Source organism: Cupressus sempervirens, chromosome 2 (assembly GCF_028749045.1).
Source record: "Cupressus sempervirens isolate cs-2001-9-10 chromosome 2, ASM2874904v1, whole genome shotgun sequence".
In the NCBI taxonomy this organism is placed as follows: Eukaryota; Viridiplantae; Streptophyta; class Pinopsida; order Cupressales; family Cupressaceae; genus Cupressus; species Cupressus sempervirens.
In genome coordinates, this window is record NC_143119.1 from 642,530,372 (window position 1) to 642,602,460 (window position 72,089).

General features: G+C 36.1%; 2 protein-coding genes across 7 annotated transcripts; both read left to right on the top strand.

Annotated features, from left to right (window-relative positions):
- Nucleotides 1-19,898: 19,898 nt before the first annotated feature.
- ATG10 (autophagocytosis-associated family protein) lies at nt 19,899-58,744 on the top strand. Of its 6 annotated transcripts, none has more exons than XM_089814862.1 (8): nt 19,908-20,042; nt 20,246-20,397; nt 25,224-25,397; nt 25,562-25,612; nt 25,803-25,871; nt 57,761-57,860; nt 57,979-58,076; nt 58,208-58,744. In XM_089814862.1, the coding sequence occupies exons 3-8, from the start codon at nt 25,242-25,244 to the stop codon at nt 58,562-58,564; spliced, it is 831 nt and encodes a 276-aa protein (XP_089670988.1). In that variant the 5' UTR covers nt 19,908-20,042; nt 20,246-20,397; nt 25,224-25,241; the 3' UTR covers nt 58,565-58,744. The 6 variants fall into 6 exon arrangements, with proteins under 6 accessions (XP_089670990.1, XP_089670988.1, XP_089670987.1 ...); XM_089814861.1 differs by having other exon boundaries at nt 19,911-20,025; nt 20,147-20,397; XM_089814864.1 differs by lacking the exon at nt 25,562-25,612 and having other exon boundaries at nt 19,899-20,025.
- LOC149575012 (uncharacterized) lies at nt 43,330-44,379 on the top strand. Its single transcript, XM_089814857.1, has one exon. It carries the CDS (start codon nt 43,420-43,422, stop codon nt 44,281-44,283), a length of 864 nt encoding a protein of 287 aa, XP_089670983.1. The 5' UTR covers nt 43,330-43,419; the 3' UTR covers nt 44,284-44,379.
- Nucleotides 58,745-72,089: the final 13,345 nt, after the last annotated feature.

Below are 72,089 nucleotides of genomic sequence, written 5' to 3' on the forward strand. Positions count from 1 at the left end.
ACTAGTGGTACTTTATTGTGATAATACAAGTGTTATAAACATATCAAAGAACCTTGTGATGCACACAAAGATAAAGTACATTACAATCAAGTATCATTACTTGAGAGAGTTTATTCAAGACAAAGAAGTCAAAATGGAATATGTGAATACAAAAGAATAGATAGCTAATATATTCACACAAGCTTTACCTAAGGATCACATGTCCCTATAGCCTCTTTAATAGGATCCCTAACTTTCCTATTGCTTGATCCTTAAAGCTTAGTTCTTTTGGTAACTTTTCTTTCCCTCTTTATGTCCTTCCACACTTCTTTAGTGAAACCTTCCCACTTTATAATATTTTTTGCCATTTTATATAGATATAGGAATCATCTACCTTCTCTTCACCTCCTTTTAAAATCCCTTGAACATACAATATAGGTCTACTACTATGTCTCTTCCGTACTATATATGGTAGTTCTTAGTTATTAGGTCCATAGTACAACTATCATTTATCCATTCACTAGGGTGCATATTAGGAAACTTATGCATAACATGGAAGAATATGTGTATAATTAGTGATTCAAATTTGAATGGTTAATGTTGTCATGTTTGATTCTCCTGAAGTTCTCAAAATAGTTTTTCCCTTAAGATATCACATACATAAAAGTGTTATTTGCCAATTACCATCTTATGAGTAGTTTGGATTACCCATGTTGAAATCAAATTAGGTCTTGTTTGTGATGCATTTTGTATCCAAGAATTTTAGAAATGGTTCTCACAATAGTTTGTATGTTTAGATAGTTTCATAGCCCTCTTATCCCACTTGGTCCCTACATCCTTCACTACCTCTTTCTTGACTAATTTGGAGCTATTGGAATAATGCTAGCATTCTCTAGTCCAATCACTAAATTTATTAACTCCTTGGTGATCATGAAGGGTGTTCCTTCTATATATATCATCTGATCATTAATCCTACTTAGAACTATTCTTATCTATTCCCACTCAAATTCTTCATAATCAACATATTGCAGGATGTTAAGGCTTTGTAGGTGTGGAAATTTGGATTTCAATGTCTTGTCATCATTGTAAATCTTAACCAAATCTTGATGCAGGAGCATCCTGGGTGTAAGGGCTTTCTTGCATCACCCAAAAATATTTTATTTTCAATATTTTCTATTTTAATAAGGACTAGTAGATAGGGTGGTTACTATTTATGGGAACCTACTATTTTTAGTAAGTTTGTCATATGAGCTCAGAATATTCTCATTTTCTACAGGAAGGTTCATTTTAGAGATAATCCTGCCATAAAAATCTCATTGCTCTAGCTTAAGTATTAGAGAAGTTATTGCAGATTTTTGGTGGAAAATTTTGTAGAAAAATCTTTAGGCTCACCATTGGAGGCCTTAGAGTGCCTAGATGAGGCCTAAAAACTTGACAGAAGGGCACTAGTGCAGTTTTGAGACCTGTAGATCAAGAGTTAGCATTTCCAAAACGTGGTTATAATATCCAATCAGAGCAATGGTTCGTGAGTTGTGGCCTTCCAAAGTTGGGCTACCCAAAATTTCTAAAATAATTGTCAAAGATGTATTTGGCTGATTCTATATGTTTTGTTAGGGTTTTTCGGGCCTAGGTATTAAGTTTAAGCATTTAGAACCTTTTCGGGCGACATATAATTGTTTATTTAAGAAAGCCTTGAACATTATCTAGGATAGCTCTAGGTGATAGTTCGCAGCTTGTCTTGCAAATTATTGTACTAAAGGCACCCATGTGGGTTAGTATATTGTATTATGAATTCTATAATTTTGTATTTTTGGCACAATTAAGAAGTCCATTTTTTTTCTCACATTTGCTATTGTTTCTTTGTTTCTGTTATAAGTTTATGGTATTAAGGGGAGCACCCTGCATCAAGTGGTATCAAAGCTAGAGTTCTTGAGTGTGTGTACAGATTGCTGACTATGAGGTAGTTCACACTAGGACCATGGTTTGGGCTAAGCATGTAGATAGATCGTTGTTTATGAGGTTGTTTGCACTAGGATTTTAGCAAAAGCATGAAAATGCCTCCATGAAGAGAGCGTGGAAGAAGAGCTATAAGTGTTATAAATTAGGGTTTTAGAGACCTCCAAAGATAGATGCAAGCATTGGAAGAAGAAATGCATAGAGGAATAAATCTTCTTGTAAGAGATGAAAGTGAGGATGAGGATGAAATAGAAGAAAATGTCAGAGTAGAGGTAGTTATAAACTCGGATGAAGAGAGGCTTTTTAGGGTCATCTCCAAGATTGGAAAAAGACCTAAGTTTGAATTTCCCACATTTTTGGGAGATCTTAATCCAGAGGAGCTAATTGATTGGATCAATGAACTGGAGGAGTACTTTGAATATGAAGATATTGAAGATCCTAATAGGGTCAAGTTTGTGAAGGAAAAACTAAAGGGACATGCAAAGATCTGGTGGCAGGAGGTTTAGTTGGAGCGAAATATAGAGGGAAATGACAAAATCACCTGATGGGAATGAATGGTAACTAAATTGAAGTGACAATTCATTCCTATGGATTATGAGCTTGATCTATTGAAGAAAATGAAAGGGTTGAAGCAAGCGAGAAAAATTGTTGAAGGGTATACTGAAGAGTTCTACTGAGTTCTCATTAGAATTAGCCATGTAGAAGCTGATAAGGAGAAAGTTGCCCAATATATTAATGGGTTAAGGTCAAGCATTCAGGATGAGTTGAGTCTAGTTTGAATGAGCAATATTGAGGAGGCATACTAGTTTTCCCTAAGAGTTGAGGAGAAATTGAGCAAGAAGTTTGACAATAAGAATAGTGGAAGAGGTCACAGTGCAAGATCTGGTAGATGATCTTATGGTGGTCATAATGATGATCAAAAGAGAAAGGATGAGGTTAGAAGTAGCAATCAGAACTAGAGGGGAAACAATTCTAATCATTTCCATGATCAGAACAATAAAGATCAGAGAGGAAGAGGTAGAGGATAAGGATCTGGAAGATGAGGCTTCCATGGGAAATGTTTTCACTGTAGAGAAGAAGGGCATAGAGAATTTCAATGTACCCAGCACCAAGGAAGGATAGATTGAAGAACAAAAGACCAGGCCAGAGTCACACATGTTGATGAAGATTTCAGATCCTCACATTTTGAAGATGCTAAAAGAAGAGAAGTTCTAGTTAACTGAAGAGTCATCCTTAGTGGTGAGAATGAACCTGAGCAAAGAAGGAGCTTGTTTTGCACAAGGTACAAATGTGAAGATAGGTGTTGTGATGTGATCATTGATGGTGGAAGTACTAACAATCTAGTGTTAGAAACAATGGTCACCACGTTGAAGCTGAAGAGGTAGAAACACTCGTGTCCATACCATATTGCTTAGGTGCAAGATGATCACAAGGTCATGGTCAATGAGTAGTGCTTAGTAAAGTTCAAGATTGGAAGCTACTAGGATGAGGTACTATGTGATATTATACCTATGGACATATATGTCATATGTTGTTGGGTAGGTTATGATAGTATGACAGACATGTTGTACATGATAGGCGAGCAAATACCTACACTCTAACTAAGGATGGAGTGAAACATAAGTTGAAGCCATTGAAGGATAAAGAAGAAAAGGTCTGTAGTGCTATCAAAATATGTTTTGTTGATGGAAAAGAGTTTCTTAAAGGTATGAAGCATGAGCATATGTGTTTTTCTATAATTCCTAAAGATAGTAAAGAAGAAGTATAGGAGGTACCTACAAAAGTTGCAGATATTTTGTGAGAGTTTTTTGATATTGTATTAGATAATGTACCTAATGGATTGCCCCTAATGAGGAAGATCAGTCAACAGATGAATTTGGTTATAGGAGCTAGTTTTCCAAATAAGGAAGTGCACAAAATGACACCAACAAAAAGTGATGAGTTGAATAGGAAAGTTCATGAGTTGTTGTAGAAGGGGTTGATTCAAGAGAGTTTAAGTCCATGTGTTGTACCAGCAATATTAGTACCATAGAAGAATGGAGAATGGAGGATGTGCACAAATTCTTGCACTATCAACAAGATCACAATAAAGTATAGATTTCCATTGCCAAGGATGGATGATATTATGGACTATTTGAGTGGAGCTGAGTATTTCACAAAGATAGATCTAAAGAGTGGGTACCATTAGAATCATATCAGAGAGGGTGATGAGTGGAAGATTGCTTTCAAGACAAGGGAAGGACTGTATGAGTGGTTAGTCATGCCTTTTGAGCTAACCAATGCACTAAGCACTTTCATGAGGCTCATGAATGTGGTACTAAAGGAGTTTCTAGGAAAGTTTGTCATTGTTTACCTAGATGATATATTGATCTTTAGTAAGACATTGGAAGAGAATTTGATTCATATTTGCAAGGTGTTTGATAAGTTGAGGAAAGAAAAGTTGTTGATAAACCTAAAGAAGTACAGTTTTGTAAAGAAGGAGTTGGTGTACCCAGGATTCAGAAAAAGGTCTAAAAATGGACCCAAAGAAAGTGAAGGCTATCCTCAAATGGCCTAGACCAAGGAGTGCGACAGAGGTAAGATCTTTTCATGGACTGGCTACATTTTGCAGAAAGTTCATAAGTAATTTTAGTAGTATTTGTGGACCCTTGACTGAAACAATGAGGAGATAGGAAAGAGTTTAAGTGGATTGTAGGAGCAGATAAGAGTTTTAATCTAGTGAGATAGAAAGTTACTAAGTAGCCTATTTTAGCACTTCTAATTTTAACAAGGTGTTTCAAGTAGATCATGATGCTAGTGGTATTGCAATAGGATTTGTTTTGAGCCAAGAAGGTAGACCTATTTCTTATTTCAGTGAGAAGTTGAATGATGCAAAATGAAAATATTTTGTTTATGATCAAGAATTTTATGCTATAGTTCAAGCATTGAAGAAGTGGAGACACTATCTTCTTCCTAAGGAGTTTTTTTTGTATATCGATCATCAAGCTTTGTAATATTTGAATAGTCGAGAAAAATTAAACCAAAGGCATTTAAAGTGGGTTGAGTTTTTGTAGAGTTATACATTTTTTTTGAAAGACATGAGTGGGAAGTCTAACAAAGTTGCAGATGCTCTTAGTAGAAGACAACTTTTGCTGACATAAATGCAGATAGAGGTGGTTAGGTTCAAGGAACTCAGTACTTTGTATCCAGATGATCCTGATTTTGGTGAACCTATTACACTTTATAGGACAAAGTGGTTGGATTTTATGATCCAAGATAGTATGTTGTTCAAAGGAAGCTAGTTGTGCATTCCCAAAAGTTCAATGATAGAGAATCTCATCAAGGAGAAGCATAGTGGAGGATTGGTTGGACATTTTGGTAGAGATAAAACCATAGCTTTGGTTGCTAAAAATTATTATTGGCCATAGTTGTAGCAAGATGTGACAAAGTTTGTACAAAGTTGTAGAGTATGTCAGATAGTGAAAGGAGTGAAGCAGAATATAAGGTTGTATCACCCATTACCTATACCAGAGAAGTCGTGGGAGGATGTCAGCATGGATTTTGTTCTTGGATTACTAAGGACACAGTGTGGGCATGATTCTATTTTTGTGGTGGTTGATAGGTTTTCAAAGATTGCACATTTTATTCCTTGCAAGAGGATTAGTGATGTTGTTCATGTAGCAGAGTTGTTTTTAAAGAAGTGGTGAGATTACATGGTCTACCAAAGAGTATAGTTTCAGATAGAGATACCAAATTTGTTGGGTATTTTTTGAATACATTGTGGAAGAAGTTGAAGATAGATTTGAAGTTCAGTTCATCACATCATCCATAGACTGATGGATAGACAAAAGTTGTGAATTGTAGTTTGGGAAACTTGCTGAGATGCTTGGTTGGAGATAAACCAAAAGGATGGGATATGATTTTATCATAACTGAAATTTGCATATAATAATTATGTTAATAGGAGTATTCATAAATCACCATTCTAGATTATATATGGGAGTAGTCTCAAAAATTCTTTTGAATTGAGGTAGTTGGATAAAGGAGAGATAAGTAGTGTTGAAGCAAAAGATTCTATTGAACATTTGAAGAACATCCATGAGGAGGTGAGGAAGCACTTCATAAAGATGAATATATAGTATAAGGCTAAGGTAGATGTGAAAATGAGATCTAAGGAATTTCAGATCAAAGATGAAGTCATGGTTCATTTGAGAAATGAGCATTTTCCAGTGGGTACATATAATAAGTTGAAGATGAAGAAGTTTAGACCATGCAAGATAGAGAAAAGACATTATTCTGGAAATGTGTATGAAGTGGAGTTGCCTGCTGGATTGAATATTTCACCAGTATTTAATATTTTAGATTTGACAGAGTATTATGAAGGAGGTGATGGAGATGAAGTTGCAGAAGTGTAGTGGAGCATTCCAGCAGCTAGTTTAGCTACAAAGGAGATTGAGGAGATACTAGACAGTCATGTTGGCAAAAGTACCAAAAAAAAAACTTATGAATAATATCTAGTCAAATGGAAAGGGAGGCTAGTTGAGGATTCATCATGGTTAGCAAAGAAGGAGGTTAACCATCTTGGGTTTCCTCTGAACACCTGAGATGTGACAAGGTCACTTCTCAAATTACCTCGAGTGTCTAATGCAACAGCATCCTAGGTGTGAGGGCAATCTTGCATCACCCAAAAATATTTTATTTTTAGTTTTTTCTATTTTAATAAGGACTAGTAGACAGGGTGGTTACTATTTATGGGAACCTACTATTTTTAGTAATTTTGTCATATGAGCTCAGAATGTTCTCATTTTCTATAGGAAGGTTCATTTTAGAGATAAGCCTACCAGTAAAATCTTATTTCTCCAGCTTAAGTATCAGAGAAGTTATTGCAGATTTTTGATTGAAAACTTTGCAGAAAAATATTCAAGCTCACCATTGGAGGCGTTAGAGTGCCCATACGAGGTCCAAAAACTCAACGGAAGGGTGCTAGTGTAGTTCCAAGCCTGTAGATTAGGATCTGGCATTTCCAAAACGTAGTTATAATAGCCAATCAAAGCAATGGTTCGTGAGTTATGGCCTTCCAAAGTTGGGCTACCCAAAATTTCTAAAATAATTGTCAAAGATGTATTTTTTTGACTCTATATGTTTTGTTAGGGTCTATTGGCCCTAGGTATTAAGTTTGAGCATCTAGAACCTTCCCAGGCGAAATAAAACTGCCTATTTAAGAAAGGCCCGAACATTGTCTAGGATAACTCTAGGTGATATTTCGTAGCTTGTCTTGCAAATTATTGTACTGAAGGCATCCATGTGGGATATCATATTGTACTTATGAATTCTATAATTTTTCATTTGTGGTGCAAATAAGAAGTCCATATTTTGTTCTAGCATTTGTTGTTGTTTCTTTGTTTCTATTATAAGTTTATGGTATTGAGGGGAGCACCTTGCATCAAATCTAATCTTATATCATCATTTCCAATAACCTCCAACTTATAATGGATGTAGGCCCTAATGTTCTCTACATGTAAGATGCCTTCTTTGGTTTGTGATATTGTGCCAGTAGGGTTATCTTCCATTAATATGTAGGGATGTTTATTAAACTGATATTGTGGCCTATCCTTTGCATTTTATAACTTTTGTTTGTCCACATCTTCCTAAATTCAAAAGAAAATGAAATTAAGTACTTATAATCACTTCATAATGGGTAAATACCTTTTTACACTCATGCTAGGGCATACAACAAAGTTACTACAAATACTCTTCAAATTATCTTGCAATCACACTCCAGACTCTTTGCTCTATAAATTTTTGTGAATGGTGAAGAATAACCTTGATTTTTCCCTTAAATCCTTGTAGAAACACTTTTACAATAAATGCAAATTTGTAAAAGTACAAAAACTTAATGAAACTCCAAATAATGTACCAAATTTCATAGCGATCTTTTGATTCTTCACATTAACATTTGCTAACTAAGATATAGTATCTAGAATCTCTAACATACCTATATCTAACTTTTTCTAACTGAAATCTTCAATTTTGAGGTTGAATAATTTATGGATAAAGGGCTCCCCTTATAGCTATGATATTTATTTAGGTTGATGTAGAAAGTTCATTACTAGGCATTATATCTACCTTGATCTTTATGCAATCTTTTACCTTTTCCTTCCATGCCTTTGTGTTTGCAATACTTTATCCTTTTACAAATGTTTTTCCAATGCTCTTATGCCATGCTTTGTTAAAATTCTTATTTCTCCTACCACCATAGTTGTTCCTTCTCACATTAGGTGTTCTTATAGTATTCATGAATTCATTAAATGTATAGAATCTAGTTGTATATCCTAAATTTTTGTAAATATGAAATGTTATAACTACATTTTCATACCTCACTCCAAATTAATTTTCAATTTGAAACCTTTGGCAATGTGTCCAGAGTTGTTACATGTGTAACACATAACTCCATTATTGATAAGATTGTTCATTCCCAAAGGTTTTCTTGCTTCCATGTTAATTCTTTCATTTGTTCTCACTCTAGATATATTATTAAGCTTTTAGCATTCATGTGATTTGTGTCCATAAAGAAAGAATTTGAACCAATATCTAGTGAAGGGTTTAGCATCCATGTTACCTCTACAATATTTCTTCATGTGTCCATACTTGTTGCATGCATAACATCTGCCTTTGAATGATTTTCTCTAATCTCTAGGTTGTTTGATCTAATCTCCAGGTTGGTTATTTTGATTTGATGAATGTTTGGTTCCTATTCATGTTTATGCTCAACTTTTATCTCTAACTGTCTAGATGATTCCCCTTCAATGTAGCTAATGGTTGTTATAGAATATTTAGGCATTGGTGTCATTATCTACTCATCAAGTTAATTTGTGCTTGAATATAATTTTTCAAGATGTAGCTTGGTTTCAATTATTTATCCTTTCACAATGTTGTTGTACTTCTCAAGTTCTATGTTCTTTAACTTTGTGTCTTCAAGTTTAGTTGTTACCTTAGTAAGCTATGACTACAAATTTGTGATTTCAAACTTTACACTTGCTTCTACTTTTTTCTCATCTAACATCATACTCATCTTTAGTGATGTAATTTCAAGTTCATGTTTTAGTATTTCATTCCCCTTCTTTAGCATGACAGTTGATTTTGAATCCGTAACTTGATCTATTAGCTCTTTCCTCTTAGATATTGAATTTATAATATGATCTTTTAGCTTCTTAATGAAATCTTGTGCATTTTTAAGCTTGTTCTTCAATTTATCTCTTTTGTCATTAGCATGATCTGATTCCTCAAGAGCTACTTCATATTTTCTTTGCAGATCATCTCAATCGATAGAGATATCTCTCAAGTTGTTATACTTCTTCTAAGTAACTGATCTCTAATACCAATTATTATAAATAGGGAATACTAAGAGAGGGATGGGAGAGAATCAGTATTCCAACACTTTTTGCACAATTATGGATATTAAAAATAAAGCACAAACATGCATAGACTAGTAAACTAAAAAAATAAAGAAAAATACACAAAGAAACTCATTACACCATTTTTTTTTAACTAGGGAAACCCTGGTCAAGGGAAAACTTTGACGGGGATGGTACCCACAAAATGATCCACTAATCAAAAGTTCCTTGTAAAAGGTTTTGACCCTATTAGGAGTTTGTTACAATCATATAGTGTATATGTCCTTGTTAGAGGACTTGACCTTGCTAGAGATCTTGATCCTATTAGGAGTTGTAATGCAAAATGATCTCACAACTCTACAACAATAAAAAAATTATTAGTATAGAGAAAACACCAAAAGTCTAACTATGCCGATATCTCAAATATCAAATTAGTCATTTGTTTTTACTTGCATATAATCATGCCCATATACATCTTCTTTATTTTGACCATCAAAACATTCACATATCAACATAAACATAACATATCATAATCATACACATCTTAGCTTATCAAGAAGTTCTTCCTTTATACCCCTTTCCTTAACTCTATGTTTAGGGGACTTGAATAACCAAGTAACACATTACCAGAATATGTTATCACAATCTTCTAAGTACGGGTTAACATCTAGGATGTCATCCCTATATTGTCAAGTACTTGATTTGAAAAGTCAATTCAGCCTAAGCCAAAATATTCATTCTATCATGTGTACTCTACCTCTATGATAACAAACTACCATCTGATTATCCATCCAAAACATATTCTAACTATCATAGTAACATTACTGAACTTAAGTATATCATATATGCTCCCTATTCTATCATTTCCCAAAATTATATTCTTCCATCTACTTCTGGTGAAGCTCACTGGTGTAATTTGTATGACTATTACCTATTTTCCTTTGCTTTACTTAGTCAATTTCTTCATATTAAGATATCCAAATGATGTATTCATCGTAAGTGACCTTAACCATGCATAGTGTTTCCATAAATGACAATATCCCACTACTTACCTTATCCAACTTGCTAATAATTAATTGTCTTGGTTTTCCTCTAAACACTTGAGATGTGACAGGGTCAATTCTCAAATTACCCTAGGTGTTTGATGCATGATCATCCTAGGTGTAAGGGCAATCTTGCATCATCAAAAAACATTTTTGGTTTATCTTTTTTCAATAAGGGTTCTTAGTGCAAAGTCCCCACTTCCTGAAGCTTACTATTTTTAGCAAGTTTTTTGTTCAAGCTTGGAATATTATGATTTCTTCCCTAAAGGTTTGTTTTAGATATATTAGCATGCCAATAAAGTTTCATTACAAGATCAAGCCTATTTGTAAAGTTATTGATTTTTTTGGGTGTTGTCAACAGGGTATAAAAACTTTGAACTTAGTTTTGAAGTATTTAGAGGTTCTGAAAGGAGGTTAAACCCCACTTAATTGGAGCTTGAGTAAGACATGCACTATAGAGAAGTTCAAGGAATTTTAAAAATGGGGTCACAATAGCCAATCAAAGCAACTACATTGAGTTATGGTCTTTAGAAGTTGCCCCACTTGAAATGGACAAAAATTAAACTCCTTCATAATTTCTTTTGAGTTTTGAATTTTTTTGGGGCCTACTCTAATGTAATGAAATATGAACGATAATATCTTAAATTTAGTCAGCCTCAAAGTTTAGGTTTGAAATTTCTATAACCTTCCTGGGTAGTTAAAGATATAAAGAAGGCCTCTAGGGTTGTCTAGGACAATTCTAAGGATGTATATGGTGGCTTTGAATTACAAAATATTTTAGGGAAAATGTCTATGTGGGTTTGCATGTTATATTTTTGAAATTTTCAATTCAATACCTTTGGAGATAATAAGAAGCCAATTTTCTATTCTTGCAACTTATTGCTATTTCTCTATTTTCGTTGTATGTTTTTGATATTAAGGGGAAAACAATCCATTAAAATCTTACACCTACATTCTATTGGAGAGAGACCTTTATTTGGATTCTTTATTGGTTCAATGAGTGAATATTTTGACACTTGATCACTTTGAAAATTCTTTGACATATCCCATGCTTGACTCATTTTTTGTTTGGATTTTCTTTTCCTCTTCCATGCATCATTATCATCATCATCATCATCTATGAAATTGTCATCTAAGTCAATTAACTCATTCCTAATATCCTAGGTATTGACCATAAAATTTTCTACAAGTTCATTTTCATCTGAGATATTAGGTGTGCCACATTCTTTAATATTCAACTTGTAGGATGTGAATATTGTAGTTGTTATGATGCTCCTTCATCATTGTGACCATAAATATTGGCAAAGTACAAAGTTAAAGTTAATGCTTTACATTTTGTTAGCCTCTCTTAGCCTTTGTCACTTTCAAGCATTGTATCCTTCTTCCTATTTGACATCTTCAATGAAATAAATGCTACAAAAAACTATATAGTTAATTGAGAAGCAATAATAGACCATATGATTCATTGGCCATAAGGCCTATAATCTCGATGCAAGAGAATCTTGGGTTGTATAGTTATCCTACTCGTTTGGTATGGAGGTGATCGGTTACTTCTTTGGACCTGCTTGGTAGTTATTGTTGTAGTTGTCTCAGTGGATTCTTTCTATCTTATTTAACTAAGTTGGCTTGACTTGGGTCAGTGCACATGTTTTTTGAGTGATCCTTTGCTTCATTCACCAATTTGTTCTCTACTTTGTTCATCAAGCGTGTTTGGTGTCTTGTTTGAGTCTATTTGGTGATGTTTGGTTCTTTTGTTCATTGAGCTGTCTATTTAGTTTTTGTTTGAGAGCCGACCTATGTGTTTAATTTGTGAGTTGGATATAATCTATAGGATCAATCATTAGGAACTGTGTGGACCTATTTTGGATCATTTCTTTGTCCAATGCGGATCTATAATATTTTGTAAGTCATTTTGGAAAGTATAAATAGGGAGTCAAGTCTTAAGATGAGGAGGTTGGTAGATGCTTGGTATAGGTTAGATTTGGAGTCTGAAAGATCATAGATTGTGCATGATATATGAGGAAACTATCTTGTAATTGAATATTTGTATTTTTCTACAACTAGGAAGGCCTTAGAGCCCAACATGTATGAAGTAAATTGTTGAATCAATAAAGATTTGTTGGTTATTTCTCTCTCCTTCTGGCATTGTCTCTTGGTTATTTTTCTTCTATTGTATTAACTTAGTGAGGCTGCATGGTAACTAGGTGATCCTTTGGACTAGTTATTATGCTCCCTTGCATCAGGTGGTATCAGAGTGAGGATTTTGTCCTTGTGGTATTTAGGATCGTGGAGAACCCTAGTTGGATTGGTTGTAGGGTGGCAGATCTGAGTTCTACCCTATAACCTACATTGAGGTAAGATTTTATAGGAACCTATTGTCAAGATGGTTAGATGTAGAGGAAATGTAGACAATACAATTATGGACATATTAAGAAAAAATGCAATTAGACTAGATTTTGTTGAGACAACCTAAAGGACAGGAGTACATATTGATGATGTTAGTGATGATGAAGAAATAGTGGCACCTAACCTTGAACCTAAACTCGAAGGTGATGAAGACATGATTTTAAGGGTTCTATCAAGGGAAAATTCTAAGCAAGTTGTTGAAGTTGCTAGTTATGATAGAAAATTGGATACCAATTCCTTGTTAGACTAGATCTATGAGATAGAGAAGTTCTTTAAGTATGAAGGAACTCTTGATAATAGGAAAGTGAATATAGCAGTCACCAAGTTGAAGGGTCATACTTCACTTTTGTGGGAACATTCGCAAATAGATAGACAGAGAAGAGGAAAGGAGAAGATTGGAACTTGGGTGAAGATGGTGGGTAAACTAAAGAAGAAGTTCTTCCTTAGAAATTACTAGGTTAATTTATTGAGGAGAATACATAACTTGAGGTAGAAATACATGACAATGAAAGCCTATAATGAGGAGCTCTACAAGTTAGATATCATATCTCGACATGTGGATAATGATGTTGATAAAATTGCTAGTTACATGAATGGATTGAGGACTACATTTCAAGATGAGATTAATTATGTAAAGATGGACAATGTGGAAGAATCATACTAGTATGCCTTGAAAGATGAAGAGGTTTTGACAAAGAGGCATAACCAGAGACATAGAGGACAAGGAGGAAGATTTCAAAGAGGAAGAGATATATATTATAGAGAAAATAGGAGATCTAATGGTACAATTCAAGATAAAGGAAAAAGTGAATTGAGAGAGGAAGATAAAGGCAAGATTGAATGGAAAGGTGGTAGTTCACAATGAGGAAGATGCATTTCTTACCAAGGTGTTTATAGTAGAGAAGGGTTTTTGGGAATTGATTTTAAGTGTAGAGAAGAAGGTCATAGAGCTTTTGAATGTACTCATTCTAAGAAGTCTAGAAATAGTAGTAGAAGTTCCTTGGCTCAAGAATAATCTTTGAGTCCACCTAATGAACTTGAAAATAGAAGGAATTTGATAATGAGAAGAACCTCGTGGAATGAGAAAGATGACAAGGAACCTACTTTAAAAAAAGAAGTATGTTCAAGACCAGATGCAAGATTATAGATAGATGTTTCAAGGTGATCATTAATAGTGGCAATTCAACCAACTTAGAATCAGAGAATTGGTTAACAAGTTGCAGTTGTAGAGGTGGAAACATCCTAAACCATATCATATTGTTTGGATCAATAATGAGCATAAACTACAGGTAAGTGAACAATTCCTTGTGAGATTTAAGATCAAAAGATATTAAGATGAAGTTTTGTGTGATATTATGCCTATGGATTGTTGTCATATTCTTTTGGGTAGACCTTGGCAATATGATAGACAAGCAACACATAATGGGAGATTGAATCAAGATACTATTCAGGCTAATGGGAGGAGACAAGTATTGCTACCTTTGATAGAGAAACAAGATGAAGATCATTATTCAATAGTTAGGGTTTTCTTGGTGAATGGAAATAAGTTTGTTAAAGATGTGAAGACACAAATTTTTTTTTTTGGTTTAATTCCTAATACACTGAGTATTGACAATGTCAACTGAGTTCTAGCAAAAGTTGAAAAGTTATTCACTGAGTAGTACAAGGAGATTATATTAGAGAATCTACATGATAGTTTACCACCATTTTTAAGTATAAATCATTGTATGGACATGATTCTTGGAGCTAGTTTTCCAAACAAAGCACCCTATAGATTGACATTAACTAAGAATGAAGAACTTTAAAGGTAAGTACATGAATCATTGCAGAGCGGTTTGACCATAGAAAGTTTGAGTTTGTGTGTAGTACCTGTTGTATTGGCACCTAAAAAAGAATGAAGAGTGGAGAATGTGTATTGATTCCAAAGAAATCAATAAGATCATAGTGATATAGGTTTCCTATGCCAATGATAGATGATATAATGGTTTGTTTAAGTGGTGCAAGATACTTTACCAAGATTTATTTGAAGAGTGGTTATCATCAAATTAGAATAGGAGAAGGTGATGAATGGAAGATTAATTTTTAAAAAATAAGGTTTTATCAGAGGTTGGTTATGCCTTTTGGTTTGACTAATGCACTGAGTGCATTTATGAGGTTGATGAATGAAGTTTTGAAGAAATTCATGGCCAAGTTTGTGATTGTCTACCTTGATAATAGTTTGACATTCAGTAAGTCTAGGGAAGAGCATTTGTTGCATATTAGGCAAGTGCTGGAGAGAGTGAAAGAAGAAAAGTTGCTGATTAACTTGAAGAAGTGTTCTTTCATGAAAGAGGAGATTGTATATTTATGTTTTTGTGATTGTGTACCTTGATGATATTATGATATTTAGTAAGCCTAGAGAAGAACATTTGTTGCACATTAGGCAAGTGTTGGAGAGATTGAAAGAAGTAAAATTGTTGATTAACTTGAAGAAGTGTTCATTCATGAAAGAGGATATTGTATATTTAACTTTTGTGGTTTTTGCTGATGGTTTGAAGATGGATCTTGAAAAGTTTAAAATAGTTCTTTTCTGGCCTACACTTGAGAATGTTGGGGAAGTTAGATCATTTCATGGATAGGCAAGTTTCTATAGGAAGTTCATTATAAATTTTAGTTCAAGTTGTAATGCTTTGACTAAGACCATGAGAGGTGAAAGGAATTTAAGTGGACACATAGAGTTGATAAGAGTTTTGAGATTTTGAAACAAAAGGTTGTTGAATTACCTATGATATCTTTGTATGATTGCAATAAAGTATTTCAAGTAGAATGTGATGCAAGTGGTAGTGAAATTAGAGCTATGTTGAGTCAAGAAGGTAAATCTGTTTCTTTCTTTAGTGAGAAGTTGAATGATGCTAAAAAGAAGAATTTGGTGTATGATCAAGAGTTCTATGCTATTGTTCAAGCTTTGAAGAGGTGGAGACATTATTTGGTAACTAAGGAGTTTGTGTCATATATTAATCATAAGGCTTTACAATATTTGGGAAGTCAACATAAATTGAACCAAAGGCATATGAAGTGGCTTGATTATTTACATAATTTCACATATGTAATCATGCATAAAAGTGGAGTCAGTAACAAAGTCACAGATGCATTGAGTAGAAGGGGATCTTTGTTGTCTGATATAAAGATAAAATATCTTGGTTTTAATGACATGAAAGCTTTATATGAAACTGATCCTAAGTTTTCTAAGTTGTAGAGAGCATGCAAAGCACCAACTTTGTTAGATCAATTAAGTAAGTATGAGGTTTATTTCATTTGAGAGGATATGTTGTCTAAGGGAATTCAATTATGTATATCAAGGGGATCTATGAGAGTTAATTTGATAAAGGAAAAACATAGTAGTAGCTTGGATGGACATTTTGGTATTGATAAGGCATTTAGTTTTCTTAAGGAGAACTATTATTGGCCTTAGTTGTATAAGGACGTTCAGAAGTTTGTAAGGAGTTTTGGAGTTTGTCAAGTTGTAAAAGGAGTAAGTTAGAATATTGGATTGTATATACCTATTCCAGTACTTGAGAAACCTTGGAGTGATATGAGCATGGATTTTGTTCTTGGCTTATAAAGGACATCAAGAGGGAATGATTCTATATTTGTTTTTGTGGATAGATTTTTTAATATGACACATTTCACAACTTGTAAGAAGACTTCAGATGTTGCTCACATTGCATATATTTTCTTTAAGTATATTGTTAGATTGCATGGATCATCAAGAAGTATTTTCTTTGATAAAGACAATAGGTTTGTTGGTTAGTTTTGGAGGACTTTGTGGAAGAAGTTGGATACTAAGTTAAAGTTTAGTTCTACATTCCATCTACAAACTGATGTGTAGATAGAAGTTGTAAACATAAGTTTGGATAATTTGTTGAGATGCTTGGTTGGAGATAAATCGAGTAATAGGGATTCAGTATTGGCACAAGAAGAGTTTTCATATAATAGTTTTGTGAATAGGAGTACTGGGAAGAAAACTTTTGAGATTTTTACTAGAGTGAAACCTACAAGAATATCAAATTTGAGGGATATTGTCTCCTTGATCTATTTGCATTATCCTTGTACTTCTGATTACTATATTCCAACTTATGTTTCACTTTGAAATTTTTTGAAGTTGGCTCGATGGATTCTTTATGTCCTCTTTCATGGGATTGGCTTGACTTGGCTCGGTGCGCATGTTCTCTTAGTGATCCTTTGCTTTGTTCATTGAGTTGTTCTCTGCTTCGTCCATCGAGTGTGTTTGGTGGCTTGTGTGAGTTTGTTCGATGATGCTTGGTTCCTTTATTCACTAAGTTGTCTATTTGGTTCTTCTTTAAGAGATGACCTATGTATTTAATTTGTGAGATGGATTTAATGTATGTGATCAATCATTAAGAAGCATGTTGACCTGTTTTGGGTCATTTCTTTGTCCAATAGAGATCTAGAACCTTTTGTAAGACATTTTGGCAAGTATAAATAGGGAGTCGAGTCTTAGGCTGAGGAGGCTGGTAGATTCTTGGAAGAGGTTAGAGTTGGAGTTTGAAAGATCACAAATCGTACTTGATGTATGGGAAAACTATTTTGTAATCGAATCTTTGTATTTGGCTACAATTGGGAAGGCCTTACAACCTGTCATGTATGAAGTAAATTGTTGAATCAATAAAGATCTATTGGTTATTTCTCTCTCTCTCTCTTTCTCTGGAATTGTCTCTTGGTTAGTTTGCTTCCATGTGTTAACTCAATGAGGTTTCATGGTAACTAGGTGAGCCTTTGGCCTAGTTATCATACTCCCTTGCATAAAATCTAGATGTTTGAGGTCTCCCCACTCAATAAGAATGAACTAAAAATTGCAAAAAAATTGAGATGAATAATATTATAACTCTTTTAAAAAAGATTGCATACTTTTAGATTCTTAGTAAGTAGCACTAGCAGTCATCAATGCAACAATAGTTGTTCCTAGTCCAAAACTTGGCTATTGATTTAAATTGAGAGCTCAAAACTGACCAAATTAGTGTAAAAATAGAACTAACCTTTGATTCTATTTATACCAATCCATATTTGAAAACTTTAGTGCAAGTTCCAAATGCTATACATGTATTTCACAAATTCCTTTTAACTCTAATTTAAGTTTTATGTAATTGTAGGGAAAATTAAACCTTGGCAAAATAAATGCATTTTAGTTTTCTAGGAGATTTATGGACCATTAATTGGGATGTGATTATAATAGAATTAGTGAATATTGGAGTGTATTAAGATATGCTTACAAGAATTTCTAGGTGGTCCTTATGCAAATAGAGATTTTTAGGGATATTGGTAAATGGTGGCCATTAATTAAGATATGCTTCCGAAATTGCAAGCGAAAAAATAAAATAGACAATTTGGAAAACATGAATTTTATTGGAAAACTCTTTGTGGATATAATTAATTATTTAAACAATTATACAAATGGAATTGCATTTGAGAAAAAATTATAAAGTGGAGGCACACTAGACACCCTATTCATTCTCTCCAACTCACCGATTTTCAAAATGTTGACACAAAATACTCACCACTTGGTGAATATTCTCCACTAAAGTTTTCTATGACATTTTCACCACTCTACTAACATTTGGTCCTTAGCACAACCTAGAGTGGTATGTCAATGGTGCTTGGGACAAGGTCACTTGGACATCCTTGAACCTTTAAAATGGACCCAATTTATAATGCTTCAATGGTCAAATCGCAAGAGTAGAAATTCCTCCTCCGTGTTGATCTACGTCAAAAATTTAAACATGTTCCAAGAGGAGAGGTATAAAAGAAAGCCCAACCCCCTCATTTTAAATAATCACAAAAATCAAGTCTCCTAAGCAATTCAATTGAGAAAGTAATCAATCATCATCAAGGCATTCAAGTAAAAGTATAATTCAGGTCTTAAACATTTACAATGACATCCATGATCAACCTATTATGAAGTCAATGCTACAAGTCAATATCAACATATTCATAAAGATTTCAAAAAAGGGAGGCTTGCAAAGGTATAACATTTCATTCAATTATTTCAATTTAGTTTTGTTGCATTGTAACACATTTTTAATTTCATCATATTTCAATTCTATTTTATGGTTAATTGCATCATTAGGGTTTGACCTAGGCAAACCTCCATGAGCCCAACATTTTCCCTCTTTTGCATGTGTAAGTGACAAGATCAAGATACACAAACTTGGAATTAGATTGAGTAGATAGAGACCTACATATTGGGTTTTCATAGATATAAAAAAGAAAGGTTGACATTTCTCTAAGTAGTATAGTTGTAGGCATTTCAAATAATTTTTTGGGGAAGGTTTTGAGAAAAATAAAAAATTTAGAAACAACAACTTCATCTACATATGACATTCTTGGGTTAAGATCACCCCAAATGACATTTGACCTCTTAACTTCTGCCCAAATTTCAAGCATAGTTTCCTTTTTGTCTCCTCTTTCTATATCTGTAACTTTTGTCTTCTTATTTATTTTGTGGTTTATTTTGCATGTTGAAACCCTCGATTTTACACCTTTGGCCCCAAATCTAACACCCAACTCACACATTTTCAGTATCATGTTCAACTCACTTACAAGGACTACTAGACCCATGTTGTGCCAATAATTTTTTATCAGATTTGTGGTTGAGCCTTGTGGATCCGGTCTCCTTGAAATACAATTAAAGTGGAAATAGGTCTAGTTTTCTACGTTTCTTGCATAAGCTACTGAACCTTATTTCCATACATTATAGGAGGAATTATTCGTAGGAATGTTGCAACTAGTGTTTCAAATAGAAGATCATATAAACCTCCTAGTTTGATATGGAATCCTAGTAATTAGCTTTGGCATGTAGGTATAGATTATTTGTGAACATGAAGGGATGATTATAATGTCCAATATTTTTCTTCGAATGATCATCTAACAAGATTATCTAACCTTATGTTTATTTTCATATATTAATTATAAGAATCTTACATTTTTAAAAAAATATTTAAAATATTCTCAATAAAATAAATCTTAGACACAAACATTATTTAATTAAAATGACTCAAATAAATAAATAAAATATCACCTATGTCTTTTAAAATTAAGCTAGATTCTTCTAAAAGATGCAATTATGTCTTGACTTATGTTCTATTCCTAGCTTGAATGTTTTGTAAATATTTTGAAGAGCTTATGAAGGGGATCTAGAAAGAAAACTCCTCCACCCGGGATGGAATGAACCAAAAGCCAATTCAACAGTGGATAAAATTTGTCGAGTCTTCTGTAAGATAAATTCTGAAGTAATAATTTTACTTGTTTTTTTTTTCAATTACATATAGGCGAATTGTTTAGAAGTGGTTAATGCTGATTGGGGTTGTGCTGCGGACACAACTCCTTTCAACAGTTGTTTCTATGGACTAATCTTCCAGATCATGAGGAGATTGTTAAGCTGGGTATTGGTATTTGTTGATGTATGCTGGCCGACTTCCATGGTTATGAGCAGATTGGATTAGAGGCTGATTTTATCAGGAATCTAGCGCGGGGAAGAATGATCAAGGCGCAGCTCTGTACTGTTGGCTAATCATAAGAAGACAAATTATTACCTTCCCCCGAGACTTCAGCAAATTTCCTTGGCGTGACTTGCAGATTTGTAAGGTTAGATTGTAGTATTAGTAAACTGTTTCTTACATCTGCTATTTATGCTGAGAGTCCTGTATCGTTTCCACATTTCCACAGAATTAATAACCAAGATCAAGTTTCAGTCTTATCTTCTGTTACTATTACTGCCGCATTTTCCTATTCAAATCTGTATTTTCACCTGAATATTGTTCGGAGCAATAAACAAACAGCAAAACTGACTATAAACATTTCGTGATGCTACAAACATGGAAAGAAGTAGGAAGAAAAAATACAATAAAAAATAGAGGACAGAAAATTGTATTTGTTAATCTGTCTCCCTTACAAGGGCATCAGTCTTAATTACACAGACATTTTAGATGATAAATATGAAACCATAAATCCTGATAATCAAATCAAGCTTGGAGGATTTATCATAAAGCTTAATAATTGTAGAAACATTTTTATCTAAATACACATGTGCTATGTCCTGCAGACCAATTTGGCCAAAAGGATTTAAGAAGTTATATGAACTAATCATGACAATCAAACAAAGCTTGGCTGATTTATCATAAAGCTTCATAATTGCAGAAACAATCTTATACCTAAATACACATGTGCTAGGTCCTACCGACCAATTTGACCTAAAAGGTTTTAAAAGTTGTCATACATTTTGAAAAAGCAGGCACAAGTAGTGCATTCTCAAGAAAACAACTGAGACTACGAGTGAGCTCTTCCAACCAACACGCTGCTAGATACTTTAACACGGACCACTAGAAGCAGTAGAATATAATATAACTGGTTAGCAGAAAAAGAAGCATGACAATCAAAAACTACATTGAATGTTCCTTCCCGTTCACATTAGGGATAGTTTCCCTATCTCTTTTTGAACCTGGAAAACTAATTACCATGTAGGAAGGAGTTGAAGAACACCAAATATACATTTGGAGTTGTGTTTATTGTGTTAATAATATTTGAAATGTGACCTTAGAGTTACATAATTTTCAGTTATTAAAGGTTGTAGGATGGGAGTGTGTGTACATCTATGAGGGCTTTGGTATTCCTATTTAACTAATTATTTATTATAGTAATTACAAAGATTGGTCTATTTGAGCAGCAATTTTCTTATAAGAGAATTCTGTTTCTGTTATGGTAAATTGATGATGTATTAAACAGAGGGGATGAACGCATCTTACATAGATTTACATAGATGACGTTTGTAGAAAAAACAATTGTCAACTAAAGACATAAATAAAATCTACTTAATAAACTAAAGACATACTAAGATGACCATTAAAAAAACATTACAATATTCTAGTACCCTCAATGGTCATCATCTAACTACTTTGCAAAAGTCTGTAAGTGTCTTGTGGTCATGAATTATTCAGAACATTCTGCTGCTCTGAGATCCATCTTGGATCAGCAAAATGTCAATGACCAAGAGTAGCCAAAATCCATTTAGAAAAAATAGAGAAGGCTGCCCCCTTCTTCAGAATGCTTTGCAACAAGAGACAAGAGCCTACCATTGACTCTGCCACTGAGATAAATTTGTTACTAACCCATCCCATAATCTGCAAACTTCTAATCAGAAATCATCACAAAACATCCAATCTGATGTTGGATAACAAAGTTGTCCCTAGCTAGAGACATACCGAGAACAACTGTCACACTTTTGACTAAAATCGACAAACCCTCCAATTTTTTGTGGAAGAGCATGGTGCCCCACAACAAACTGCAAAATGTCATTTTTTAAGGAAAATATCACCAAATCCAAGATTTCAAATTATTATTTTTCGAAAATAATAGTAAAAACCCACTAAGGAATCCCACACAGCTTTGCGAATCATAGAATTAGAATTTTTCAAAGGGTAAAAATCTAAGTTACCAGATTCTCTCCAGCAATCCTCGTAGTCTGGTTCAATTCTGTACAAATTTAGGTCCTCGTCAAATTTTCTCCAAATTCTCTTGCAGAGCTACAAATTTGCTGCAAATTCTGTCAGAGGAACCCAGGCAGAATTTGCAGTGAATTTTGAAGAATTTGCCGTCTAGACCTGGGCTTAATTTGGTCGCGGACCATTCTTTTTAGACTTTTTAAAGTGTTTTTTTGACCTCTCAACCCTATTGTGACCACTAAAAGGACCACTAAAAAGACCAAAAAAGATGTTATATGTCATTTATGCATTTGTGTATGAAAATGAAAACTTGCTTATATAGGAAATCCAAATTGACAATAGGTGACATCTAAATTGATGATTATAGAGGAATGTCTTTAAAAAGATATGATATGTTTGAATCCGGGACTTCAAATTTGTATCTCACCTTTTGATATAGCCTGGTTAGAAATGCTCTAACCAATACAAAATAAAAATTCAGATAACTGCACTTATCTTTTGACAATTCCTTTCATTCTCAAACTGGCCCCATCATATGGAAATATGTTCCATGCATATGACCAAGCAAGTGTATTAAAGTTGTATGTGTTAGTTTTGTTAGCTTTGGACAGCTGTTTGTCCATTTGCTATTATTTAGCAAGTAATTGTTTTGCTAACTAATTGGTTAGATTAGAAACAAATATTTGTTAATTAATTGACCCCTTTTGGAAACAACTAGAAACCGACTTGGTTAGGGTTGTTAAGTTGTTTTAATCTCAACCGTCGATTGTAAATCAATCTCGGCCGTTGGTTTACCAACAGGAGTAGTATAAAAAGAGGTCAGGGGGGCATTTGGAGAACATGAAGTTTGGAGAAACGTTTGCAGTGTTAGCAAACAGTCTTGCAGTGTTAGCAAGGGCACAGTGTTAGCGTGGGAATAGCAGTGGGGAATATCAGCGGGATAAATTAGGAGGTTGTTGGAGTTCTGCCAGTGAGAGGCAAGGAATTTTTGTATCTCTTGATTTGCTGAAGTTTAATATAATTCCTCATCTGTAGAATTGGTTTTCCCTTAGGGGTTTTTCCAGGGGCAATTTGTCCAAAAATATTGTGTTCATTGTGTTGCTGATTTCTTTCCGTATTTTATAAGTGAAGTTGTAGTTGTGTTATTTTTCGATATTAGCTGGGAATTTATTTTCAGTAGTTTAATAATCGTTTACGATAGGAGATTGATAATCAGTGACTGCAATAGTTAAATTTTTCACAGTATGCAGTGCTAAATGATGCAATTAATGTCCTATTGAACTGAAACATAGATTTGGTGGTGTATTTTGCTATGTTCCTTTACTATTAGCAGATTCAAGTATGGATTTATTTTTTGTTGCATATATATACACTCGTATACATATTTAAAAAAAAAAAATGTCTTTGTAAGGATGAACCCAAAACAATTCCGAACCCAAGCCCAAAAAAATTTAGACGAATTTCGAACTTGAATCTCGAACCTGCATCCGTACTAGAATCTGAACCGGCAACTTAGGTAAAAATTATGAAAACCCATTAGAAATCTCTTCAGGGAAAAAATCATGAAAACCCATTTAGATTTTTTTTTAAGGGAAAAAATAATGAAAACCCATCAAATTTTTTTTTAAGGGAAAAATTTATGAAAACCCATTACATAAACCTTCATGCAGATTAACGTGAGACTTGTGTGGTAAACAACATATGCGAGGAACATTCAACTCCTAAAAAACACATGCAAGTACATGAAACAAACATGCCACCTTCGAAAATCAGAGACTTTTGCTCAAACCAAGAAATCACGCGATCAAAACACTGGACTGGGCTTGCAATTTTTTAGCATTTTTTTTGAAGATGAACCACAAAATTCTCATAAAATACCTTTAACGATTTTCATTTTGAAAAATTGAAAAATAAATTTCTCCAAAAAAATAACAAAGTAGAAGAGGCTCGATTTCTTTTTAAAATTTTGTCAATTTTTATGAAATCCCATCAACCTGCTTTGATACCATGTCATGGTAAATCGATGTTGTATTAAACAATGGATATGAAATCTCCTTATATAGATTTACAAAAACGATATTTCTAGATGAAACAATTGTGAAATAAAGATGAAGATATAAACTACTTCATAAACTAAATACTAAATAAGAGGACTATTAAGGAAACATTACAATATTCAAATAGTTTCTGGATTCAATTCTGTGTTCACTTATCTTCATTTCTGCAATTTGAGTTTTTTCTTAGAGTTTTTCTGTCCTTTGTCCTACCATTTCCCATACATGCTATAATTAGTGTTGTAAGAATAATCTCTGTGGAAGATGATAGGACATTTCTTTCAGGGGTTATAATGTTTTCATCTCTACAAATGTCCGTGGGATACGATAGGTCTATGCTTTCAGAGGGTTATAATGTTTTCATCTGTGCCAATGCCAACAAGGAGTTTTTGCCTGCAATCTGCAAGACCAAATGTGTAAACATATATTTACATAATGGAGTCTCAACATTGCTGCTTCTCTTAAAACAATTTTGATTGGTACTCTGCCTTGTGGTTTACTTTGTTGCATAAGATGTCCCAAAAGTCGAATAAAGTATATGCTCATTGTTCTTGATGCAGCAGTAGATCACTATCAGTTCTTAATTGTTAAAATCTCAGTTCTTGATTTTCCTTTTTAAAATGTTGTGCGTTTTCCTAGATTTTTCCCTCTCAGGGTTAAGTTACTTTTTATGCATCTTTTCCACATTTGTCTTCCTTTATACCACTCTTTCGTTTTTGGCATTTCCACTGGTTATTTTCTCCCACTTTTAGTGAACATGGATTATTTTGTTTTCTTCTACAGTATTTTACAGTATAATCTTTACAAAGTTCATTAAAAATTTGTATTAGCTTTACTCATTTGCAGATGCAACAAGCATATAATGACATTTGACACACTGTTCAACTTCAAATTGAGAAACTAAAATCAACGTATGCAGGATCATCATTTTGTGGTCATGTCAAATGATAGCATGTGGGATGGTACCCTCAGTCCAGGAGATTTCCAGGCTGCATCAATGAATTTAATTGATAAATGGGCAATGTGTGAGTCCACATTTCAACCATGGAGATGGGAGCCTTGTCCAAAGTTACCCTGGGGAGTATCTCATAGTGTGAGTTTTTTTGCCATTCGGTATCCCTTTAAGAGAGTTAAATATTTGAAATATTTTGCCTTATGATGTTAAAATTTTGTTCACAAGAGAATTGTTTGAGGGATAATGATGGTAAAATGTTGGAATCTATTATCTTTATGTATACTTACTGTATAAAATTGCAGGAAAATGGTTATTTGTTGCTTGAAAACGTCCATGTTCACAACTTAAATTCAGTAAGCACCAAATATGATTTACATGATCTTGCTTTTCATTTTATTTTGGGACACCAAGTGTAAGCTCAGTGCATGGCTCTGGTGTTATATTTTTATAAATTAGTAGATTAAAATATAATCTGAATTGAAAATTATTTTCATAGTCACTCTAGAGAATTTTCACATTTTATTTCTTCATTTTTGAATCCAGCAACATAATGTAGCTGAAGGTGAGTGTGAAGTTGAGCAGGGAGAAGAGCCCTTGGATCCTGCGACACTGGTAAGATTAATTTTCTCTTGGATCATCTCATTTGCTTTATTTTATGCTTCCAATGTATGCATTTTAAACTTCAAGCGATCACAGGTAATTTTAGATGCAATCATGCTTCCCGTAGGATCACGTGCATAGAGATAAAAATGATTTTTTTATAATTTAATTAAGATGTTCAATAGTTCTATAATCTATTAGCTGAAAATTCAGATGCACAACATAACCAATTTATAACACTATGATAGTACAAAACAATATATACTGCCATTTGGTCATTCCACTTCGATGCAGCACATCATGTTGCAATGCATAGGATGCTGGTGTCAACCCTAATATGACGAAGCCTTTAAACCAGTAGTCTATATATGTCAAGGAGCTTGCTAAGGACAGTGATACCTCAATGGGGAATATGCTTCAGAAAGTCTTGTACATGTTGAGGAAGCTTTAATAAGCTATCCTAACTTACAAGAAAAGTAACATGTTTTAAACATTTGTATTTAAGACATGATCTATTCAAATAGTTTTTTTGAAAAGAAAGAGAGTACTAGTATGCTTTAACTTATTTAACATATCAACTTTAACTAAGCATCATTACATTTTTTACAAAATTTAAATAACACTGCAAGAATTCAAAACTAGTATATAAATTCTCTCTCTCTCTCTCTCTCTCCCTCTCTCCCTCTCTCTCTCTCACTAGCATTAAACATGCAATTTAAAGGACTGAAGATTAAGTTTACAAACCTGCTGTAGTCTGAGCCAAATCAGAAATCCTCAAAGAACATCTGATAAACTTGCGAGAGGGAAAGTATCATTGAGGTGCTTTACTTTCATCCATGAACCTGACGGTGTAAACAACAGATGGATGTAATGCCATATGGACTTTGGTGTTTTTTCCTTACATGACTCTAGTCGGTCACACACTAAGGTACCTCCTATCTAGTATGATCTTTGACTAGGTGGTGTAATCTGGGTCATGTGAACTGACCGACACATGCAACACTTTGTGCTGATAGCAAGCATGACTTAATGTGCAGTCATTGTTCACCACCCTACTCTGCTATTGGCTTGGAAGAATCTAGTTTAAACTGGCCTACTGTGTTCTGTCAATGTCTGAGGCAATATGTAAGACTACAGGTTTAACAGTTCACCTCTAGTTCATCTTAGTTGTTCTATCTTTTACCTCACATGCATAATACAATAACATTCTTATCTAGAGTTAAATTCTCTTAATTAAAGTTCCATGTGTATATACGTGTAATTTAGCCGATGCAGGACATACTTGCACGAGTTCACATATTTTACATCATTTCGTATTCATCACACTTAAACTCATTAAGGTTTATGCTTCCATCATTTCTTGCACGCCTAAAGTCCTCTTGATAACATTCTATGTGTTTGATTGCTTGAATCAGAATGACTTTTTCTTTAGTTTCTATTTGATAAGATTTATTTCAGTTTTATTTATGTGTGATATCTTCCTTTCAGGTAGGAGAATTGGTTTTCTTAATTTGTATTGCATTCAAATGGTCTAGTGTACATTTTGAACAGCAAGGTATTGCTGTTATGAAAATAATTCATCGTTGTAAATGATAATTCTAATCCCCTTGAACAGGATTCAAGAACGTATCTTCACTTATTCCAAACATGATTTGAGGTTGCCAAAACTCCTTTCTTACTTGCATGGCTACTTTGATAAAGAGCCATGTAAAGCTTTAGTACTTAAAATACTTTTCCAAAGTGATAATAGAACAAACACAAATGAATTATAGCTTAGAGCTCAAATAATTTCTACAGTATACACAAGACTCTTTTAGACATGCCTTTGATAGGGCTACTATTCTTATTCAATTTATTGAAGGAAAGACATCTCACAGAGATTTTTTTGTTTTGAAAACAGATTGCACCTATTCGAAAGAAAAATACAGAGACAGAAGAAGGAAACATGCCTTGAAATCGGGGAAAGCAATTTTCTGTTCCTAAAAGCTCTGTTGACAGCTGCAAGCTCACTAACAGGGCTCCTACCCCCTTCTATCTTCTTCCAATCTGCAGTTCATTCCCTCCCAAGATTAAACCAAAAACAAATGATATGATTTTAATGCTCCAAACCTCTATTTTCTTTTCACTCGATACTCCCCAAATGTCGCGCATCTTCAATTTCATCTCTCTTTCATTTCAGAATCAGTTCTTCATGTAAGTGCATAAAAATTGACAACATCCTATCAAAATGCCATCCAATATTATACATTCTTATATTATTCTCTTGCATTGCAGATGATTATAACCATTTTTCCTTTCCACCAAAGGTGGCTGCTAAGATAAGAGTTACTATGTAACATATATGTACATATTGTTTGCTAAAATGAATATCAACTTAATAGTCAATTCCTGACTTGCTTGAAACAAGTTTAATTTAAATTATATCATTACTTATGTGAAAGGGCACCAGCTCATTAGTTGATAGCTATGTTCCAATTCCAACTCGGTAAGGTATAGTCATTAATATCATTTGGGGACAATATCTTCTTGCGTATTCGAACTTTGGTGCTTATTTCAGTATTATTCAGCTCAGTGTCCTATTTTATTTGTGGTAGGTCTTCTGGAGATCATCTAAGACATTTTGATTCGCACTTACTATTTTGAGTAAGTCACTTGGATGTTTTGCTTATATTTACTATTTATAGTAAGTCACCTAGGTGATCAGTTGGCATCATATGTATATATGGAAAGTGGATTGTTTATTCCCATGAGTTGATATTGACAATTCTCAAGAGTTTAATGATTTAAGGTAAATTTTTAAATTTAAAATCATGTTTAACTTTAATAATACTTAATTATATTAAATGACTTTATGATATGATGACATAAAGGGGGTTAAAGTGTATTTAAGTAATTTTCATGAAGTACCTTTATAAAAGGACAATATAAAGTCACTTTGATCAATTAAGCTCTCCAGCTTGTTCGAGAAGCTACTTTATCCGGAATTAAAAGTAAAGGATGACTTATCCCAAATTGAGTGTGGGGGTTCACTTGGTGTTTGAGAAGTCTTTATAAACAAATCTTGTCTTTCTTCAACCACATGGTATGGGGATATTGAATTGAAGTAATTTTCTCTCGTTGCTCATATTCAGTGACTGGTCTGTTGTGAGGATTAAAACCCTTAGAACCATAAGATTGGATGGAAAGTTGGAAACCCAATCTTCTTGGGAGGTGAATTTGCACTGAGTTCACTACTGAACATAGTTGCAGGTTTTGGTGTGCTATAATGGGAGTATCAGACAGATTTGAAATCTTTTGGTAAGGGATTCAAGATCTGAAAGTTCTCAGAATATAGAAGTACGGGGGTTTATTACATAATCTTCTTTTGATCTGGATGCACAGTAAGTATATGGCTTCATTTTCAAGGAGATAAAACTCAGACATGATATACATTGCCAACACTCTTTTCCTTGACACCCAGACAGTTTCAGATTTGGTACGAATACATTATTTCCAGCTGAAGATGTGGGTAACCTGCAGTGCATAGGGTTTGTGGTACTTGAACCTCATTGGGCAGGACAGTTTATGAGTCAGCTTCTCATTGGACGTGATGGGAGACATGCTAGGAGGCATCTATACATTGTGCTGCAACTTACAACCTGAAGGTTCTGATAATAGCCGATCGTTCAAGGCAGTGAAGAGTATTTACTTTGGCTCAGAATCTCTATATTTTCCAATGGTTCATAGCTGATATCTTTTTCAATAAATGTACTTAGTCGATTGCCTTAAAAGCAAACTTTAAGAATCATATTGGGACTGATAGCTTCTGGCAGCTGTTTGCCAATCTTTTCCTCAGAATTCTCGGTAGTAATGCTGCGAAGTGTTTGTCAAAATAACCGGGTTCTAAATCAGTAGTTAGCTATTGGAAGTTAGCTTAAATGCTAAGTATCTGGGATTTATAATTTCCCAACTCCTGTGAAAACTCAGATTTCTATCGACATACAAGGGTTTGACAAAATTTCTATGTAAATAGTTTGTTCTTGTAATGTGTTTTCTTGGCACGAGAACTCAGAAAACTCAGACTTGATTGTGTATATCAACTCTTTGACGAAATGTCAATATTACAAAACTGAAATTTTAAGGACAGATTTGGAAGGGGATTTTACATAAGTTTCATATCACTGTCACCATATGTAAACCCAAAAACTATGGCATAGTGTTGTGGACTATAAAACTTACTTACTTACTTACTTACTTATTTAAATTATTTATCATTACTTACGCTAAATGTTAAATTTATTAAATTTATTTCAGACTTATGCAATTCTTTCTATATGTAGAATAAATTCAGAATAAGACTTTAACAAATCTGAATACCAAAGATTGTATAATGTTGGTATGATGCTAAAATGCTTTTGTCTTCAAGTCTGAAAATCACCGATTCAAGGAAGGAGATTATTTATATATTTCAATATTCCTCTTCATGAAATCGGCTCAAGTATATATATATATATATTATTGTATTGTAGGACATGTCATGAAGGGACATGTCCATTCATGGCATGCCCTTTCACCAAGGGTTGCTTCCAAGAGGCCTGATTACCAATCAGTTTAGTTAATGCAATAACAACATAAAATCTGCCGATATATTCCTCTTCATGAAATCGGCTCAAGTATATATGAATTATTGTGGGACATGTCATGAAGGGACATGTCTCCACAAAGTGGAGCCATGTCCATTCATGGCATGCCTTTTCACCAAGAGTTGCTTTCAAGAGGCCCGTTTACCAGTCGGTTTAGTTAATGCAATAACAACATAAAATCTGCCGATCTGCTACTTATAATTATTCATTATACAATGTGTTTCTGTGCATTAGATCATTTACTCAACCTAAGTATAAATGAAATATGACCCTTTCTTGATCTGTAGCATGAAGTTTGTATAACCACCAATGATCATTTACTTGATACATGGCAAGAGAGGATGAATGAATTCTGATTACATAGATTTATATACTTGAGTTGTAGTTTTGATTGCATACAAGGATGATGGTTTTTACAAAGCATTTAGAATGATTATTCTTATAGGCACAATCAGTGTGTATGTGTGTATGTATGTCAGTTCACATAGTGAAGTGACATACATACATACTCATATTAAACAATCAGAGCAATCATCATTATATCCGACCGAAGCTACTATGCATCAACACTCACTCTTAGCTAGGGAAGATACACACACACACACACACACACACACACACACACACACACACATATATACATACACACACACACATATATATATCAATGAACTAGGGAAGATATTTAAGAATGTATAAAATAACGAAGATATCACCTAAGTCGTGATATCTAAGGATGCTTCAAGAATATCAAGTCCCATGAAACTCTCCACAAAGACATCCAAGTTATGGTATGTACACTGAAATCACATCTCATGATGTCTACCATAGAAAATCATGGCATTTCCATGGATATTACATCGCATAATATCCACCATGATAATTTCATAAGGAGCATATTGATACACAACAGATATCAAGTCAGCGTGATATCTATCAATAACTCCAAGAGATACTAACTATCAAGATGTTTCCATGAATATCAAATCGGCATGAAATTCGTCATGATGGCACACTAATCATTGTAAAGTCGTCACCTTACAATGTAAGATACAAGTGTCCATTATTTGAAAGATTGTGACCTTTCAAAAATATACACATGGTAGGCCCATAAGTCATAGAGTCACACTTAATAACAAAAAATATTTTACAAGGAGTCACCATGGATTCTATCACTTGGAGTTGTCATGGTGTCACACACATGACATCTGCGATGAACCATATCAGAGGGTGTATCCACTATGGCTCAATTCATAGGGTGAAAACAATGGCTTTCACCTCAAACTTCTCTCTCAAAAGAAAGAATATGCAAGGATACAAATAATGGATCACCGATTCTAAAGTTCCTTTCCAATTAAGGCTTCATTCTCCAACGTATCAAGCTTGTCCCAGAATTACACAAGACTTCCCTCTAGCATGAGGCTTGGTGAGAATGTTGGCTGTCTATTCTTCAGTGATAATGTACCTCAATTGAAAGTTAGAGAAACCATCTCAACATGGTCTACTCCCTCCGAATCAATATCATTGGATGTCAACAGATGTAGATCCTTAAGTTGCTACTGCTGTTACGGAGGTATGTCTTATTTGATTCCATAGTAACATGAGTGAATGTAATAAACTATGGGTTTATCCCCAGATTTGGCTATAATAGGCATTCATGCTAATTTGGCTTCCTCCAAGTACATTCGTCAACCTCCTAACCTCCTTGTCCAAGATTGCTTCTAATATAATGTCAGAGTCCCTCTAAATGGTGTCTCCCTTTGCAGAGGATGGATCTACCTTGCATTGCATGTAGGGAGTAGAAGAAGTACACCTCAAATCTTCTCCCAAAGAAGGCTATAACATCACCATGCATTTCTCACAAAGAGCTGGTTTCACCTTGCATTGCCTATAGAGGGTGGTAGATACAACTGTATGTGTCAAGGAAGTAGTCTACATGATTTTTTCCCATTGCATCCTCTTACGAAAAAAAGTAGGTCCCTAGTAAGAGGAATCTCAAACATATTTGGTATTCAAACCTTGGTGCCATCCTCTTTATACTCATGGATTGTCCCCAGTTAACAAATAAGTATCCAACAACATAGAAGTCAAACTTGTTTACACACTCCAATCATTTTTCTTTCCTCAGCTCCCTACTTTGGTAATTTAATCTCTCCCATCAACATGTCAGCTCATTAGAGTATTTGGATGAGTACCACCAAATAAGCAACCAAAGTACCTATGGCTTTCATAGTAGAGATACCAAATGTCCCTTCGAATCAAGAGCTTCTTTTGTCATGTTTGAGCATACAAATTTGCCTTCCATCTCAGTGCAGTTTAATGGCTGTAAGATATATTGATGATTTAATGTATATTGCTTCCCAAATAATTAATAGAAAATATATTTGACCGGGCATCTGTCTTTGAACCCATATTACTTCCATATAGATATCAAGCTTAGTACACTTCTAAAATTGAGAACTCATTGTTGATGCAGGTTGTTGCTATGAAATTGACCATATCTACTCACCAACGTGCTTTCACAACACCCTTAGTACCTTTATAGTGTGCCAATTATTCTGATTGGGCGACGAGTCTCGTCACCTTCACACTTGATCAGTCATGATAGGATTTTGGGGTCCTTTGCAACTTATTTGATAATATCATCCTCTTTATGGTTACGGGTTTATTTGTCCACATGCTTGACCTAGGAAACAGGATGCGTGTTCTTCCTTTACACTCCCCTCACAGATGGATTTCCTCAGGTCAATGTACTGACCCCACTCCACGTCACTTACTTATCAATTTTAACTTCGGACCCACAATGATCTGTACTGAATTCCCTTTGTTTCTGTGTTGATATATTCTGATCCAATCCTTGTTTGTATTTCTATGGCAGTCTTGTTTGACCTCGTACCTCCTTCTCTATGCATACTCGTGGTAGGGTCTTCACCTTATGTGGCAGGAGGACTAAGGAGTTCCAAATAAGATATCTTTCGAATAGCTGTTCCCCCTTAGGATATGCGATCTCTTTGCTATCATAGACCCGTGTCAGTCATGAGGTGCTTGTACTCCACACACCATATTCCCCCTCTGCAGCAGGTCGATCCAAACATGGTGGACTGTATATCCAAAGTCAATGGCCTCATCCCTTAGCTGGAACATATGAGTGATTTTCTCAATATTCTTTATTATGGTGAGACCCTGTTTCACAAGACTGTCGATACAATTTTGACAGTGTTTACACATATATTCCGCCAACCTCTCATCACTGTTATGCAATACTCGTGATACTCATGTCACGCCAGATTTGTATGTCAGTTTGTGGGATCAACCCAAACAATATCATGCACTTCATTATAAGTACTCTGTCGAAGGTAACATCCTCCAATTCGGTTGTCTCAACAGTCTATAACAAGGAACACCATTGTTTTGCATATGTGGCTTCTTTCGTATTCCACGACATTCCTCATTCTTTATCCAGCCATCAAATCAGGATTTATTAGAACAGTTAAATTCGAAAGATATCTTATTTGACTGGTTTGTCCCTTGCTTGACCAATCTCGATACATGTAATGATTTACTTCATCAACCTTTTAACAAAACACAATACCTTGGAAGATGGAAAAGACTTGGCTCGAGGCTTACTCTCAAACTCATATGCTAAAGTTCTTGAATAATACAAAGTTGATGCTACAACTCTCCTTATTCAAATCGATTGTATTAGCACACAAGCTCCATAATATTATGATCGCTTAGTCACCTCAATTTCATATAGAATTGATATTGATCCTTCGTTAAATCAATGCTGGGTTTTCAACAGTGACCAACAATTTGTCTCAACCTAGCAATGAAGTTATTCACGATGAACTGATACATTATTCAGTTATATAGGGTAACGGTTTTCAACTGACCTCGTTTGTTCTGCAGCGTATGGTTGACATATTTGTATTCTCTTACTATGTCTCTTGGACCATTTCTTGTTAATACAATCTTGCATCGTATCCAAGGGTTTATAAAGCTAACAATTTTGTCTATGTAATAAGAGAGGATAGATGTTGCATGATAGTTCACTGCAGAAATGAATTTCCTGAATGTCTATAAGTTTTGTTCCCATCGAAGTGCCGTTCCAATGCTTCATCTGCATTCCAAATTTAATTCTGACAGCATGCCTGAAGGTGAGCAGTTCTTCATTGATAAAACGTAGTGACCATTCCCATATATTAATTCGAACCAGTAAATGGCAAATATATCACCACAAAGTGAACCACTTTTAAAGAATCGCCAACACTCACTCTGGAGACTTGAACGGTTGATTCCTTCTATCACAATTTGTAAAAGTAGTGATATCTGCCACAGCTGCCACAGCAAATGCAATGCTACTGATTATTAAACAGTGGCATCATTAATATTTATGCCTGCCACAAATCGCAGGTCTGAAGTCAAGTGCCATAAACAAAAAACATTGTCTGGCAGACAGTAATGTGTTGATCCGGATGTTATTTTACATCTATGTTCTTTGAGCATAATTATAATCCTGGGTCATTAGAAATATTAAATCCTTTGATAAAATTGTGAGAAGTTCCCGCTGATTAATCAATACCAGGCAGATACCAAAGATAAAAGGATATAATATCAGGTAAATATGCATACATAGTGGATCTGATATTGATCTTGCTTCACTGTGGCTCTGATAACATATTAAATTTATTAAATTTATATTAGACTTACACAATTCTTTCTATATGCAGAATAAATTCAGAATAAGTCATTAACAAATCTGAATACCAAAGATCATATAATGTTGGTATGATGCTAAAATACTTTTGTCCTCAAGTCTGAAAATCACCAATTCAAGGAAGGAGAGTATTTATCAATTTCAATATTCCTTTTTGTTGAAACTAGAGCCCAGAAATCAATGAAGATAATCAGCAATAAGAAAGAGACAAGACTGAAACAAAGAACACTAGAAATATCCTGGGAAAACCCTCCTAGAATGAAGGGAAAAACCTTGCCACACAACAAAAATATCATTTTATTGATTAAAGAATTCAAGTGTACAATAACCGCTTGATGCGAATATATAACAATAGAAGAGACTCTTCACATTATAACCGAAGGTCTCTTGAGATTCCCATAACTCCTATAATTAATTATAACTCTTTGAATATTCATGCCTCAATGCATGTGAATGACACGTCATTTACATTTAATATTACAAATTAAAGTGTCATTTTCAGCTGAAGATGACAGTAATGGTAATAACGTCTAGATTTCGAGAGATAAAGATCTCTATCACAGCTACAAACTTCAACACTCTTCATGAAATTGGCCTAAGTGTATATATTATTGAGGAACATGTCATGAAGGGACATGTCTCCACAAAGTGGAGTCATGTCCATTTATGGCATGCCCTTTCACCAAGGGTTGCTTCCAAGGGGTCCGATTACCAATCGGTTTAGTTAATGCAATAACAACATAAAATCTGCCGATCTGCTGCTTATAATTATTCATTATACAATGTATTGCTGTGCATAACATTAGATCATTTACTCAACCTTAAGTATAAATGAAATATGATCCTTTCTTGATCTGTAGCATGAAGTTTATATAACTGCCAATGATCGTTTACTTGATACATGGCAAGAGAGGATGAATGAATTCTGATTACACAGATTTATATACTTGAGTTGTAGTTTTGATCACATACAAGGATGATGGTTTTTACAGAGCATTTAGAATGATTATTCTTATAGGCACAATCAGTGCATATATGGTATGTATGTCAGTTTATATAGTGAACTGACATACATACATAAATACTCATATTAAATGATCAGAGCAATCATCCTTATATCTGACCAAAGCTACTATGCATCAACACTGAAGAGCATTCGACTCATTAGTCGATAGCTATCTTCCAAATCAAACTCAGTAAGGTATAGGCATTAATATTGTTTATCTGGCTTTACTAGCCATGATTGAAATAATTATAATGATATTTCAAATTAACATTGAATGAAAGTTAAATGATTAAATAAATATATTACTATATATTCATGTGAGTTCTATTGCACACACATACATATGTAGACTTATGCGAATGTGCTTGCTTGCTCATATCATGCACGAGTATGCATATACATACATTATATGTATATATATATCTGTGTGTGTATGTATGCATGCATATACACACACTCACTTCATTTGCAAAAGATTAATCATGTATCCAAATGACTTGACATTAACTCATATGTATCGATTTCTTACTAACAACTTAATTACGTAGGAGTTTTGCTGACCCAATAAAATTCACCAAGAGGACGATAAGCCCTAACGACTCAATGGTCCTCTAGGGTTTGACAACTTGAACCCTAGACCTTGGCCCACAATAGTAGGCAAGAAACCCTAAATAGATAGATACTTAATTTGCATGTATACATATTTATATACTTATTGGATCGTTTGCACAAAAGACCAATCAGGTAATCAATTGATTCAACATTAACTCATCAATATCAATTTCTTATTACGACTTAATTAAATAGGCAAGAAACCCTATTTGCGTCACTGCCTTGTGGGTTCCAGAAGATTTGTATGACAATTCGACCCTTTTTCAGATGTTATGCTGTCTATTTAATGATACTGTTGCCTTTTTGGAGGCCAAAAGATACCTGCATCCACTTGTCCACAAGAATGTAGTGAGCAGATATCTTGTGAACACTTGAGCATATACATGATTATGTATCAAATCATAAAGTACTCAATTACATAACAAAACATATGTAGTTCTTGAACCACTGTTCATTTCAGCAATGTTAATATCATCATTTTTCAAAGTAGTGTAAACATAACATTATTCAACCACTATTCATCTGCCAATGAAGTGTTGAACATGGGAAGATCATAACAACAAACATGCACACAGTTCAACACAAGAATTCAACTCCAGGCAATGAGGCTGTGCCGTCATCCACTATCACAGAAAATGTAAGGTTACAAATTTATGAGGCCATTGGCTCCAAAAACCCATCATTCTTGCTTAGCATTGAGTTGTCCATGTCTTCTCTCATATTCATCTTCTATCTTTCCCAATTGAATTCTCTGTCTCTTCTAAAAACTGTATGTTTAGCATTGAACTCCCCTTCACCAGTGACCTGTCCAAAGTACACCAAAGGCTCTTTGGCAAACTCACTTTATTTGATTTAACAACAGTTTGTTCTCCATCATTACTTGCAAAAACTGAGTAAAATGCAATAGGTGCTCTTCATATGTGTTAAAGATGATTAAATTTATTTCAGATTTGAACCATATATGACTTTTAAATTTTTTAGATAATAATTCTCACTAATCTCTGTACCATATCTGCAGGTAGTGATCAGAATATTGATAATCTTGATCTTGTCAAATGTGAAGATGATGCTAAATCAATATTGAAAAATACTGAATACAAATTCACAAATCTGAATCTGATTTAGTGGTACTCGATCTCCGAGAGGCAGATGTAATATCCCACATGGGTATTTTCCCTACTTATCTCAAAAATATGATTCAGAATACAACCAGATTGCTTATGCATTAAACACTCAAACTTGACCAGCAAACAAACAACAAATGCATGTATAAAACCTCAGAAATTTCTATTGTCTTATAATGTTTACCAATTACAGTAGCATGACCAGAGAAACTCATATAAACTCTTCAGAATACGTTATTGCATTGTACATCAGCAATACAATAACCAGCTAACAAAATCCAATCTTAAATACAGTATTACAGTCAGATTGGAAAACTAAGATAGAACTTGGAAGCACACGTGAGACACTTAGTGTGATGTCTCCACGGACAATAGGGTTGTGTCCACTATCTACTAGCATGAGGGTTTCCATTCTCAGGCTGGTCGAGAGCTGAAGCTTTCCAAATAACTCTCCAAGAGAGAAAATCAAATTTGAATTATAAACCAAGCATGCCGAATGAACTCCTTATCCTTCTTTTAAGGACCCAACATGTGACTCTTGAGATTCCTCTTCTCGTCACCTTTTAACAACCTTTATAATATTAAGTTGTCCCATTTTATAAATTTTCTTTAAGCTCTCACAAGCCAAATTTAATATTATATGAATTTAACTTCATAATTTCTAATATCCCAAAAAGGGAACATTACAACAGAACATCTATTGATTTCAATATCTGCCTTTGGGGATCGGATCTGCATTATATACTCATGGAAGAGGCATGTTCCATGAGTGGACATGTCTCCACAAAGTGAAGGCATTTCCGTTCATGGAACGCCTGTTAATTGTGCCTTTTCATTTCAGTTAGACACCCGATCTCTAATCGGGATTTATAAATTAACAAATACAAATGTTTATCAAGTATGATCTGAAGTGTCTTTGCACAAACAAATAAATATTCGATCTGAATATAATCACCGATAGTAATGCCTGATTGGGATTGTATATGGGACATGAAATAACAATAATCTACAAGTAATAATCTCTATATGCAGATCAATAATATACATGGAACATATGGAGTTTAATCAGTTATATGAATGATTTCCATAAATAATCATATGATATAAACAATTAAATATGTATGTGTAAATATATCAGTATAAACAATGTATATATATATGCAACATGAAATTGATCATCATTCTATATCTGACTGAAGCTACCATTTATTTGTTCAACACTCCGTCTTAGCTAGGGAAGACAAAATCTTGACCAACTATAGATCACAACAATAGGCTCATCTATTGAGGGAAGAGGTATCATCTCGCTCGCGATATCAATAGATATGATATGCTCAAGAATATCAAGTCACATGACATTCTTCTTAAAATATCCAAATTATGGTATGTGCAGTGACATAAAGTCTCATCATGTCTACCATAACAAATCGTCGTATATCCACGGAAGCATCATCCACCATGATTATCTCATAAGGATCACAATGATCTTCAACTAATATCAAGTCTCATGATATCTATCAAAATGTCCAAGAGATAGTAATTATCATGACATGTCCATGGATATCAAGTCACATGATATCCATCATGATAGTGAGATTAATCATTGCAAAGTCGTCTCCTTACAATGTATACAAGTGTTCATCATCAAAAAGATCGTCACATTTCAATAATGTACTCAGGGGGCCGAGACAATGATCTTATATTTATATAGAGAAAAAATCAAGAATAGACATGTCCCTTCATGGGACATGTCAATTTATTAACATAATGATAATTATAATAGTTATATATATAAATCATTGTATTAATTTCTCTAATGATTATATATAAAAATATAATCTCACATAATAATAATAATCATTATATATATAAGCACTTTAGTCTCATAGTTTATCCAACTGAAGCTACCAAACATCAACATCATTCATACAATTCTTATCAAATGTCAAGGATGAAGAAGAGAACCTTGAGACTAAGTTCGTAATGATACCTGAGAGTTACGTACATCATATTGAACTAATATCCTTACCAAAGGAACCAAGGGTTTGTAGCATTGAGTCAAAGAACTTGGGAACAAGAGAGTCCAGAAGAAAAGATGATGGTAATTGAGGTGCAAGGGACATTGGGAACTATTTTATAATCTTTTCCCTTTCTAATCGTTTCCTCTTCTCTTCTATGTTTTAATCATAAATAATCATAACAGTTAACCTTTCATCTTAATTCCATGAAGTCGCAATTAACGATCAACTAACTTGTCATCTTCACTTGAAACCATAACGACCAACTATCTTACCATTTCACCAGATTATATCAAATTAAACTACCAACTGGCTTCATGTGAACCTCAATGGCTATATTTCAAGCTAGTTCAAAAATTGGGATGTGACATACCATTCCCCTTGTGGTTCATCGTCCTCGATGACCTCTGCAATTTAGACACAAAGAATATTCCACATACAAGAGATATATATATATATATATATTGTGATATCATTTCTTTTCTTAATTGGGTCAGAATGAAAATCATAATTGAAACTCAAGATCCATTTTTACTTTAAAGTTTCCAAAAAGATACTGTTTACCGTACGGGTAAACTAAATTAATGCATACAGACAATAGAACATGAACAGCAAAACTTATATTATTATTCGCAATAGTAGATGAATGATGATTTACAATGATCCCAGACGGGCTATAAATACTACCGCCGAACCTTTCCGAAGGAGTCTGTCGGCCACAATTATTCTATCCGCTACAAATTATTTACTACCGGACCGTCGGCTACAGAATACCGAAACACTGCCGGACCGTCGGCTACAGAATACAAAACACCGCTGGACCGTCGGCTACAGACTAGAAAATACTGCTGGAACTATCCAGTCGGCTAACACCATCCCCCCTCAAAAAAACAGTCGTCTCCTGACGACTAACAAAATTAGGAGACAATTTACAGACCACAGAAGAAACTAGAGAGAAGGGGGCGTCCCAGAAGTGTGCTGCTGGTGACGTAACTCATACACCTGCTCTGTCCTGATGCAGAGATCTGTCTGAATCTGATAATTAACTTCGACGGCCTCCTTTAGAAGAAGTGCCGCGTCCATGGCCTGCGTCCTGGCTAACTGCATCTCGTGCTCAGCCGCATCCTTATCTCGAACCGTTGCCTCCGTACCTTGCTTAGCCACGTCCCTCTCCTGCACCGCTGCTGCCAAATCTGCCAGTAGTGCTGCCCGCTCTGTGGCCCATGCTGCCTGCTGGTCGGCCAAGTCGGCGGCTAGCTTCTGTCTAGCCTTAGTCTCTGCTGCCAATGATCTCTCTGCTGCAACCCTGTTCGCCTCCGCCTGCTGACGACCGTAGTAAACATCTTTGTGTAGTCCCACAATCTCATGTGCCAGCTTCATCATAGGGGTGTCACTGGGTCCCAACTCCGGCTCAGTGGCCCAATCTGCCAACATCTCAGCTGTCTCCGTTGCCGGCCAGCCCCTGTCTATAAAGAAAGTCTGAAATCGCCAAGGACAAATCCCACGGATATATGCTCTGATCAAGTGCCACTCCCGCCGCTGAGTCAGGGCCTGAATTGCCACATTGTGGCCCTTCTTCAATGCAGACTTCATAGTCCTGAGGTAATCCTGGCACCTGTCTTCATCTGACCCATAGTCCTTGGCGAAGGCCTCTAATGACCATTCCGCATCACTGTTTTCCTCATCAGCGGGAGCCATGCCCACATCCGGTGCCACCTTCTCTGTTGTTGGCGCAACCACGGCTTGTGGCATTCCCTCCTCCTGAAGCTGAGGCTCTGGTACCGCTGGCCATGTTCCTGAACGCCTAGGAGACTGAATGGACGAACCTCGCTTGGCAGGAGTGAGTCGGAACTGCTGCCTCAGAAACTTACTAGCTCTATCCATCACCTTCGGTTAGTCGACCTGCGCAAGCTCCATGTTCATCTCCGGTACTGGCTGGGCTGACTCGGCCTCTACTAAAAAGGATGATGAAACGGTGACCACTGCATCACAATCAATGACCTCCAACCGAACCTGCGGCTCAGATTGTGGCGGTGGCGATTGTGCTCTCGGTGTGACTGCGACGGTGACATCTGCTGGTGCAACTGGAATCACCTCCGCTACAGCAGTCGGCAATGACTCGGCAACTATCCGTGGAACGACATCCGTCATTGTTTGTGGGACATTTGCCTCCGCTGGTGGAGTCATAAGAACCGAGGCATGACGCTGACCAAACGCCGAAATGACTATCGAAGAGGTAGTCAAGTGCGCTGAAGTTGACAGCTGAGGCGGGGTAAAGAATGTGGGCCCACCACCCGCTGTCTCACCGTCAACTCCAGCCGATGTGCTCTCCTCTTCTTCCACGGATTCAGCTCCGTCACTCATCGAAGTGCCCTCCTGTCCGCTATTTGTCTCCCCGGAAGGGGCCAATTCGCGGAGTACTTTCTTGTGACCTGCTGCTGACCCTCCTGTTCTAAGTGTCGCCAGTAGAATATGGGAGGCTCCCCGTCTACCAACTTGCCCCTTGGAGGAGCCTCAAAGCCATCCATTGGAATCTGGCTAGCTGCAGCCTCTAGAAACAACCCGATGGCATGGTGCGGCATGAAAAATGTTCAGTGCTGAAGCGTCATGAATTCCTCCATCCTGTCAGCAAGTACTGAGGCCCAATCATATACCACTCCCTGCATGGTACCATTCATAAACACAATCTGCGGCAATGCAATATCTGAGGCCCGAGTGGCGCCTGTCAACCTGCTCTTGATAATGTCCATGATACAACACCAATGACCCTCCCGAATAAAATCTCTGCGAAGCCCTCTGCACTTTGTCCCCTGAACTACTGTCTCCCTCTCCACGGGTGTAAGATCCCTACATACTAGAGCTATCCAATGCTCTTTTCGTTCCTGTGATAGTTTATGATTCTCGATTTCCACTTTCCTCCCATCGGGGCCAGGGATGCCGAAAACTCTAGTGAAATCCCTCGGTTTAAAAGAGACTGACATCTGATGTTCTTTGTACAGGAATGTACTTGTTCTGCTCCGGGCGCTATATGTCTTTATCATAATGCGCAATACTGATTCAAACAACCAGATGGAAAAAGTGGGAAGCTGAATAGCCCAATGTACCTGTGCCCGCATCAAAATCTGTTTAATTTGGTCTGCCTTGGGGTTCTCCTGCCACCACTTCCGGCATTCGCTTCCACTAAGACTCTCAAACTGGACAGTGAGATAGGTGAGTTCCTCCTTGGTTTTCTGTTTCTTGCTACTGGGACCGGAAGGGCCTGCAACTCGAATCCCTGATGCCAAGACTCTTGAATTCTTCTCCATATTTGCCGCCAACTGACTCTTCCACGGCTTCCGCTTGCCCGCTGACTCCATGCAACAATGATTTATTTCTTCTTATATAGATTTCCCCTTGTCTGTTACACATGCAATCTCACCCCACGGAGAGGTAAATGAATGGTACGCCGGCGCTGAAGATTCATGGATTATCCTGAAAGGAAAGCTGCAGGTCAAATGGCGACGGGGAATCCGTTCGATCTGTTAGGTGATGACGATAGTGGCGACCTGACGGTGGTTTTGAATGCACCGGTTGTTGTGAAAGAAAAAAAGGGGGTGAAGAAAGGGAGTGGTAATGCTCCAATGCGGACGACGGCAGTGGCACTTTCAAAACTGCCGTCAAAGCCTCTACCACTAGTTCAGGCCGTAAGAGAAGCAAGAGCATCACAAACTGAAGGGGGTAGAGGTCGAGGTGGCAGTGGACGAGGGGGCCGTGGATTCTCCGGGAACAAGGACCAGGACTTTGGAAGAGGTCGCGGTGGGAACTATAACAGTGAGCGAGGCTTTAACCATGACAGTTATGATGGTTATGGTGACCGTGGTGGGTTCAATGAAAGAAATGTAGATTTTCCACCTAGTCGTCAAGAAGATGGGGAAGTTGCTTCTGCTGAGAGGAGACGGGGTGGAGGTCGTGGTGGTGCCCGTGGATGCCCGCGGACCATTCTTTCACCGACGGCTTTTTGTGGCGAGGATTTTATAAAATATTATGCTCGCGGGGGCTCTTTCTTCTTTTTTTGCCGGAGGAAACTTTATGCTGTCACTCTTTCTTCTTTTTCTGCCGGAGGAAACTTTATGCTGTCTGCGGGGCTTTTAAGAGCCCGCGGAAAGATTGTCCGCGGGGCCCTTGTTTTTTTTTTGGTTGAACAAATTCGAATACATCAAATAATAGCGGTACTTCCGGATGACGTCGCCGCCAGAGAGTGCTGTACTGACGACGAGGGAGGATTCAATGACGGCGAGAACTTTCTTGCACGATATGGTTTCAACTTGGATCCGTTAACTGACTGAGCTATCTCCTGTCCGTCCAAAGTTGCCAATTTGATTGCCCCAATGTCGCCAATTTCTCGGATCTGATATGGTCCAACCCATCGTACTTTGAATTTGCCCGGCTTGATTTCATTACGGTCGTCATACTTCAGTACTAACTATCCCGGCTGGAATCTGCTATGTTTCAAATGCTTATTATGCCAGAGTTTGCGTCTGTTCTGTGCCACTTCCGTTGCCCACTGTGCCAACAACCGTTTCTCCTCCAGTTTATTCAAATTATTCAACCGCTCTTGTAAGCTTCCGTCATCATCGAGTTTGTTTTCCAACGCTATTCGGAGACTCGGAATCATGAATTCTGCTGGGACCACTGCTTCCTGTCCAAACATTAACTGGAATGGTGTGTGCCCAGTCGTCACTTTGTATGCCGTGCGGTACGCCCAGAGGGCAGCGGGTAAGTTCTCCCAATCGGCACCTTCCACCGCGCAGGATTTGTAGATGATGGATACCAGAATTTTATTGGTGGCCTCTGCCTGCCTGTTTGCTCTTGGATAGTACGGACTCGACAGTGAATGATAAATCTTGAACTGAGTGGTGAGCAGTCGAATAACATGATTAACAAAATGACCTCCCCTATCACTTGTTAATTGTAACAGGACTCCATACCTTGTGATGATCTGTTCATAAATAAATTTTGTGGTATTGACAGCCGAGTTATCTGGTAACGCACGGGCCTCCACCCACTTGGTCAGGTACTCCGTTGCAACAATGATGTAGCGGCACCGCCGAGTCTTGCTCACCCTCAGTGGTCCAATGAAATCTAGTCCCCATCTTTTAAAAAGTTCTTGCGCATGAGAGGGTTGAAGTGGCATGAAATCTCTCTTTAGCGGCTTCCCAGCCTGTTGGCAAGTGTCACATCCGACGACCCATTGGCGTGCATCATTGTACACCGTCGGCCACCAGAGTCCTGCTAGTAATATCTTCCGTGCAGTGGTGTCGGGTCCCATGTGTCCTCCCGCGGGACCCTCATGTGCTTCTTTTGACACCTGTGGTATCTCTTCTTCCAATACACACCGCCGAAGAATATGATCCAACCCCATTTTGTAGAGCAACCCATTGATTAATTGAAATGTACGACTCCTGATTATCAACTTGCGCCTATCATTTGGTGACATCCCCGTGGGAAACTGTCCTGTTGATAGGTACTCGCCAATACTCTTGTACCATTCCGGCAGTACCCCAATCTGAAACAGTTGTGCATCAGGGAATTCGTCATTCACACCATCCGGTGGTTCCCCTGTTTTGATCCGCGACAGGTGGTCGGCGCTGATGTGTTTCTTTCCCGACCGGACAATGATTTTGAAAGTGAATTCCTGCAACAGTAGTAGCCATTTGCTGATCCTCCCTTGGATGACGGGTTTGTTAATCATGTACAACAGGGCCTGGTGATCAACATAAAACACAAATGGTGTAGCAAGCAAATAATGACGGAATTTTTGCACAGCATAAACCATTCCCAATGCTTCTCTTTCAGTCGTGCTGTAGTTCTGCTCGGCCTTTGAGAGCAACCGGCTGGCAAAGTATATTGGATGATCCAGTCCGTGATTACCAGTCTGTGCCAGGGTTGCGCCGATCGCATAATTGGAGGCATCCACATGAACATGAAATTCTTTATTCCAGTCCGGATATGCCAGGATGGGTGCCGTAGCCAGTCGTACCTTCAGCCCTTCAAATGCCTCATCTTGCTCTTTCTCCCATCTAAATGATTCTTCCTTGTAGGTTAGCTTATCTAACGGCTGGGACACCTTGGCAAAATTTTTAATAAATCTCCGATAATAACCTATATGCCCAAGAAAAGATTTTACCTCCGTCACAGTAGTAGATGGTTGCATTTCAAGAATGACTCTCACCTTATCGGGATCCGTTTTTAATCCTTCCTTACAAACAATGTGTCCGAGCAATCGACCGTGCGAAACCATGAATCTGCACTTCTTAGGATTCAATGTTAGCCGGGCCCTGCGACATCGCTCCATACATTCCCCAAGCGCTGCCAGGTGTCCGTCCTCCGTGCTAAATATTGACCAATCATCCAAGAAGACTTTGAAATTTCACACAGACATCTTGTCGAAGATATGCAGTATAATCCACTGGAATGTGGCCGGTGCATTACACAACCCAAAAGGCATCTGGTTGTACGCGTAGACCCCATCTTCGACAACAAACGTCGTCTTCAACTTATCTTCCTCCGCTATAGAAGTCTGATTGTAGCCGGAGAACCCGTCCATAAAAGAGTAGATTTCATGTCCTGCTACTTCCTCCAGAATGTTATTTGTGAACGGAATCGAAAAAGGATCTTTGATCGTCACTGCATTCAGGCATCTAAAATCAACGCATATCCAGATCTAAATAGTATCCTTCTTCAATGAAATGACTATCGGTGACACCCATTCGCTGGTCTGTACCTTGAAGATAATGCTAGCTTCTAGCATCCGGTTGATTTCCTCTGTAACCCGTGCGGCATAGTTCTTATTCATCCTGTAGGGTCGCTTCCGTACAGGTACAGCTCCGTCCACCAGCAGGATGCGGTGCACACACAATTCCGGCGGTACTCCTTTGAGGTCCTTGTACGTCCATGCAAACACATCCTTGTAGTCCATAAATATCTTGAATGCAGCAGCCTTGAGTACTGGATCCCAATTATCGCCGACTAGTATGTTCTTTGGCTCTACCTCGTCCCCCAAATTCATTGTTTGCAGCGGAGCTTCGTTGTACTTGATTGTCTCTCCTTTACTGAATGCATGGGCGGGTGTAACATCCAACGGCGCCTCCCCCTCTTTTACTTCAATAAACTCCTTCGGATATTCGTTCTCAATTGACAGAACATTACAGCTGTGAAATAATTCATAGTCCCCCATTTGCCAGTGGTAGAGACCATTGACGGAATCCAAGTCGTCATCCGCTGTTCCCCCGTCCAATCGGAGGACGCCCTCCTAATCCGGTTCCATCCGTCGTTTACCTTCGTCCTCCTCTCCCTTAGAATCTGACGAGAGGGCCTCTTCCCCTACCATTTGGGTATGCAGATCAATGACGAATCGGCGGCCTTTACTTTCAAGAGATAAAGTGTTCTTCTTCCAGTCGTGTCGAGCTCTTGCTTTGATAAGCCACCCGCGGCCTAGGATGGCGTCATAACCTTTCCTTTTCAATGGGATCACCACGAAATCCATGAGGAACTGCTGGGTGCCAATGGTTACCGGCTGTGCCATGAGAATACCCAGTGGTTTAATACCATGTTGATCGACGGTCAGTATTTGAAACCTTGGAGGCCACAATGTCGGTTGTCCCAAGTTTCCTCCAAGTTTCTCCTGGCAATACATTTACGCCGGACCCTCCGTCCACTATGGTGTCTGTGAGAACATGTCCAAGTATCCCCATCTCGACAACTGTAGGGTGCCGTCCGGATGTCAGCGCCAGCAACATCTGATCTTCTCCTCCTGTAACAATTTCCTTCTCTTTTCGTTGACTTGGTTCTCTCGATGACTTTTCCTTCTAGAGGCTTGATTCTCCTGCCATATTTGAAAGAGCAGATCGAAGTTGGGGCATGGTGAGAAGCAAATCACTTACCTTGACTGGCACCTCTGTTTGCAAAATTTGTCGTACTATGTTTTGTTCTGCGGAATTCCTTGCTGAAGTGCCGGCGTGTCCGGAGGTGTTACTGCTTGAGATACTTTTCCAACCTCCACTCGTGCTGCCGCAAATTTCTTCTTTTCTTCAGCGGGGTCCGGGTATTCTTTTGCTTGTTGCCGCATAATCGCCAGAACTTCTTCCTCATCCGCTCCAACAGTGACTAAGTTCACTCCAAATTTTGGACATTTTGAGTTGTCGTGATCGCCGGGTCCGCACCATCGACACAATAGTTGAGGTGTATTTGCTGTTGGACATTCCCGCGCAAAATACCCCCACAAGTTACATGCTCGGCACTGAATAATCGGTCGTCCGTTTGCATCATACTGAATCCGGCTTCTGCTCGTATTGGTATTGTTATTGTTGTTGTTATTTTGTGCACGCCGATTATTCTTGTATCCTCCAAATGTAGCGCCAGCGGCATTCGTGTTTCTGTTACCACCTGATGGGGAGGCCTCCTATGTGAGAAGCACCTGCGGAGATCCTCTTGTTTTCATGTTAAAGGGGCAGTCTTTTGTTGAGTGTCCCATGCTCTGACAGATGTCACAGAATTGGTTCTTCGGACACAATCTTTTAGTATGACCGTCGGTCTTACATTCCGTGCACAACAATTCACTACCTTTTGGCTCTTTCTGCATATTTTTAAACTCCTTCATCATTCGAACCATATCCTTCTGTAAGGCACGAACTTTTTTGTTACTACCTTCGTCGTCGTTGCTATCATCTCCAGCAGATTCGTCATCATTAGAGTCAGAGGAGCTGGTTTTCTTCTTCTTTGTCTTTTGCGCACTTTCAAGGTCCAGTGCTCTGTTATAAGCATCGGCATATGACGATGGTGGTACAATTTTCATCTTCCTCCGCAACTGTGAGCGTAGGCCGTCCACAAACCATCTTTTCTGCAATTCGTCTGCTGGCTTGCTTTCCATTTTGTTTATTAAGTCGTTTAATCTCCTGGCATAGACGCGGACAGTTTCGTGCTTCCCCTGCTTGGTATTGAAAATTTCCGCTACGATTTCATTATCATCCCGCAAGAGTTTAAACTCCGCCAAGAACTCCTTTTTAATCTTATCCCAGGTATCCAGCTTCTGCGGATCCATATCTGAAAACCAATCAATCGCGACACCCCGTAGGTTTGTCGAAAATTGCCTGGCCCATTCGTCGACATCTGTGATTCCATTTGCCCGCCAGATCGTCTCACATGTCTTACAATGTCGGAGGGGGTCGGCTGTACATCGCCTTCAAATTTCGGCAGCTTTTCTTTGGGTCCCGCCATAACTCTGGAGGTTTGCACTCCTACAGTGGTCGGCACGCCCACACCGACGGTCGGCACTCCCATACCGGCAGTCTGAACTCCCACACCGACAGTCTGTACTCCCACACCGGCGGACTGGTCTCCCACACCGGAGGTTTGCACTCCCACACCGGTGGTTTGCACTCCCTCATTGGAGGTGTCGACAGTTGCGAACCTTGGTGAAGACGAAGGATCCTCCGAAATTGTTTCCCGTGGAAGTCTATCTTGGACGAAGAGGTCACTCCACGCTCGTGCTCCGTCGGCACTGCGAGCCGTGCGAGTTGATGTTCTTCCGTCTGAATTTTCTTCCCTCGGCGAACACAAATTCAAGAACTCCTCCCGTGCTTCTTCCACCAATTCCACCCGCTGCCGAGTCTCCTCCAATAATTCCTCCGCACTTCAGTTTCCGTCGGCAATCTTCTGAAATCTTCGCTGGCGCTCGGCTTGCTGTGCCAGAATTAAATTCTCCTGCGCAGTACGGATTCCATCTTTTCCCTTCGTCTTATTCCGATCTTTGTTAAGCTGATTTGGCATTAATCTTCATTCTTCCCACGTTCCAGATTCATAAGGCAACGGCGCCAAATGTTTACCGTACGGGTAAACTAGATTAATGCATACAGACAATAGAACATGAACAACATAACTTATATTATTATTCGCAATAGTAGATGAATGATGATTTACAATGATCCCAGACGAGCTATAAATACTACCGCCGAACCTTCCCGAAGGAGTCCGTCGGCCACAATTATTCTATCCGCTACAAATTATTTACCGCCGGACCGTTGGCTACAGAATACCGAAACATTGCCGGACCGTTGGCTACAGAATACAAAACACCGTCGGACCGTCGGCTACAGACTAGAAAATACTGCCGAAACTATCCAATCGGCTAACAAATACTTGCATGGTACATATAATTAAACACGTACTCACTTGAGTTCTCTTTACCTTGTGGTTTTCTTAGCATCATTTGAGTTGATTCTATTTCATGTTCATGTCATACTCATGTAGGCACTCACCATATCATTAGTTCAATTCCATATTGATATCTTTATTTAAGAGAATTTTCAAGGTTCAACGATTGAAAGTAAGATAAGCATTCAAAATTGAAATTCTTCGACTAGCAAGTTCTAGATCATAACTTAAATCACTTATACATACCATTTGGCATAAGGCACTTATTAATGGGTAGATCGTCCTGGTAAACTTACAAATCACCTGAAAAGATTATTAGATCCATGTTTTTCCATTTATGTAACCTTGGCCTCTTTGCCTATCTTATCACAATAGCATTTCATGATAGAATATACACTTCATCTCCAAAGCAATATATAACAGCTCAATATGTAAAGTCAACATTGCATGTGTATTATACATGTATAGCAGTGTGTCAAAGCTTAAAAATATGATATACTGTGCAAGATATACATTATATCAAGATCATAAACATCTAAAACAATTCATAAGATTCTTATCGAGTGGCTCATCATTCATCTGTAAATGTTTGGAAAATCATCTTTTCCCTTTGTATAACTTAGGCTTCCATGCCCATCTCGTCAAAGTTTACAACTGTAAACAAGCATTGATAGTTTCAATTATGCAAGTGTGTTTACTCCTTACTGGAGCACATAATGATCTTGTCGTTTAACCAACATCAGAAAGGATCATGGTTCACAATTTTTTTTCATTCAGTTCAAGTTGAAACAGGTATCAATTTATTTCTGTCATTAATTGCATAAAGAATTATTTAGCCATCATGATGGATTTTGATAACTTTTTATCAAGATTATATAAACTGTGTTTGGATTGCGCAAGCCTTGGCATCTGGACCCATTTTAACCTTTTCATTCTCGACAAAGAATGGCCCTCCCTCCAGGGATAAGGCATATGTATCATTCTGGTCCTGCCATTTGAGTATTCAAGTGGGTTGAAGTCCCAACAGTTACTCAGCAAAATATCTGAAGCATCTGGACAATCAACAAAGATCACTTGTTCTGGCAAATCAGCCTAATTGAAGTCCCAATAGTTATTTGACAAAATAACTGAAGCATCTAGACAAAGATTGCTTGTTTGGAAAATCAGCCTAATTCCACCTTGGCCAAGGATTTCAAAATTTGGGTCAACAAACCCGATCTCCACCAATCGACTTGCCAATCCTTTTTATCTTCTTAATTAGGTTTCATCTTTATGATATTATAGTTTATACATTTGTCCACTTTATATCATTTCAGCTCTCCTGGCTATTCTGAATGATTTTCCAGTTTTGATTGCAATATCCATTATGCAAAATAAATCTTTTTCAACATTTACTTTTTCAGTTTCTTAGAAACAGTGTTGGACCCAAGGTTTCAGCGTTGAACCCAGCGCTCTGATATCCATCATAATAGTGAGACTAATCATGGTATATTCATAGAAGCATCATCCACCATGATTATCTCATAACGATCATAATGATCTTCAACTGATATCAAGTCTCATGATATCTATCAGAATGTCCAAGAGATAGTAATTATCATGACATGTCCATGGATATCAAGTCACATGATATCCATCATGATAGCGAGACTAATCATTGCAAAGTCGTCTCCTTACAATGTCAAATACAAGTGTTCGTCATCAAAAAGATCGTCACATTTCAATAATGTACACAGGGGGCCGAGACAACGATCTTATATTTATATAGAGAAAGAATCAAGAATAGACATGTCCCTTCATGGGACATGTCAATTTATTAACATAACGATAATTATAATAGTTATATATATATATATATATATATATATATATATATTAATCATTTGATTAATTTTTCTAATGATTATATATAAAAATATAATCTCACATAATAATAATAATAATCATATATATATATATATATATATATATATATATATGCACTTTCGTCTCATAGTTTATCCAACTGAAGCTACCAAACATCAACATCGTTCATACAATTCTTATCAAATGTAAGGATGAAGAAGAGAACCTTGAGACTAAGTTCGTAATGATACCTGAGAGTTATGTACATCATATTGAACTAATATCCTTACCAAAGGAACCAAGGGTTGGGAGCATTGAGTCAAAGAACTTGGGAACAAGAGAGTCCAAAAGAAAAGATGATGGTAATTGAGGTGCAAGGGACATTGGGGAGGGCATGCAGAGGCCTCTAACATGGCGATGAGTGCAAGTGAATAACCATAATGTTAAGGAAAAAATAGTCCAATTAGATCCAAGGCACAAGTCATGTACTGACCAAAAATGATGGTGACTTCCTTGATGAGTCTGAAATTTGATAGGCAAAAATTCCTCAAGGTCACAGGGAATGGGTCAAAGGATCTGGTAGGATACTAGAGGACGTGCGAGATGATTTTGGAGCAAGACGTTATATGAACAAGGATTATTGGCTAAGGGAATGTCTGGCTGCATTATGAGAAATAGCTATTAGTTGGTTCACAAAGTTGGATGAGAAATCCATAGACATTTAGAAAACCTTGAAGAAGGCATTTGAAGTGAGATTAAATTGTTAAGAGATGATTAAAAAACCGTGGCTGATATTTACAATACTAAACAAAGGAAGCATGAAAATATGAGTTTACAATTGTAGGCTCAAGAAATTACTGGTTAAATTGAGGAATCATCTACTTCACAATTCGAAGGAAAGGTGGTTAGTTGAGGGATTGATCACCTCGCTATGCAAGAAAATGAAGGTAGCACCTCTGTCATTGTATGCCAATGCGTACAATCAGGCAATGGACATTGAGAGAAAAGCTAAAAATCTTCTTGGGATAACGAAAAGCGGATGATGACAAGAGTTTCGGAAGTAGTGATGATGAATTGTTCAAGTCCTACAACAAGGTATGATGCGCATGATGAAGAAACTTGAGGATGAGAAGGAGAATCACAAGGAAAGCAAAGAAATGTGGTGAACCAATTGTGAAGGTCACATGAAAACAACCTTTCGAGAATTTTTTTTGTAACATCTATCAACTATTAGGACATTCCATCAAGAAATGCACGTACAATCTAAAACCAAGAGGCACTCAAGCACTCTTTACTTAGGGAGATCAATCAACCCTACCGATCACACCACCAAATATCCTTGCCAATAGAAATGCATTGTGATGGGTGCTGTAACATGAGAAGAAATAGTTACAACAATTGGTACACACAACAACAATAATAGTGATCCAAGAAGCAAAATACAACATGATGCAAAAGTAAGATCAACGACTTTGTGTCGGAAGTGCAATGAATGGGGTCACTTTGCCTGAGAATGCCGAAATGGTCAAAATAATTTGGGAATGTTGTGCAAGTGGTGTAGACTAAGAAATCATAAATACATCGACTGTCCAAAGTAGAAAGTGGTGAATATGCTGGCTATGGAGGATTTGGACAAGGAAATCATGGCTAACACCAAGTTATAGAAAAAGAAGGCAGTATACCCAAATCATGGTACAGAAAAGGGGACTCTAGGAAGCCGAAGGTGATGTGGAACATGTGATGGCAAGTGAGAAAACCTACAATGAAGCCGCCAATAGTCCACTATTGTCAAAGATTGAGAAGAATATGGTATGACAAGTGACACAAATGACAAGACTTGTAAAGGTGACAAACCTTCTCCAAATTATGTTACAATTAGAAATACTAATCACTAATATAGTCGGTGATGATACTGTCGTCTAGAACCAAAGTAAGCCACAAGGAGAATTGACAACGAAACCACCACCCAAAGGTAACCATCCCATGTTAATGGTGAGCATCATGATGAATCACATTGTCATCAAGATGGAAATAACGGGGAAGAAGTTGACAAACATCACTGTTTAAGGAGGTTCAAGAGTCAATGTGCTGATAAGTAGGAGATATTTTCCACAAGAAGTCAAATTATGGTATTGTTATTAGGATTTAATTGTGTAGTTTTTGAGTCAAACTCATTGACCAATGATTCATGAGTAGTGGTTTACACAAACCCATCTCTCATGACAATGAATAGAACACCTAACACTCATTGGATCTCTCATAGAGGTGAAGCACCAAGACTTCCAGGAAGGTCACTCATCCCAGTATTGTAGCTCGAGCGTGCTTAACTATGGAGTTTCCTCCATGGTTAAACCCACTCTATTTGCAACCTCATTTGCAAAACTTTCACCAATTTTTGTCTTATGAACCATGGGTCAATGAGTTTGACTCAAAAACTACACAGTTAAATCCTGATAGCAATGTCATAATTTGACTTGTGGAAAAATATCTCCTACTTATCAATTAATGAGCTTAAGGGGCTTTCTAATGAATGGTTAATAAGGTACAACACTTGGTGAAGGTTTTGCAAAGACAAACATGAGAAATAACTATTAGTTGGTTCACAAAGTTGGATGAGAAATCCAAAGACACTTAGAAAGCCTTGAAAAAAGCATTTGGATTGAGATTAAATTGTTAAGAGATGATAAAAAAATCGTGGCCGATATCTACAATACCAAACGAGGGAAGCATGAAAGTATATGAGTTTACAATTGTAGGCTCAAGGAATAATTAGTTAAACAGGGGAATCATCTACTTCATAATTCGAAGGAAAGGTGGTTTTTTGAGGGATTGATCACCTCACTATTCAAGAAAATGAAGGTAACAACTTGTCATTGTATGCCAGTGTGACAATCAGGCAATGGATATTGAGAGAAAAGCTAAAAATCTTCTCGAGAAAATGAAAAGCAGATGATGACAAGAGCTTCGAAATTGGTGATGACGAATTGTTCAAGTCCTACAACAAGGTATGATTTGCATGATAAAGGATGAATCAGATTGTCATCAAGATGGAAATAATGGGGAAGAAGTTGACAAACATCACTATTAAAGGAGCTTCAAGAGTCAATGTGCTGATAAGTAGGAGATATTTTCCACAACAAGTCAAATTATGATATTGTTATCAGGATTAAACTGTGTAGTTTTTGAGTCAACTCATTGACCAATGATTCATGACTAGTGGTTTACACAAACCCATCTCTCATGACAATGAATAGAACACTTAACACTCATTGGATCTAGGTGATACTCACAGAGGTGAAGCACCAGGACTTCCCAGGAGGTCACCCATCCCAGTATTACTCTAGCTTGAGCGTGCTTAACTATGGAGTTTCCTTAATGGTTAAATCCACTCTACTTGCAACCCCATTTGCAAACCTACACCAAGTGTTGTGCCTTATGAACCATTCATTAGAAAACCCCTTAAGCTCATCAATTGATAAGTAGGAGATGTTTTCCACAAGTCAAATTATGATATTGCTATTAGGATTTAACTGTGTAGTTTTTGAGTCAAACTCATTCACCCATGATTCATGAGTAGTGGTTTACACAAACCCATCTCTCATGACAATTAATAGAACACTTAACACTCATTGGATCTAGGTGATGCTCATAGAGGTGAATCACTGAGACTTCCCAGGAGGTCACCCATCCTAGTACTACTCCAGCCCAAGCGTCCCTAACTACGGAGTTTCCTCCATGGTTAAACCCACTCTGCTTACAACCTCATTTGCAAAACCTTCACCAAGTTTTGTGTCTTTCTCCTACTTATCAATTGATGAGCTTAAGGAGCTTTCTAATGAATGGTTCCTAAGGCACAACACTTGGTGAAGGTTTTGCAAATGGGGTTGTAAGCCGAGTGGGTTTAACCATGGAGGAAACTCCGTAGTTAAGCGCAATCGAGCTAGAGAAATACTGGGATGGGTGACCTCTCGAGAAGTCTCGATGCTTCACCTTTGTGAGCATCACCTAGATCTAATGAGTGTTAAGTATTCTATACATTGTCATGAGAGATGGGTTTGTGTGAACCACTACTCATGAATCATGGGTCAATGAGTTTGACTCAAAAACTTCACAGTTAAATCGTGATAGCAATATGATAATTTGACTTGTTGTGGAAAACATCTCCTACTTATCAATTGATGAGCTTAAGGGGCTTTCTAATGAATGGTTCATGAATCATAAGGTACAATACTTGAAGGTTTTGCAAATGGGGTTTTCTACAATGCTCTTTATTCTTTGCATACTCTCGTTGCAATAATTTAAAAAAATTCCTTAAAGGTTTTCTCTACCTTATTAAAAACGATCTAACATGGACTTTATTCCTTGAAATTTTAATCGTCCTGTGATCATTATAATAACGATAAGGTTAGTACAAGGGTATGAACAAATGATAATGATTTTCTTATGATATTCATTATAATTTATAATAGGTTTGCCTCTTTGATTTGATGAACATACTTTCCTCAACAGCTTCACGTGATCAAATAACCATATTAAAAAGAATCTTTGATTTTTTGGAAAGGCCTTTGGTTTGTCGGTTTGCAGAAACTAAATAGGCTTATTGCACATTGTTTTCATTCACTCTGATCTATCTTTTGAGACTGAGTGCTAACTTTTCAACATACCATAATATATACCCAATATTCTATTTAGGGATCCGTCTTGACATCCAGTTTTAGGGTTTTGTCATCCTATCAAGATCAGGTATAACCAGTATAACCAATGGGAGATATTCAAGCAATCATACAATGAACTCACAATTCTTCTCATAAGACTGGTCCTAAGCTAAAATGCACTTTATTGTTGGAAACCTTCTAGAGGCCTACTTATATATGATTCCTCATGGTAATGAGAACAAGAACCTAAGAAACCAGAAAACTACCAAATCAGAATTAAGTTTGCAATAATGAGGACTCAAGTTGCAGGTTGATGCAATCTAGGCTACAAGTGCAACAGATTTGGAGCAATAAATGACTTTTCCAGCTTACTATGGCCTCTTCAGGTCTGGTGAGGCCCTTTTAGGTCAATTTCATGGGATCTTTGAGAGACATTATAAAGCGAAATTCTTCATCTGCAAAAAATAGGTGAGACTTCAGAAGCAACTAACTTAGCTTCATAACATTCATTGGTCAGAGTACCAAAGTGAATACAGGAAAGCGATTGAGTCTGATAATCAGGGCACTGATATGTTTTTGGACATGCGTACGAGCAAAAAGTGAGTTTAAGATAAAAGGCATGTTACAAATGATGTACAAATGCAGCATCTATATGGAGAAAGATGATTAAACTACAAGCTTGAAAATCTTGGGATTTAAGGTAAAATATAGATTCTATCAGCTTGTAAGGATGATTGTCTAGCTAAAATATAGGTGCACAATTATTGTGGGTTACATGTCAGAATTGAACTAAAACAGAAACTCATTTTATCAAGATTATTAAACTGTAGGATAAGTTGAATAAACCATCTGGTTTTGATTATCGTATTTGTCTCCAGTTTACCTCTATGCAGTAGGAGCTGATGTGTTTTGAAACTCATTCCCTGACGGATCTCAAGGGTTTGTTGATTATTAAGCTGGAAATAATTTGGAGTTCGTAGATATGAATGCTCAAGAAATTCTTATTGGTGAAGGAAACAACTTTAGTGATGCGTACTATTTCATGAGCAGAGCAAACTTTTCTATAGCAATGGTTCTAATGTTTTGATTGGTACAATGTTTTTGGTTTCAGGTCAACAGTCTTCACTGTGAATCCCATCTCTACACCTTTCATATTGTCTATAACCATTCTTACAAAGTTCCCATGCTTCTTTTTCGTGGTTTCAGTACTGGTATGCAGTTGCACTTTCTGATTTTGTGTCAATTTGCTTTCTTCTGTTCAGAATTATGAAAGCATAATAAATTATAAAGATTTATTGAAGCATAGTTTTGTCTATATCAATCATTTAGATGGGAGACCGCTCGAGTTGGAAGAGATTAAGGAGGATCTTCCATCACATTCTTGTCAACTACTTGAGAATTCAAAATGGACATTTCTTACCCAAGAGGTGTATACATATAACCTAAATTTTCTTGAGGGAAATCTCAATTATTTTGTATTGCAGTTGCTTAGGTTATATTTTTCATTTTTTTAGATTTGTGTATATTTAATTGTAGTAAGCCATTGTTACCATGACAGGAGCATCCCTATTTGAACCGACCATGGTATGCACTTCATCCTTGTGGAACTAGCAAGTGGATGGGCTTTCTTTTCTCAAGAAGAACATCATCAAATGTCAATCCAACTACTACAGTTGAACACAATCTAACACAAAGTGAGAGTTGTTCGTTAAAAGAAGACAATGGACAGCACTACACTACCATGGAAGAAACCATCAGTGGTGGTGACAATTTTAATAAAAGTAACATTGAGTCAACCACATGTAATACCCTGAGGACAAAGATTATTTGTCAATACCTTATAGCTTGGCTGTCTGTTGTTGGTCAAGTGGTTGGGCTAAAGGTTCCATTTGAAATAGTAAAGTTGTCTTCCTAAGCAGGTTTCATGACTGGTTTGATAATCATAAATGCATTTTTGGTTCACCTGCTGCTTTCTGTGTTTTGAGCTGTCTATATTGCAAACGTTAGATACCACAAATAATTTTGCCTAGTTGGCTGTATATGTTGTTGATTCTTTGATAAGATTTGGAAGATTGGAGATAGGATATTTCCACAATCCATGAGTTAAGTTATATTTCTGGGCTGAGATTGTGTGTAAATTTTTAACCATCAACGTTTTGGATCATACTCCATGATCCATCATCAGGATGAAAGAGTGCAAGAATGCAAAAAATCTTGCATTCTTAACTGGTTTGATAATCATATATGTTGTTGATTCTTTGATAAGATTTGGAAGATTGAAGATAGGAGATTTCCACAATCCATGAATTGTTCAGTTATATTTCTGGGCTGAGATTGCATGCAATTTTTTAACCATTGACGTTTCGGACCATACTACATGATCCGTCATCATTTTTGCATTCTTACACTCTTTCATCTTGATGATGGATCATGGAGTATGATCCAAAATGTTGATGGTTAAAAATTTGCACACAATCTCAGCCCAGAAATATAACTGAACAAGCTTTGGAAGTTCGCAAATGCAATGATAACAATACACCTCCAATAACATCAAATCTGAAGGATGTTATTAATTATTAGACAATATATATTATTTTTGGCTTATTTAAGGGTTAAAAAGGGCTTAGTGTATTCCATGAAGAATCAAGTACACCAAAAAATCAGACATCTGTGCTGTTTAAGTAGATAAGTTTATCTCAAATACTACCATATCATGCAGACATCTCACACATATTTCCATTTTAGGAAAACCGGGAAGAAACTGACCTTAATAGTATCACTAGGTTTATTTGTTTTACTAACAAACATCTGTCTGTAAGTGTTAAGAATAATTAATTTATTTTACTGTTTGTTCGGTATATGATTTATTTTGTTTATACAAGGGTTAAAATTTTGATATTATTTACCTCAAATGTACCCAAAATATGGGTCTTAAAATATGGAAATTCAAAATGAACAAAACAATCCCAAAGTCGAAGAAATAATCAATAAACTATGTGATGAATTATCGGAATTCAATTGCTTCTTGACTTGATATATCATGAATAGTGGTACACAACTCTTATCACCCACTGCATATAGAAAAATTACATAGCACTTGTGAAGAGCATAAGAGAAAATAGAAGTAAAAGTTTGTTTAGAAGAAGCCACTTTGATGAGGCAACTGCTAAAAGCTGTACAGTAAGAACAAAGCATTTACTGTGATCCTAAACAGCTACTTACTACTTTCTTTATATAGACACTGTTAGACGATATTAGTGTCATCATCCTAATGAGCCTGGCCTAAGTTCCAACAAACATACTTAGGTACTAATAAATAAGAAAGACAAGGATTATGTGACCCGTGTTTGTCAAATACCCCAATACCTTCAATGGGGTATGAGATAGCTTGCTACACCGCTTCAAATAAGCATTGTTGTCAACATGGATTAATTGTGGTTTCTTGTGCATGAAAGATTCATTTTCCACATGGCATCTTCGACAAGCAGTTTCTTTCAGTTGATGAGGTAATATTTTTAACTTCGTTTGTTGCTTCATTGTGAGTGTTTGGAGATACTTCAAAATCCAAGATGTTTTGCCCCTATTCATTGAGCATAGGTAAACACCATGTGTTATCTAGCTTCAGACAATTAAGTCTTCTCCATATTATCATATTTCTGGAGTCAATAATTAATTCCAGAAACTATTGAACTCAATCATCTGCTGCTCTTTATCCTCAGTTTCCCTTTGGGATTGAACCCATCAATTATTTATTCTAGTTGGATCAGCAATAGATTTCAAGGTTTTGCTGTACACCCAATCAGTTGTGTCCGATTACATAAATTAATAATTCTAAATGCACTTAATAGCATCCCTACAACTAGAGAAGTAAAAATTGTATTTGTATTTAATTTTGGAGGCATTTCCAACTTGTATGCTACATGGCCAATCTTTTCAAATTTTGATAAAAAACAGGATTCTTGGGTGAGGTCTTATTATCCTTAGTTTTTTGCAAGTGTCATTCATTAAGACTTCATAGAACGTGCTAAATCCCTTGTGTGTAGGAAAATGTTCTACCTGACCACCAAACCACTCATGTCTAGACAAATGATGTGTGAATTGAGACAAACACTATGATTCACATTAACACAATCACCAATCAAGAACTTCTAAACTGCCCTATAGAAACTTGAGAAAAACACTATGATTCACATTAACACAATCACCAATCAATAACTTCTAAAATTCCCTATAGAAACTAGCTCTTGACTATTTTTTTGTTAAACTGATTTATCAAATCTGATCCCAAGTCACTAAAGTGATCTTATTGAAAAATGTAAACTCGTCAATGAACATTTGGTCTACTGGTGAAGTTGAATGGCTCCAAAAATTGAGTGTTTGGATGTCACCAAATTTTTTTCTAGAACAAGGAGTTACAATTAATTTTTACAAATCAAGAAGAAAGGTAACATATATGCAACCTATATTAAATCCAATGCTTGAAACACCTGAGAATGAATGACCTTGGAAAACAAATCCAATCCTTAAAACCTCTAAGGACCAATGATAAGATGTGCTCTTCACGACCCAATCAATGGAAACATAGGATACATTTTAACGATTACTGATGTGATTAAAGAAATTGCTTCCCCGTGGAGGATGAATTGGTTCTCGAGTTTTTAGTGCTCCTGCCGTCCTCTTCAATATGGTAAGTTAGAGTATGCAAAGATCAATTTATTATAATGATTTGAATAGTGTATTGTACATAATTATTATTGAAAAGCAAAATATATGCAATAGGTAGATTTTCAACTTTTGAGTGGAATTATTGATTGGAATGGTGTTTATGGCTAACCAGTAGATAATAAATATTTATTATTGAGTGTTTGGAACATATATTTTTATATTTGTATTTATATGCGGCATTAATAATTTATAGTTTTAGTTTTCTCATTGTTGTTTTATTGAATTGAGCAATTACGTTTATATTAACATCTCTCAGTATATTTTAAGAAGATATTTTCAAAACAAAAGCCTAATCTCATACTTAAATTCGTTTCACACAATATTAGAACTTTCTACTTCTTTTTGTTTTATGCCACTAAACAAGTTTTCCTTGAGACCATAAAATGCTTGTTTTTTTATGTTAATTGTTATTGTCTACTGTGAATTCTTGGTGCTGGTGGAGTATAGAGAAAATGAAATTTCCTTAAACTTATTTAACCTTTGTAGATCAACTTTTTCATTTGATTAGATTTGACATATTCTAGATCTTTTGCATGAATTGCTCCTTAATTCATTTTTAAGTTTTTTTTTTTGGAACAAGCATGAAGAGTTCTCAAACATTCAATCTCAATGGTGCCCAAAGGCTCAAGCCATTAGACTCCCATCACTATAATTGCATTTAATATAAATGAGAAACATAGTCAAATACTTGTTTCCAAAGGAAGGCAAGTTTATTTGTAGTGCTAAAGTTTCACTCTTATAGAGGAATAAGTATCCTTCAAGAGCAAATTTTTTTACTCCTACACTCAAATTAATCATATATTAGAAAGTGGTTTGACTATTCTAATTATTAGATTTGAAATAAGTAATTGAGGAAAAAATTCAAGTTTACAATATGAAATATTTCATTGCTACGAACTAATGAAAATGTCTCACTATTGAGAATTAACTACAGTGCCACATAATTGAAGAATGCCAATGACAGAAAACCTAAGGTAAATTGCTAAGATTTGGTCACAAACACCAACACATTGTGCATAATTATTTGTCTCACACTTATGTTTGTCTCAGACATGGAACAAAAAGTTGTATAAAACCCTAGAACAAAGTTTTTATTCATACAAGGAAGCAAGATCAAAATCATAGACGATGTAAAATATTCAAGTTACTAAAATGACAAATATAACTATTTGAAATGAAAAAAAGAACAAGGAGAATAATTTAGTAAATATTTTACTAGATTATTGTCATCTATTCAAGGTGAAACCTACACATGGAGGAAGAAGGAAAGATATTTTGGTTGGTTGTTTTTAGAGCTTCCCTGAGTCAAACTCTTGATTTGGTTTTCCAACCTCCACAAGCTATAGTATATGATAATTTAACTACACTATGCTAACACTTGAAAATCATAAAATGTTAGTATAGAATATTGAAAAGGAGGAAGGAAACAACAAAATACAATAAAATTACATGGAAGCTATGGAAAATCTCTATTAAAGATGTTTTGAATTTATAATTCTTTGTAATCTTGTTGGGTGGATATTTTACAACCAACAATTTGTACAAATTTAGTCGCAAAATAGGATGATCGACCACAACATATGAGACAAAGTCTGTCATACCTTTAAGAGAAGGCTCCCCCTTCTCACTGTTCCTCGAATTAACTCAAGGTAAGCAAGAATTTGAGAGATTTTGTAAGGGGTGTTACCAATATTCTTTCCTATGATCTGTCAAGAGAGAATCCACTTGCCCACGGAGTGAGTAATGGGAAAGATTGAATCTCTAAACTATACTTCTATTTAATAGTTGGAAACAATGATACCGATAAACGAACACCAACTCAAAGGCTGATTGAAAGCGTGCTGGTTTGGCTTGGAGTTCCTTTTTTGTCTAATTTATAAGAAAAATCACTAACATTCGGGTGCAAAGACTTCCAGAAGTAGATTATTTCTTTTTTGTAACTTATTTTTAGTTTTAATTTATTCTATAAGAAAAACCTCTACCACTGGTGCACAAACTTCCAAAAGTATGGAAGTTCTTAACTATTTTTTTTGAATTTGAGATGCTTATACAAACTATAGTCAAAACTTCTAGTCTATGTATCACCACAATCACTCCCAGTCAAAGCTTCAGTTGTAATTGTTTCTTAACTCACTATGCTCTATTATTTAACCATACAATAAAACATGAATCAAAGACAATAGACACGAATTATAGTCAAAGCTTCCAATTTTTGCTATTACAATTGCTTCCAATCAAAGCTTCAAATCCAACTGCTTCTTTTTATTCACTTTTGTTCCAAATTGGTACTAAACAATCACAATTATGCTTGCACAAGATTGATAGAGGTTTCTTGCATACAATAAAAGATTTTTACAATGAGGGGGGCACTTCTTATATAGGAAAAAAAGTGAGAGAAAGGAGGAAAAAGTGGGAGCAACTCAACCACTTTGACTTAGTAAAACTAGGTGAGAAGAATGATTGGATTACATGTCATGAGGACATGCAATCGAATTACATGCAATTGCATCACATGCAACTCATTTGCTGCAACTACAAATCTAAAAAATAGTTGAATAAAATGTTGAAGCTATTGATTCTAAATGAATCAATCTTGTAGATTATTTGCAAAGGCCTTGTACTTGATGGTGCAATTGTGGATGATCACCGAGTAGGGAGTTCCTATATTCCATTTCATTGCATTCTCTTTGATGAATCACCAATTGTTGTTTGAAAACTTGATGTAATCAAGCTTTTCCTCATTCCACAGTTGCTGTGAATTCTTCCTTGTCAAATTCACACATTCTATAATTTCTAACACTTTGAGAACCTTTCAATGTTGCTTGGATGTAAGCACAAAACACCTTTCCCATCAACATCTTCAATCGATTCCCCCCTACCCTTCTCTCTCTTTCTAAAAAAATCAAAGTGCTTTGGCGCATTCCCAGACGAACTCGGGTTCCAAGGCTGCCATTGGGAAAGTGGAGACCACATTAATGTCACTATAATGGATTCAAAGTATATCTTCTTGACGAGATATCTCTACTCTTTGAGGATATTCTGACATATCTTGAAGAGTGAACCACAATATGAAGATGAAAACATGTTTTAATGAGATTAGATCCATGAAAATTTTGGGATTTGAGTTACAATGATGGATCCATGAGGGATGAGTGCTCAAAGTATGGATTAGATACTTTTTGAACACTTTGGAAGGCTGGAAATGTTTATGACAGTTTGTATTTTGAGCAAAAATGGCCAAAATCAGGTTTAACATGGTGGATTGCATGTGGGAAAAATGAGGCTTTTGCTTTGGGTGACCAAGAATGCAAGTTGGAAGCATTTGATATGTGCAAAATGGAAGTTTTGGCATTTTAAAATGTGAGTTTTCACCCAAATTGGATTCTCTAAATGTCATTGCATGTGGTAAAATCCCTCATTTTACATGTAAAGCATGCAATCAAGTTCAAAGAGTGCAATTACGTGTATGGGAAAGTGGAAAATGAATGAAGTATGAGAGATGAAAACATGGAAATGCACTTGTATTCTTGGGTGAAAAACTTCAACTATTCTCCAAAAACAAGCAACAAACAAGAAAGAAAAACTATGAACAAAACATAAACTTACCTCTTGCTATAGACTCAAACATAACAAACTTCAAGATATCCCTTTACATGAAATTTTCATTTTTAGAGTTTGGAGGAGTTTTTTACATGTGCAATGAGAGGATTTCCAACTTTTTTAAAGATAAAATGGAAAAGATATGGGTTGCTTTGAACACATGGCTAAAAATGAGCCAAATAATGCAATATTGTAGCAAAACAAGTAAGACATACAAACGCAGCTGAATCCTTCTACTTACTTGAAGCTCAATGAGCCAAAAATGGAGTAAAGAGAAGTTTGGATGAACAAGTCTTCTCCAAAATCAGGTTCTCCAAGTGCAAGCACATGCAAAATTTAGGAGCCTTTGACAAATTAAAAGCTGCAAATCATGATCTCCAAGGTCAAATGCATGGGCATTTTTTTCCGTAGATGCCAAAATGTGATCTCCAAACTCCTTTACATGCAAAACGTTTTGGTAAAATACATGCTCTTGGGCATTTTTGATAAAAACATGCTCTTGGGCATTTTTGATAAAAACATGCCCTAGAAATACAAATACATGAAATGTTTTTGTTGGAAATGATGCAAAACATGGTCTTTTAATGCATATACATTTATTCAAATGCCAAATTGTAACCTTCCAATACAAACACATGAGCTAGAAATATCATTTTTGGGGTATTTTTGATGAAAACACACTCTTGGAATGCATTTACATGTTCTAGTCATTTGCATTTGCCTGCAAGAGGTAAATCTCATGCTCTAGATGCATTTGCATGGTTTAGTCATTTGCATTTGCATGCAAGAGGTAAATCTCATTTTCTAGATTCAATTGCATGCTACACATTTAAAAAAAGACAAGTTATTGAGTTGCACAACTTAAATTTTCTATTTAGCACATGTCTAATTGATTATTGATTAAAAATTACTCAAAATGGGTTAAAATAGAATATTCACACTATATAGTTTACAGAATATTCACACTATATAGTTTACGTATTGTGCAAATATTTATTTACAAGCAACTTTTTACTTAGATGTTTCAAATAAACATCAAAGTAAATCTCAAAATTAAATTAGACTATATAGTGCACTATTGTCACTTTAGTAAAAAATTAAAAAGTAACTCAATATGAAAATATAACATAAAGTGCGCTATAGTCACTTAAATCACTTAAGTGACAAAGCAAAAGTGATAAAGTAACTGAAAAGCATAACAAAGTCCACTTTTTGGGCACTTAAATTATCACATCTTTTGACTAATAAGTCGTGATTAGGTCTGAAGATATACCAAATCAAAGGGAAAAATGAAAGCTAGAGATTGAATGTAACCAAAAGTTAAAAGAAAAGTAAACAAACATTAAAAAACACAAAAAAGAAATTTGAAGGCTTCAAAAGTCAAGCATAGGCTTAATAAAATGAAAAACAAAAAAGGACTTGACAACAACCTTCAATAAAAGGATTCATTATATTATTTGGGAATGATTGGTTGATCAATCTTAGCCAATTAAATAGTGAATCATCTTAGAGAAATGTGAAATTGTATTTTAAAAGTTTTGTACTATTACCTACATTTTGTAGTGACAAAATCTAGGTAAAAAATCCCATAAAGGTTGTAATCATAGAGCTTCAACAAAATGTCCCACAAATTGAGAAAAAGTTTGTTAAATATAGTGAAAATGATAGAATCTTTTCAATAGTTGTAGAGTCAAGATTTTGAAACCCAAAAATCAACTTTTTTCCCCTTTTAGACAGGTCAATTGAAAGCATTTTGTTTAACATGATTGTTCGATAACTAGGGGGGGATTAGTTATCCACAGATCCTTAATACACTTTTTAACAATTTAACAATTTAACAATTTCAACTTCTAATTCATAAGCTTAGTAAACAAATCAAAACTTCACAATATTAATCAATTCAATCTTTGCTAGTAAATTGTTAACTCTCTCTCTCACACACACACACACACGCACGCACGCACGCAGTATCAGAGTAAACTTCATATGTATACCAAGTAGCAGTAATAGTTAGTGAACATGAAATGAACATGCAACACAATCATTCACACACTTTGACACAAGTATTTTAACTTGGAAACCCTATAAAGGGAAAAACCACCTAGGAATCGACAACCCAAAATTTTCACTCTTCTAAATTGAGCTCTATTAAGACCCAACTTGGTTAAAGGTCACATACACGTTGTTAATGTGACCCTGTTAGGAGATTTGCACCAATAATCATATAGACTTTATCACTCCTCAATTCGAGTGACCTGCTCTAAAGGACTTATAAACATTCAAAGGAATGTCACCATTAACATGAATTTACAAACACAACTGTTAAGTCCACTCAATTAAGAGATTTTATTCTACAATTTTTAGAGAGTAACAATGAAATGATCTGATCAAGAATGCAACTACCTTTACTATTTCATATCTCCATTTCACTCATTCTTTGTCCTTCGTTCTTCCTCTTTCTTTCTTCTGGGTGATCTGCTCACATACACATCAATTTGGCACTTCACTTGCTAGATTTCACAATATTGCTATTGTAGACACCTAAAAACCTTTAGAAAATAAAGTATTTTTATTTTCTGAAAAATTCCTGATGGCATCATCATTAATTAATTAATTAATTAATTTTTATGCCATTAAATCCCTTTATCTTAATTAAAAATATTTAATTAAGGAATCCCTCCCAAAAATGTTTAAATCTTATTTAAACATTATTTTCTTATTTATTAATTATTTAATTAATAAATTGACCAAAAAACCCAAAATAAATAAAAATTTATTTTTTGCCCAAAACTTGGCCAATTTCTTTAAGAACACTAACCTCTTCCAAAATCTTCTAATCCTTCTTTAATTTTGATTAAATGCTAATCCCATCATTTCCTACCCCTAATCCCAACTCAAAATATTTAATTAAGATTAAATATTAATCCTCATGTTTATTAAAATTTTTTTAATAAATATCTCCTCAACCCAAACCCTTGAAATAAATAAAACTTTATTTATTTCCTAAAAATCTAATTTATCCTCATCCTAAGAAGTTCTAGACTCTTATAGAAAATCTTCATCCTCATCCTAGGAAATTTTAGACTATTCTAGAAAATCTTTATCCTCATCCAAACTCTAGACTCTTCTAGAAGATGTCTTTAAACCTAATCCTAATCCCCTCCTAACTTTGTCACATTCCCTAAACATGGGTTAAGACTTACTAACCCAAGCCAAAGTTAACAAATATCTCCTCCTTCACCCACCCTCATTAAATGCCATCCACTTGCCTATCCCTAAGCTAATCCTAAACCATCCTAATCCATCCTCTAATCATTTGCACAATCCTAAGCAAACTTAAAACCCTCCTAATCAAGCCCAAGTTGAAATTGCTCTCATCTCCCTCAAAATATCCCAACCATAAAACTTTATGAAGCCCACTAGGCCATAAATGACTCTTCCAAGCCCTTTTATTGCTCTTACAAGCCATTATGAGAGTCTTTATGAAGATTTTATCCCTTGAGCCTCCTTTGTTGACTCCTCCTTCCCCTTTCCTCCATCCTCTCACCCTGTGACATGTGTCACTCCCTGATTGGCTATAAAGAAGCACAATCCATGTGCTCTCTTCTCATGCAATCTGAGCCCTCCATGAGCTTTTTCCCATCCTTGCATCTTAGCCCTCAATCCCTCAAGCCTCTTGCCTATAAATTAGATCCTTTCCCTTTGCAAAATAACACAATCCATGAAGTAAAGTCATAATGCCATTTTACATCAAAATCATACACTCACACCCAAATTCCAACTCCATTTGAAGCCCTTTTTGAAGCATAAAATTGAGCATACATCCCATCTATTTAGACAAAGCCACTCAAAAAGAGAGCTTCTTATTGAGAGAGCTCATTAATGGCTCATATTCTTAATTGAGAGCTCATCTTAGTCTATCTTGAAGTTTATGAATTTTGTTTAGTTTGTAGAAGCTTTATTTAAATTTGGTTTCTATTAGCATACTAACATTGCTCATATACATTTTGGCACGCCCGGTGGGACTTTGCATGGGTCATCTTCATTAGCTTTTTTAGTCAAGTTTTGTATGTCATTTGCTAATTTTGGCTAATTTTGCTTGTTTTTGTGATTGGTAGGATTGTATAAATTGGTTTTGTAGGTCCACATGAGCATGAAGAAGACAAAGGAACTCATAGTCTATCTCATAGTATTTGCAGATTTTTCAAGCTTATAGGTGGACAAAGCACTTGGAATTCTTCTCCCTCTTCTTGTCTATATTCTTCTTATTCCATCTACTTCTTCTTCTTCTTGTGGGAGATCTTGGCCATTTTTCTTTTAAAGAAGCAAAATCATACACTTCTTTTTAGTGTTTAAAATGAACCCCTAAATCATACTTAAATCCATTAAAAACTAAAAATTTGCAAAATAAAAAAAAAGCCTTTTAACAAGTGAAACTAAACCAATCCAATCATTTGCATCCTTGCAACATCAAGGTTTTAGATGCATTCATGCAAAGTTAGGAAAACTTCATTTTTGGAAATTTAAAAAGAACTTCAAGTTTCCATTTCAAAAAGTTCAAAATCAACACTAAGTGCACACTAAAATCTAAATCAAACTCAAAGCATCAATCAAGAATAAAATGAACCTCATTTGCAAATATTTTAATTTTTTTTTAAAAATCTCATAAAAACTAAGAGTCCTAAATGGTTGCCAAAAATTGTCCTAAAAGCTTTGTTATTTGTTCCAAACAAATGTCTTGTTGCAAAATCTTGAATGTTTCTTAAGTTTTTCATTCATCAAAACAATCTAGGAATATCATTTTTGGGCTTAAAATATGCAAACTAGAACATAAAATCTTGAATGACAACCAAAGTCCAAAGAGTCATTTTCACTTTTGAGTCCAAAACAATCTTGAATGATCTAAGGTTAAAACAAAGCATTTCAAAGTTCTTAAAACAACACACAAAATCTCAATCTTGAATGCTCAAAGGAAAAAACTTGAATGTTTAATCACTTGTCTTTGAATGCATGTTGCTAAAATCACTCTTGAGTGCCATAGATTAAAATCAAGTTTTTTTTTTTTTATGAATGCATGATTAAAACAACAAATCCAATCTTGAATGCCATAGATCAAATAATCATCTTTTGGGGCATAAAAAGAATCCACATTTTTGAAATCTTCTAAGTTATAAAAACTAATAAAGACGCTTTGAGTAAGTTTGTAGTTGGACTCACCCTCTTTAATCACCCATCAATTTAACCATTGGTTGCAATCTCAGTGCCATCTATGGGGATGGGTCTACCTAAGAAGGTGTTAAGTGCTCCACAAAGATCAAACTCCACTCACTTGGGTCTTTAGTGATTTTTCTAAGTTAGAAAATTCCTTGAATGCGCATTAATCTTGCTCACACTTCATTTGGGCATAAAAATTGGACAAATCTTGACGTGGAGGGCCTCCGGGCGCGCGCTTGGAAATCGAGTTTCACACATCTTTGTTTTGGGCTTAAAACAAACTCACACTCAATCTTGAATGCCTAACAATCAATGAACATTGTATGGTTTGGATGCATTTTCAATGACGCTCACATTTCTTATGTTGACGATCTCTCGATTTTCATTATGCTGATGATGCTATCAAATTGGAATGAACATTGTATGCCATAATCACAAGTGTCTTCAATCATAGCTTACAAAATCTAAATCATTAATTGGAATAAATGCGTGTCTTTTAAAGCCCAAGATCATGTATGTGGTCTTGTTTTACACTTTTTAAGAGGCCTTCTTGCGGATTTCATCACCCCTTGGGACGACCTCAACTCCAGCATTTCGGCGGAGTATAAAAATTGGGAGGTGAATCCAAAGACACCTCTCTTGGAATCAAGATTTTGTCACTCGGGCTAAGCCTCAAGGAACTTTATACCCTTGAGAAGTGAAAGAGGAGAAGTGGGTTACCGCTCCTCTCGACTGTGTGACATCTTTTTGGTTTCATCTACAGATTTGGGCCTCACGTACCTTGCGTATATCGAGGACTCCCTAGCTATAAAAAATTTCATCCTTGTAGAAAGCTTCTTAGGATGTTGGTATGTTTGATGTGCTTGCTCCAAAATTTTGTCTGCTTGTTTGTTCATAGCTTTTGAATGAATGTTTGCCAACTTTGGTCAAAATCCCAAAAAAATAGAAATCTCCTAGCTCAAGGCATACTTAGCATAGTCACTGCCTCATTAGAAAATCATCCAAGCTCCCCTGCTGCAACCGAATCTATCTAGTTCCTTGCTTTAGAACAATCTCAAATCCAAAGTCTCTCCAAATCATCCCCCCTAGCCAGCTAGCAACCCAATCCAAAATCACACCCAAGCCTTTAGAGAGTTGTTGTCATTCTGCTAGAATTTGCTATCCAATCAATCCGACCAATCCACCAGCCTCACCAAGGTTATCCCTTTGACAGAGCTTTGTCTAGGGTAATCTAGCTTTGTCACTTGTTATCCCTCATCACCTTGAGCTAAAGGTTGGGATCCACAAGTGGTCAATCTCGTGTCATGCCCATAGGATCATTAGTCTATCCTTAAGTTGACACAATCTCCACCAATCCAGCGCATAGGAAAGAAAAACTCTCACTTTTTGACAACATGCCCTTGAAGTCTTCCATCCACAAGAAAGCCAAAAATCTCTAGCCAATCCTCCTTATGTCTGTCATACAGCTTTGACTCTCCCTAGAAAATCCTTCATCAGCCAATCCAAAATCTGCGTTTAATCCAAATCCAACCATGAGCTTCCATGTTCATCCATATGCAAGACCCCATCCCCATCCGACTCATCATCAAACCATGAAATCCCAAACCTATCATGATGTGTTCGGTCATATTGTCCTTGCTCCTGCAACCTCCTATTCCAATGATGATGAAAATCTTGTTGACTATGATGAGTATATTGAAAGCCTTAGAAACATTCCCCCAAGCATCCCCCAAAATCCACATATTCTTCCAAACTATCTAGTCATGCCATCTGATATCCCAGCTTCTCCTCCATCACCCAATCAAACAAGCTTCCAATCTTCCACCCCATCACACTAGCTATTCCTGTCAATCCACCTCCACCTCTGACACATGAGTCTCCAAGGAATCTCCTAGAGGAAA

Bases quoted from the DNA above. Each gene is read 5' to 3' on its own strand.
- LOC149575012 (XM_089814857.1), top strand. From the start codon at position 43,420: ATGGATTATCCTGAAAGGAAAGCTGCAGGTCAAATGGCGACGGGGAAT.
- ATG10 (XM_089814858.1), top strand. From the start codon at position 25,218: ATGCAGGATCATCATTTTGTGGTCATGTCAAATGATAGCATGTGGGAT. The intron at 25,613-25,802 runs GTAAGCACCAAA...TTTTGAATCCAG, and splicing joins ATGTTCACAACTTAAATTCA to CAACATAATGTAGCTGAAGG. The intron at 57,861-57,978 runs GTATGCAGTTGC...TCAATCATTTAG, and splicing joins TTTTCGTGGTTTCAGTACTG to ATGGGAGACCGCTCGAGTTG.